The sequence below is a fragment of the Salmo salar genome, chromosome 01, assembly GCF_965601325.2.
Source record: "Salmo salar chromosome 01, fSalSal1, whole genome shotgun sequence".
Classification (NCBI taxonomy): Eukaryota; Metazoa; Chordata; class Actinopteri; order Salmoniformes; family Salmonidae; genus Salmo; species Salmo salar.
This window is the reverse complement of record NC_138291.1, coordinates 145048996-145109943: the sequence shown is the minus strand read 5'-3', so window position 1 is coordinate 145109943 and position 60948 is coordinate 145048996. Positions and strand designations below refer to the sequence as shown.

The 60948-nt window shown below is 42.4% G+C and overlaps 4 protein-coding genes, 1 long non-coding RNA gene and 1 pseudogene across 6 annotated transcripts; 3 read left to right on the top strand and 3 right to left on the bottom strand.

Annotated features, from left to right (window-relative positions):
* Window positions 1-3013: 3013 nt before the first annotated feature.
* Window positions 3014-5379, top strand: LOC106564493 (uncharacterized). The gene is made up of 2 exons (XR_014374455.1): window positions 3014-3187; window positions 3834-5379. It is a non-coding gene; the product is annotated as an uncharacterized LOC106564493 (long non-coding RNA).
* Window positions 5003-10313, bottom strand: rnf185 (ring finger protein 185). Of its 2 annotated transcripts, none has more exons than XM_014130634.3 (7): window positions 10184-10313; window positions 9635-9857; window positions 9318-9336; window positions 9045-9157; window positions 8868-8922; window positions 8294-8411; window positions 5003-6188 (listed from the first exon to the last, which is right to left on the bottom strand). In XM_014130634.3, the coding sequence occupies exons 2-7, from the start codon at window positions 9808-9810 to the stop codon at window positions 6091-6093; spliced, it is 579 nt and encodes a 192-aa protein (XP_013986109.1). In that variant the 5' UTR covers window positions 9811-9857; window positions 10184-10313; the 3' UTR covers window positions 5003-6090. The 2 variants fall into 2 exon arrangements, with proteins under 2 accessions (XP_013986109.1, XP_013986101.1); XM_014130626.3 differs by having other exon boundaries at window positions 10133-10307.
* Window positions 10314-12325: 2012 nt separating this feature from the next.
* LOC123728448 (sialate:O-sulfotransferase 2-like) lies at window positions 12326-15605 on the top strand (annotated as a pseudogene).
* Window positions 15606-16251: 646 nt separating this feature from the next.
* LOC106564465 (chemerin-like receptor 1) lies at window positions 16252-18508 on the bottom strand. Its single transcript, XM_014130575.3, has 2 exons — window positions 18346-18508; window positions 16252-18216 (listed from the first exon to the last, which is right to left on the bottom strand). The coding sequence occupies exon 2, from the start codon at window positions 18173-18175 to the stop codon at window positions 17156-17158; it is 1020 nt and encodes a 339-aa protein (XP_013986050.1). The 5' UTR covers window positions 18176-18216; window positions 18346-18508; the 3' UTR covers window positions 16252-17155.
* Window positions 18509-28409: 9901 nt separating this feature from the next.
* LOC106564518 (iron-sulfur cluster assembly scaffold protein IscU) lies at window positions 28410-47132 on the top strand. Its single transcript, XM_014130644.3, has 5 exons — window positions 28410-28603; window positions 45586-45699; window positions 45945-46055; window positions 46237-46315; window positions 46453-47132. The coding sequence occupies exons 1-5, from the start codon at window positions 28502-28504 to the stop codon at window positions 46539-46541; spliced, it is 495 nt and encodes a 164-aa protein (XP_013986119.1). The 5' UTR covers window positions 28410-28501; the 3' UTR covers window positions 46542-47132.
* A 313-nt stretch (window positions 47133-47445) lies between these two features.
* On the bottom strand, window positions 47446-52398 carry LOC106564485 (transmembrane protein 119). The gene is made up of 2 exons (XM_014130605.3): window positions 52001-52398; window positions 47446-49796 (listed from the first exon to the last, which is right to left on the bottom strand). The coding sequence occupies exon 2, from the start codon at window positions 49782-49784 to the stop codon at window positions 48873-48875; it is 912 nt and encodes a 303-aa protein (XP_013986080.3). The 5' UTR covers window positions 49785-49796; window positions 52001-52398; the 3' UTR covers window positions 47446-48872.
* Between the last annotated feature and the right edge of the window lie 8550 nt (window positions 52399-60948).

The window sequence follows — 60948 nt, the reverse complement described above, 5'->3', positions numbered from 1 at the left end:
TAACCGTGTAGGTTCCGTCCCTCTCTTCACCCCAACCTGGGCTCGAACCATGGACCCTTGCACACATCAACAACTGACACCCCACGAAGCATCGTTACCCATCGCGCCACAAAAGCCGCGGCCCTTGCAACGCAAGGGGAAACCCTACTTCAAGTCTCAGAGCGAGTGACGTCACTGATTGAAACGCTATTAGCACGCACCACCGCTAACTAACTAGCCATTTCACATCGGTTACATATACATTGTGTGTGACTTTTAACTGTATTTTTGTTTACAACATTTGCAAACATATAACCCATGGCATACCCTTATTATCTTGGGATATTCACAGGGACCTCTTCATTTGGGGCGGCAGGTTAGAGTGTTGGATTTGTAACCGAAAGGTTGCAAGATTGAATCCCCGAGCTAACAAGGTAAAAATCTGTCGTTCTGCCCCTGAACAAGGCCGTCCTAGGCCGTCATTGAAAATAAGAATTTGTTAAATAGTTAAATAAAGGTAAAATAAATACGGTAAATAAAAATGTCACAGCTCTCTGTATCTGAGGACAGAAAACATCACAAAGAAACAGGCTTCATTATGCTCAAATTAGACAGTACTGCATATTATGTTGCAATATCTCTCTGTTCTCATAGTTTTTCTAACTAGGGACTGGAACTAGAGAATATTTTCATAATGTTCTCCCACGAAGGTATCTGCCCTGTCCAGAGTAGCCTACTCTCTCCCTCACCTGACAGCCAGAGTTGCTAATCCTTTCACCCTTTTCCATGTCTGTTAGCTAGCTAGCTACAAATGCATTTAGAGTTTGTGTTTTTAATTTACAATGATAAATACATCAAGATAGCTAACAAGCTAATATGAAGTTAGCTGGTTATATTTCATTCAATTAGCTAGCTATACAGTATGTAAAGTTAGCTAGCTAGCTAGCGAACATTACAATATCAGCTCATTTAAAAATATATATATATATATATATTAATATATATATGTCTAACTGAAAATATCTTTCACTGTGATATTTGTAAGTGTATCTCCAAATTCCAGGTTATGTCTTAGCAACCATCCTTATGGCCATCATTGTACTGCTGGGATCAGACATAACAGCCGGTTACTTCTACAAGAAGTCATTTGGGGGATTCATTCCTTGTACATCCCACATGCATAGCAATGGAGAGAAACAAGGAAGAACATTTATAGAAACAAGCAAGGAATCAGAGATACAAATGACTGCGACTTTCAACTGGCATAAAGGCTGTCTCGCTGCACATTATTAGGGTATTAGATGTCGCTGCATGAATCTGGAGATCTATATTTAGCCATCCAATCTAATTAACCGTCTGCTTGTCTATTTATGATCTTAGTTCATCATAGCATTTTATATAACAGGGGGTTACTCATTTCTTATACAAGGATTCAATTGTTATCATTCTAATTAGTTATGAGTGTGATTGGCAGTGGACAACAGTTTGGAAACAAATGAAGCAAAGTGAGATGATCTATGCAGCAATTATGTGAATGGATATTAAACAGGGACTTGTCTTGGGTCTTTATACCCACGGGCCAAAAGCTCAGGAGGCAGCAGGAACAAAAGGCAAGTGAGCGGGGGCTGCAGTGGATCAACTTGCCTGTCTCTGACTTCTGCATCCCGACATATGAAATGGTAGATGAGAATACAGTGGCAGTCTGTGTCCAACAGACACCTGCTGAAGAGGACAGAGTGCGGGAGGAAGGGGAGGGGAACGGGAAGGTGGAAAGAGTGGGTGGGGACAGGGAGGTGGAGGGTGGGGACCCACTAATGAACCAGGCAGGTACCCCTGAGGTGTGAGAGGAGCTGGGTGGATAGATGTGTTGTGGAATGATGCCATTTCTCTCTATTTTTCAAATGCTGTTTTTGAACAAAGCATGTAAAAACTGAAATGCCATGTGTGAACGGTCAATTAATGGGAATGGTACAGAGGTTTTGGACTGCTTGGACTGACTACACACAATGAAGACTTTTGGAGTTGTATAAGCAACGGAAGATGTATCTACACAAGCGTGTAATTATGGGTCTCCAGTGGTAAAGGCGAGTACTGTATGTTGAAATAAAAGCTAGTAGAGGCCTACAGTATTTATACTAAACAAAAATATCAACACAACATGCAACAATTTCAACAAATTTACTGAGTTACAGCTCATATAAGGAAATCAGTCAATTAAAATAAATTCATTAGGCCCTAATCTGTGGATTTCACATGACTGGGCAAGGGCACAGCCATGGGTGGGCCTGGGATGGCATAGTCCCAGCCAGGCCCAGCCAATCAGAATACATTTTTTGGCACAAAAGGGCTTTATTACAGACAGAAATACTCCTCAGTTTCATCAACTGGCCGAGTGGCTGGTCTCAGACGATCCCGCAGGTAAAGAAGCCGGATGTGGAGGTCCTGGCGTGTTTACATGTGGTCTGCGGTTGTTAGGCCGGTTGGACGTACAGCTAAACTCTCTAAAACAACGTTGGAGGCTGTTTATGGTAGAGAAATGAACATTACATTCTCTGGCAACAGCTCTGGTGGACTTTCCTGTAGCTCCACTAATGTCTGGGCTGATATGCCAGTTGTCATATGACACAATCAGATATTTTTTTTAATGGAAATAATAGGCTACTGCTGCATGAAATGAGATAAAGCATTAGCACCGATTTTCCCCTAGCCTGTTTGCACTTCATCTAATATAATAATTTGCTTAGCTATAGCCTAGGACTAATGTCTGGTCAATTATTTATATTTGAGAGTTAGGTTGACACTGATGAGCTCACCTTCAGGACAGGTGTCCCAGAGATGGTATATCATGCTGCCAAATCCTTTGGTTGTGTCCTCTCTAAGTATTCAGAACACGGGATTGTACTGCCCTCTTGTGATGAGTAGGCATATGACAGATAAAGGGAGACAGCGCAGGGACACACATGCGGCAGCGGATCGGCTTGCGATATTCTGTACAGTACATACCGCTTTGACGTAACCACGCGCCACACAGGCGGAAAGGCGGGAGACCGTCGCTTCCGCGTATGTCAAGAAGTCAAGATGGACGAAAAGTTGATATTGTCTGTTTTTAATTTTCCTGAGCTGTATAATACAACTTTGCCAGATTACCGCAATGGTGACACAAGATCACTTGCTTGGGGGAAAATAAGCTCATTGACAGGTCTTCCAGGTGAGCTTTGGTAGCCTATTTCTACACATTTTCAAGTCACATTAATGCAAATGTTTTAGCTAGCTAACATTAGTTGTAAGCAAGCTGACTTGTTTTTCAAGTTTGCTAATAGTATATGTTTTAAATCACGTGAGTAGCATATGAGTACGTTGAGTTTTAACAGCGCCTCACTGCAAGAACCGCATTGTAGTCAATGGGGAGGCAGCGGCCGACGAATTCGTGAGATCAGCGCAGACGGCAGACACTGCCGCACAGGGAGGGATTTTTTTCCGTTCCCCACCGCGCGATGAGACACGAGTAGCGTCACTTGAGGCATCGCATTTTCCACGCATGAATGACATTAGCTACCAATTAATCACGATAGAAAAAATGTCAAGTAGCCTGTCGACATCTTGACATGAAATGGAGAGCACTGCAAATTATTACCAACTTCAATGGTAGAGCCTTCTATTTACAGTTTATAAGTAGGAACCCGATGAGGCTCCATCGATGGAAGAGACAATCACCTCTAACGTTATCTGAAGAAAAAAAAAATCAATAAATAGTTATATTCATACTACTTTAGAAAGCTTCATGTTCGATATCCAATGCATAAAACAATATATTATTTTGAGTATGATTCATCTATATTGATTTATCCATTTAGCTGAAGAGTGCAAAAGGAAATGGAAGAATCTGAGAGACCGATACTTCAAGGAAGTACGACAGGAGAAGAGGAGTAAGGAGGAGACAGGGGAGCTCGCTCCAAGCCGATGGAAATACAGACAAAGTCTGATCTTTCTTCAACCATTCATTAAACCAAGAAACAGCAATGCGGCTCCTGCCAACCTGGAAAGCCCTGATACGATCAATAAAAGCACACAGAGTGAAATAATACCTGTCAAAACACTCAACACAGCCCTGGTGAACGACATGAAAACCCCTAGCACCCAGGTTGGCACCATGTCACAGCTAGCTTTTGTGACCGAGCTGTCCCCAGGGCAACAAGGCGCCCAACTGTCATTTCTAGGGAAGCGTCCACCAGGCGCCCAGACGTACCTAGCGCCCCAGACATCCGCAGTGCTCCAGTCATCAATTTACGCATCCAAGGAGAGGCCTCAGACAAGACAACCTGCTTCACCATGTTCCTCAAGCACTCCCTCTAAGCGCTCCGCTAAGAACAGGATGCTGCTGGCCAAAGAGAAAGATCACAGATCAGATTCCACGATCCCTATCCGGCAGTGTGACGAGGATGAGATGTTACTCCTCAGCTTCGTTCCTGCTTTGAAGAGGCTAACCCCACAAAAAAGATGTGAGACCAAAATTAAAATCCAACAGATTATGTATGAGGCCGAGTTTAGTATGGATCAGCCAGTGACTGTCAATGAAACACCGGTGACGGTGTCCAAAGAACTGCCAGATCAAGAGACGTCATAACTCATTCATATTGTAGGGTCGACGGGTTGTTCTCAGGTTTAGATATTTTTTATTTTGACCGAAACGATTTTTTCCTAAAATATATATGTTTTTTTTTAATCTATCTCCTAATGCACATGAATAGGCAAGTTATTCATGTTCTGTTTTTGGAATATCACATTTTTGGTCGTATCATAGAGGTACAAAAAATAACATTTTTTATTTTAATAGATGATCTTCTAATTTTGCTGTTGTGAATGCAAGTTGTTAACCCAATTGAAAATAACATGGGCTGTTATTCCGTTTCTAATTTTGAATGTTTAATTGTCTGGAATTAAGTGGTCAAAGCCTGATGAGAAACACATTGACAACCCATATAAAAGCTGGAATTAATGTTTAGGTAAAGATCTCTCAGTAGGATATAGGGCAAACAGTCTTTATTACAGATGCTAATGCTATTCTAACCATCCATTGTTATTATAATAATCCACTCTATATATTTTACAATATTTATTTTAGAATAAATGAGTGAGTAAAAGTTGTAAACAAGCCAAAAAATTATATAGAAATTAGAGGGATTACTCATGCATATTATCATGACTGTCATCTTGTTAGTTGTCAGGTTAAAGAAAACTATATCCATTTGATACCGTTTGCATATTTTTTCCCAAGCTCTTTACTATGTATGCTATAGAAGCATTTACATTAGAATTCTACATTTTTCATCAGACTAAATAATAGTCTTACAAGTGGCAGACAATGACAGTATCATTCAATAAAAAAATAACTCCTTTAAATTGTCTCAACTTTCATCCTTCAAATATTGTAACCTTAAGAGAATTTATTCACTTATTTTGTGAAACATAAGAAATAGTCTTACCAAAATAGCTCCTAGGGCAACTGAGGACATACTGGTATAGTATGTCATTAAATAACTTAAACCCATACCAATATGGCTCTTCTCGACTATCCCCCTGCTAACACCACACATAAAAATGCACCAATGTATTGTTTATATGGCTTCATACTGGTAGTGGTACCCAAAAGGCAATTGTTGTGTCAATAATTTAAAAGTATCCCCAATGATACACCTCTTCCTGAATTTATATATCATATTTAGTTTAGAAACAGGACATACCACTTGTAATCTATATCCATACAAGCACAGAGGGTACATCTGGTAGCTTACATTTACCATCTTTCTTTTAGGATCTGGTTCTATATTGCCAACCTGGTACACTTAAATGTCTAATAAAAACATAACACCCTTGATGGAAATGAGAGGCAGGGCCATTGTTCAAACAAAAAAACAATTTCAGACTTCTGTAGGATTCATAGTACAGGTGTAATCAAACAGTAGTGATATTGATTACTGAAATTAAATCAATAGCTTGTCAAGTCTAGAGGACAATACTTAAATGCGGAAAAGGACAAAAATCAAACAAGTATCTGGAAACAGAGTATTAAGAACTGTCCAACTTGAGCCTTGGTCCTGGCTGCTCAGACATTTATGCGATTAGCAGCCAAAACATGATCACCAGAGCAACAAATAGAAAGAGTCGAGACAGGAACTGTTCATCCATGTGCTGAGGGGTTCCAGGGGCAGCTGTGTGGGGGGGGGGGGGACACGTTGAGAGAGATTACTTTAACAGGTGAACAACTGCTTTTCAAGGTAGAGGGGGCCATTCACAATAATCACATTTTGATTAGAGGTCGACTGATTAATCGGAATGGCCGATTAATTAGGGCCGATTTCAAGTTTTCATAACAATCGGTAATTGGCATTTTTGGACACTGATCATGGCCGATTACATTGCACTCCACGAGGAGACTGCGTGGCAGGCTGACTACCTGTTATGCGAGTGCAGCTAGGAGCCAAGGTTAGGTGCTAGCTAGCATTAAACGTATCTTTTAAAAAACTATCAATCTTAACATAATCACTAGTTTACTACACATGGTTGATATTACCAGTTTATCTAGCTTGTCCTGCGTTACATATAATCGATGCGGTGCCTGTTAAATTTATCATTGAATCATAGCCTACTTCGCCAAACGGTTATTTAACAAGCGCATTCTCGAAAAAAGCACTGTCGTTGCACCAATGTATACCTAACCATAAACATCAACGCCTTTCTTACAATCAATACACAAGTATTTATTTTTAAACCTGCATATTTAGTTAATATTGCCTGCTAACATGAATTTCTTTTAACTAGGGAAATTGTGTCACTTCTTTTGCGTTCTGTGCAACAGAGTCAGGGTATATGCAGCAGTTTGGGCCGCCTGGCTCGTTGCGAACTGTGTGAAGACCAACTTCGCCAAATGGGGGATGACTTAACAAAAGCGCATTTGCGAAAAAAGCACAATCGTTGCACGAATGTACCTAACCATAAACATCAATGCCTTTCTTAAAATCAATACACAGAGGTATATTTTTTAAACCTGCATATTTAGTTAAAAGTAATCCAGGTTAGCAGGCAATATTAAACTAGGGAAATTGTGTCACTTCTCTTGCGTTAATTGCACGCAGAGTCAGGGTATGTGCAACAGTTTGGGCCACCTGGCTCGTTGCGAACTAATTTGCCAGAATTTTACATAGTTTTGACATAACATTGAAGGTTGTGCAATGTAACAGGAATATTTAGACTTATGGATGCTACCCGTTAGATAAAATACGGAACGGTTCCTTATTTCACTGAAAGAATAAACGTTTTGTTTTCGAAATGATAGTTTCCGGATTTGACCATATTAATGACCTAAGGCTCGTATTTCTGTGTGTTATTATGTTATAATTAAGTCTGATTTGATATTTGATAGAGCAGTCTGACTGAGCGGTGGTACGCAGCAGCAGCAGCTCGTAAGCATTCATTCAAACAGCACTTTTGTGCATTTGCCAGCAGCTCTTCCCTGTGCTTCAAGCATTGAGCTGTTTATGACTTCAAGCCTATCAACTCCTGAGATTAGGCTGGTGTAACCGATGTGAAATGGCTAGCTAGTTAGCGCGGTGCGCGCTAATAGCGTTTCAATCTCGTTCTGAGACCTTGAAATAGTTGTTCCCCTTGCTCTGCAAGGGCCGCGGCTTTTGTGGAGCGATGGGTAACGATGCATCGAGGGTGGTTGTTGTCGATGTGTTCCTGGTTCGAGCCCAGGTAGGGGCGAGGAGAGGGACGGAAGCTATACTGTTACACTGGCAATACTAAAGTGCCTATAAGAACATCCAATAGTCAAAGGTATATGAAATACAAACGGTATAGAGAAATAGTCCTATAATAACTACAACCTAAAACTTCTTACCTGGGAATATTGAAGACTCATGTTAAAAGGAACCACCAGCTTTCATATGTTCTCATGTTCTGAGCAACTTAAACGTTAGCTTTCTTACATGGCACATATTGCACTTTTACTTTCTTCACCAACACTTTGTTTTTGCATTATTTAAACCAAATTGAACATGTTTCATTATTTATTTGAGGCCAAATTGATTTTATTGATGTATTATATTAAGTTAAAATAAAAATGTTCATTCAGTATTGTTGTAATTGTCATTATTACAAAGAAATAAATAAATAGAAAATCGGCCGATTAATCGGGACCGGCTTTTGTTTGGGTCCTCCAATCGGTATCGGTATTGAAAAATCATAATCGGTCGACCTCTAATTTTGATCAAACATTGTTACAATACACAATGCGCAACCTGCAGAACTAAAGTACCTGGGGGTGGTCTTCCATCATTGATGTTAAAAGCTGTGGCAAAAATGCCAAATGGAAAGGCACCAATGCCAAAAGACATCTGGAATCCTCCATCTCCAAAACCGAAACCCTGAAATCCCTGTAATGGGAAGAAAGAGAACTTTACTGTAACATTGCATTGACAGGGTTATAACATGACTATTCAATATGTACAACAAAAAAAAACTTGATTTAACAGGTGTTTTGAGGGAGAGGTGACGCAATCGTTCTTGCTGTGTTGTCATTCTCAAGGGGTCAAATAAAGAGCCTTTCTCTTTTACTCCTCAGATAGAGCTTAATAGGTCCCAGTGGAAAAGGTAATTCTGCTAATGAATTAGGCTATGGGCAGGTTTGCACTACAGCAACTACACAATACCATGTAATAGTTTCATCATGAATGGGTAGTGCAATACAGCAGTCAACATTGCAAACAGGTGGTACACAGTAAAACAATCTGGATTGAACTTTGCTCACATTCTTGCAAAAATAATTACAGTCTGAAAAGTGAGAGTATAGGCTTGGTGATGATAGAGCTGTTGTAATACACAGTACTTACACCACGATTTTCAGGCTCTGGCCTCTGTCCTTGTGGTCGAGGAGGCGTTCGCTCCCTATAACAATGAGAGATTAGTTGTTTACAGCAGTAGTTTGGGATGTGGAATTCAGAGTAGATAATTGAGGATTGTATGAAAACTGTGCGCCTTGCTTTCACGTATTGAGTGCATCAACCCACCTTGGGTCCTGTTGGCCCGTGCTTCCCCTGCCATATAGTGGGATGACTTTCTCTCGACTGATGCCTGCTTTGCACACTGGACACACTTGTCTGTTAGGTCTGGTCTCCAACCACTGCATAAACATGGGGGGGGGGGGGGGGCAATTCAGACATCCCTGGTTAAGATCGCATGATACATTCAGAGAAGCAGTAAAATATCCCTTGGGATAGGGTCAAGTGACAGCTGATCATGACAGTGGTTGTGTAAAAGAAATGAGGTATCAACTGACTTACCTGATGTAAGCAGGGCCAACTAGATGGGCAAGGGGACAGGGAAGGTAAGGGATGGGAGATAGAATAATTAGATGACAGTCAAGTCATAGCATCTCATCATTCATCCTGACATCTGAGGATTGCACTACGAAAACTAAAAATGGCATCAATAACATTTCCCCATATGCAACTAACATGACATGTGAAATAAGACCACAGAGATATTACTCTATTTAATTGTGAACGAGACCCTTTACCGAGTACAGGCGACCAGATAATAAGGATGAATGTCCCTCAATCTCAAATACGGAACAGTGTCAAGACAAGAGGGTGCTTACCAAAAGAGATGCCCACACAGACTGATCACTGCGTCCTTGGAGGTGTCCAAGCAGATGTTGCATTCGAATGTGCTGTCCTGGTTACCACCCTCCCCCGCTGTCGAGCTGCTGGAGCCGGGGCTGGGGTTCTCAGTGGCAGTCGAGGCAGCTGCTGGTGGAGGGGCAGCGCTAGCCATTGTCTCAGGATGTAGAGTGAGGTGACGTAAGTAGCCGACCCCCTTGCCTGTAAATTAGCATGTGTAAATGAATCCAAAACATATGACAATTGATATTTCCGTTGTTGAATTAGGTTATAATAGCTAAATGTTCAGAGAAATGTTGCTCAACATTTCTCCAGCGACATTAGTAACGTTACCAAATAGACTGACGCAGCAGATAGATCCAGTGGCTAGCTAGTTTAGCAAAACATGTATGCTAAAGCTAGCTAGAAGAATGTAGCTATTGGTTTAGCTAACGTTACATAGCTAGCTATATCAACATCAAAATACAATTGACTACCTCCTTGCTTTCATCAAACAAATCCTCTGTGTCGTGGGTAGAGTTATCTACCTAGCTATGTAGAACGCCACCTATTTACTCAAGTTGCCAAGTTAAATTCCATTTTTAGTTTCAGATGATTGCGTCACTGTATTATCCGGAAGTTGTGTGGTGATGATTAGGGATACAGATTGGTTGCCCTAGCCCCAGGTCGTCACCACAGCCACCCTTTCTACAATTTTTCTTAAAATCTGATTTTAAACCTTACTCTAACCACACTGCTAACCTTATGCCTAAACTTAAATTAAGGTTAGGCAAAAATAAAATTGTTTTCATAAATGTGTACGTTATTGCCTACAGTTGGTGTCGTCAATAGTTACCACAGCCATCTGGGACGACTGACTTAAGTGCATTGAAAACAACTGTGAACTTGAAAAAAAAAAAAAAAAAACGAGCTCCGACAGGGAAAAACTATTTTAACGGTCATCCAATTCGAAATTCCAAGTCGGAAACCGGACATAGTTTTTCCCCCGGATTTCCCAGTTGTTTTGAAAGCAACATTATAGTACGCAACAGTGTACTAGTAACAATATCCATTCAACCTAGTGGTCAAACATGGAAATGGTTCGAGTCGTTTTTCCACCATTCATTTTCACATACTGAATTTGACAAACACTCCAAATTAAGTATGTGTTTGTTCGTTTTGATGAAGCTCCTGCACGTCATCTCTAGCCGACACTGTCAGCTACCGTTCACCAGCATGGGGAAAAAGAAAGAAAAAAAACTTCACCAGCGTGATCAGTGACCTGTGCCCAATCCATGATGAATCCATGTGTTGTTTTGAAATTAAAGTGTTGAACTTCTTACTTCCCCTTTCTCTGTTTTAGCTAGCCACTGACCACACTTTAGCTAGCTAGTAGAGCAATAGATCAAAACATAATTTATTACTTAGCCTAGATAATTACAGTGTGTCGACTTGTTTATTTCTGACCTTATGGCATTAAGGATGAGCATAAGTGTATTACAAGGGGAAAAGACCACTATAGTCTGAACATGTGGAGAAGTGCAGCTATAGTGAGGGGCAATTTACCAGTTTGGTCAGGGCCAGCATGAGGGATAAAGTTTATCCTGTGTTGGTGAGTGTAGCTATTAAGTTAAGTTTGAGCATCTTATAAATACAATGTGTTCAATAAAGCTGTCATTCTACAAGAGCCACTTAATGATATAACCAGATTATCCTGAATATCAGATTTAGATGACTTATAACTCAGTTCTAGAATGTTGTCATTGATGAGAATGAATCTAAAAATCTATTGATATTCAGAATTGACTGTTAAGACATCCAGCCTGTATTGTAGTTTCATGGCCAGTATTTATTTTTTCGGTGTGGTACATGCATTCAGCCTTGAATTATAGGATCCTTCCCACTATATGATTGATATGTCAAGTGATAAAATCCCACACAATCAATGAAAAGTTAATGGGAAAACTGCACTTGTCCTCATGTGAAAAATACAGTTCATTAAATATTCTACAGCTGTAATGTCATCAATCAAATCAAACTTTACTTATATAGCACATTTCTTACAACAAATGCATTTCAAGATGTTCAAAGTCATGCACTGAAAGGCATGTGGCACTTAATATCCTTCCTCTTGGCATGTCACTTTACCACTTGCAAATGCAAGAAAAATAATTCAATACATGATAACCCAACTCAAGCTCAAAGATAATACATTTCATCTGACAGTGGTTGGGATCTACAGTCAACATAAAGCGTTAGTAAGTAACAGAAGAGTTAAAGCAATCATCAGCCTAAATACTAAATAGTGTAGCACTCAAAAAGATGACAATCTTTCAAAAATCATTTCCAACGTATGTTGCAGGGTGACACACATGGAGCTCATAAGTGTAGCCATGCAGCCTATTTTGGTGGTCTACAATTTCGGCCGTACGGCTGTGGAATGTGAGTGGAGGAAGCCAGCCGTGCCCAACCAGGTGCAGTCAGTGGAGTACCCGGCCGAAGACTACAACCCTATATCCCGAGAGCCCACAGAGGAGGATCTTCAGTGACTAAGGAACCATCTCCGTGGCATGTTCAGTGGAATGACAGGGCTCCTTGAACCTGAGCCAGAACAACCACTACCTTCCCTGTCATCACCAGACATTGTTAAAAAACAAGGGCACCTGGGGCATGTAGGCATCCTGGCTGTCATGGCGCTGTCGGTGGAGCAGCAGGAAGCTATACAGCAGGCAGCAGTCGGACATTGCATCAACCCCAACTGGCACACCATGAAGAGAAGGAGGTTTACAGCCAGCAATTTTGGAGCAGTGGTTAGGGCCAAGTTCATTACTCCGTCGCTGCTAAAAAGGGTCCTCAGATCACAGTCGTTGGATGGGGGTGTTGTCTGTAAAGTGGGGCACAGATAATGAAGAGGAGGGTATCAAGGCATTCAAAACAGCTACACTGATGGATGTGTTGGAGTCAGGGCTTTTGGGGTTGGGGGGGCGACTGAGCTGAGATATCTGCCATGCACGCAGAGATGTGTGTCACCACCTGTGTGTCAGAAGGTGGGAAGGATAAAAGTAGTTGAGTGTCATCTGCATAGCAATGATAAGAGAGACCATGTGAGGATATGACAGAGCCAGTGACGTGGTGCATAGAGAGAAGAGGGGAGGGCCTAGAACGAAGCCCTGGGGGACACCAATAGTGAGAGTATGTGGTGCAGACACAGATCCTCTCCACATCACCTGGTAGGAGCGGCCTGAGCGTGTGCAGAGCCTGAGACGCCCAGCCCTGAGAGGGTGGAGAGGAGGATCTGATGGTTCACGGTGTCGAAGGCAGCAGATGGATCTAGGAGGATGAGAACAGAGGAGAGAGAGTCAGCTTTGGCAGTACAGAGATTCTCCGTGACACAGAGAAGAGCAGTCTCGGTTGAGTGACCCACCAGCCTATCTGGTTAGAGACAAGACGATTGTTCTGAGAGAGATAACGAGAGAGTTTATCAGAGACAACTCTCTCTCTCTCCCGCACTTGCTGTCTCGACCTCTTAATGCTTGGCTATGAAAAGCCAGCTGACATTTATTCCTGAGGTGCTGACCATCTATACCCACTGTGATTAGTCTTTGACCCTGCTGGTCATCTATGAACGTTTGAATGATAAGAACGATATGGCCTTAATGCCCATGTACTTTTATAATCTCCACCGGGCACAGCCAGAAGAGGACCGGTCAACCCTTAGAGCCTGGTTCCTCTCTAGGTTTCTTCCTAGGTTCCCTCCGCCTTTCTAGGGAGTTTTTCGTAGAAGAGTGGAGGCTGTTACAGCAGCAAAGGGGGGACCAACTCCATATTCATGCCCATGATGTTGGAATGAGATGTTCGACGAGCAGGTGTCCAAATACTTTTGGTTATGTAGTGTACCTTGGTGAGTGTCAGACCAAAGGAGAAGGACGGGTTATCCTAGGGGAAATACACAACCTCAGTTTTTGTGTGGACAAGTATTTGTTTTTTAAATGATCTCCTGCTGTCCAACCTCCTGGTTGCTATATTGACAATTCACAGAAGAGGACCCTTAGAGGGGTGTCTTTCTTTGATGACAAGAAAATGTCAGTCCTCCAATGTCAGAACAACTGTGCTGGAAGGTACAGTAGGTCACTGTCTTTCCAGTAGTAAGGAGGGAGAAATCAACAGGAATCCCACGTGCTCAGTCACTCACTCAGTCACTCACTCACCCACTCACTGACTCACTCGCCCACTCACTCACTCACTCACCCACTCACACAGTCACTCACTCAATAATACAACTGATACATTCACATTTTCCATAGGGTTGTGCTCTACTACTACTACCTCATCACTAAGTAACAACTATTCAATTGTTCCCTACTTGTATTGATGGCCTCTATGTGATTTCTATGTCTTTTTTAAGCTTTCTTGTCAGTATACCCAGGGGTAAAAGTAACTCATGCTGGTGTCCTCTGCATCAGAGGCTACCTGTATGCAGGGCTGGAATTTGGAGCTGAGTGTTATTGTGGCCGGTCCAGGCCCCTAACGCCTCAGAGACTAACTGTAATATGGACTGCAAGGGGGACCAGAGCATCATCTGTAGAGGACCCGATCGGCTATCCATCGTCTTCTTAGAATCAGCTCCGGACACTGTTGGACACAGTGAATTGTTTATTTTTCTGTACATATTCTTGATAATGTTAATCCACTAGCTAACCCATTCTCTCTCTACACAGATGGAATAGAGACGTTTTTAAAGTGGGCTTCAAGAAGCCAGTGAACGTAACAGAGGCTTTCCCCATCAGGGCTGACATCCTGCATTTGGGGATTTCTGCACTGATCAGGTCAGGAAACCTCTATCTTCATTCTATTTTAAATGGAAAATGAATTCAGTTAACGGAAAACCTCACCATAGTGTCTTCATTATCTACATCAAATCTTGTCACTCAGTTGAACCTGAAGTTTGTATCCTCCCCTAGGTGTTGTCTCTGGCTGTTCTTTGGGGTCAGTGGTGCCTTTGTGGTTACCCTACATTCTTGTTCCCCCTGCATGAGCAGGATGATAAAGAGATGTGTTTGCCGAGCTGCCCTGGAGAAGAGCTGGAGCACTGTGGCACTCAGGACTACTTCATGGTGTAAGACTCGAATCAAGGGTGAGCATTCCAGTAGGGTCGTACAATTTTTTTTAATTATTTTACGCAACATCAGTCCCAAGCTGTCATTTTCACTTTGCACATCACGCCATTATTATGCAAGCTTGCCTGCTGAGTGGTGGTGAGTGACTTGTGGCGTTTATTTAGGGACTTTCATTTCCACAAAACCCCCATGCACTGCATCATGGGTGGGAACAGGGTACTGACTTCCTCTTAGGTATTTGTTTTGTTGTTCTGCAGATGCCCCATGTTTCAATATGTAGTTAGGTCATCATCTCTGTGCTGATTTCTACTTCTGCTTTACACTGGTTGAATATTACACTTTAGCTAATCTCGTAATCCAGGACCAAAGCTTGTCTGTTCCTGTTCAAACAGCTGCTGCATGGACAGGTGTTTCCTGCTCTGCCTGTCAAAAAAGCTGATGGCATTAGCCAGCTTCCCAGGGACAGGAAACACCTGGGCACGTCACCTGATATAATTGTCCACAGGATTCTACACTGGCAGCTACGACTTTGATGGTCCCCTCTACTACAAAGGGAAAAACCCAACGAGCAGGCTTATTAAATTGACCCATGAACACCCCACCACACCAGTTGAGTCAATGGCCCACTGTCCATTTTGTGACTGTAACTTTAAGTTGTAAAATACTGAAGGGTCCCCTTTAACATGTTTAAAATGAGAGAGAGATTATTGGTGCAAAGGCAGAACTATCTGCATAAAGACCCATGAGTGGCAGGGAGGCGATTCATGCCTTTGACTCCAGCATTGTAATGATCAGCAACCCCTACAAAGCCCTGATGCTTGAGTTCGATTGCAGGTATGGAGGCCATGTTTGATTTAACCCCCTCGCTTTGTGGAGAGGAAAAGGTGAAAAGGATGCCTAGGATAAATCTATTTGAACGTTTTTAACCTCAACCTCTTCCTACGAATCATGATATTATTTTCAGTCATTGCACAACCCCAGTTCTTGAACTATCACGTGTTGTAGCACACAGTTGCTTAATCGTGGAAGGGTTCTTTTTTGTTTGTTACCCAAAGATACTGAACATAACTATAAACGCAACAACTTCAATGATTTGACTGAGTTACAGGTCAGTCAATTAAAATAAATAAATTATCCCCTCCATAATCTATTGATTTCACATGACTGGGCAGGGGCACAGCCAAGGGTGGGCCTGGAAGGGCATAGATCCATCCACTGGGGAGCCAGGCCCAGCCATTCAGACTGAGTTTTTCCCCACAAAAGGGCTTTATTACAGACAGAAATACTCCTCAGTTTCATCAGCTGGCTGAGTGGCTGGTCTCAGACAATCCCGCAGGAGAAGAAGCCGGATGTGGAGGTCCTAGGCTGGCGTGGTTACATGTGGTCTGCGGTTTTGAGGCCAGTTGGGCGTACTGGAAAAATTCTCTAAAACAATGTTGGAGGCAGCATATGGTTGTCACGATCGTCAAAAGGAGAAGAGGACCAAAGTGCAGCGTGTGTGTCGTTTCACATTTTATTTATACTGTGAAACTATGCAATACATAAATACACTGAATGAAAAAACAACAAACCGTGACACAGAGATGAACACATACACAACTCAAAATTAATCACCCACAAAACCCAGGTGGAAAAACCCCTACTTAAGTATGATCTCCAATTAGAGACCATCCCAAACAAAACCCCAACATAGAAATACAAAACTAGAACCTAAACATAGAAATAGAAAACATAGAGAGAGAAAAACCTGTCACGCCCTGACCTACTCTACCATAGAAAATAACATCTTTCTATGGTCAGGATGTGACAATGGTAGAGAAATTAACATTACATTTTCTGGCAACAGCTCTGGTGGACATTCCTGTAGTCAGCATGTCAATTGCACGCTCCTTCTAAATGTAAGGAATCTGTGGCATGGTGTTATGTGACAAAACTAAACATTTTAAAGTGGCCTTTTATTGTCCCCAGCACAAGGTGTACCTGTGTAATGATCATACTGTATCAGCTTCTTGATATGCCACACCTTTCAGGTGGATGGATTATCTTAGCAAAGGAGAAATGCTTACTAACATGGTTGTAAACAATTTTTGTGCACAACATTTGAGAGAAATAAGCTTTTTATGAGTATGGAACATTTCTGGGATCTTTTATTTCGGCTTATATTTTTGTTCAGTAGATACTTTAAGAAAACATGAGTGTCCATAACTTTGACAACTAATTGAATAGAACTAATGTAACAGATTTTAATCAGACACGCCTTTTGATATCCATTGAAACTCATATTTACACAGTAACACTGAATTAATACATTACAAATCATATAACATCTATAGAAGCAGTGCAAAAAGGTACCATCGTTACAAACTTACAAACAACCTCAATAAAATGACACAATCTTAAACCTCAGACGTGTGTGAAAGCTTTACTCTCAAAAGACCCAGACTTTGAGAGGTTACGTCCACCTGTACGCCCATCTTCTGCCATTGCATTTTCTATCTTCCACAGAACAGACCTCTTTAGGGTTTGCCGAAAGTCATGACCCATTAACACATACAGTATGGGGTTAAGGAAACTGTTTGCTGCAGCCATTGTGCTGCCCACCTTCAGCCAAGTGTAGAGCATCTCAAGACTGTGGTTGCCCAAGTTCACCTCCAACAGGACAAAGGTGTGATAGGGCACCCAGCAAACGAAGAAGGACACAATGAGGACAGTCATTACCTTGACAGGTTTAGTGGATTTCATGGGGCGACTCCTGAGCTGCACAAAGATAACTGAGTAGCAGAAGACTATAATCAAAAGAGGAATCACAAAGCCACAGACAAATCGACTTAGAGCCACTGCCTTGTGCCCAGACTGATAATCAGTATAGCACAGTGTATCAGCCCCATGTGTTTTGATCTGGCGGTGGACCAGTGAGGGTACAGTCAGGGCAGCAGAGAGGGCCCACACAAGGACGACCACTCCGGATGCTCTGGGAATGGTCCGGTTGTTCTGAGCCCAGACAGGAAAAGTGATTGACACGCAGCGGTCAACACTGATCAGAACCAGCAGGAAGACGCTGCTGAACATGTTGAGGAACATAGTGGAGGAAGTCAGCTTACACATAACCAGCCCAAAGGGCCAGTGTGAGGTGACCATGTATACAATGTTAAAGGGCAGACAGACACAGAACAGAAAGTCTGAGATGGCCAGACTGAGGTACCAAGTGGTGTTGACCGATGTCCTCATCTTGAAGCCAGAGATCCAAATTACTATAGCATTTCCACTGAGACCCAGTAGTGATATAAGGATATTGATTCCAGTTTCCACTGAAAAGGACCTGGGATGGTTGAAAGTCACTGAGCCACTCACAGAGGTGTTTTCATATGTTTCATTGTCAGCAGTATAATCTTCTCCATATTCTTTATAGTCAAAATCCTCCATGTTACTGTAAGACTTTTCTAGTCAAAGACTCCTAAAACGTCCTGTTGATATACGCACAAATGATCAGCCAACACATTGAAAGCATACAATTACAGCTAGCATTATGTGCCTTTTGTCAAACTTCAGAATTTAGCACTATGACATAAAAAGGTGTAAAGGAAAAGACTCACCTTGTGTCAGTGTGAAATGACAGCAGCTATCACAGCCTACTGAGTGTTCTCTGAGTTTAAATACCCCTGCCTCTGGAGTAATGGCTCACTTCTTCTTTAATTTTAAGTTAGAACAACATAAAGGAATGGGGAACCTAGATGGGTACTGAGTTTGAAGTTCCACATCACACCAGAGTATGTGAGCGGAGCGGAGCAGAGCGTGCCCAATTTGAGTGGAGCGTGGATTGAGATTCCCAAAGGCTGGAGCGTCGTCCTGCTCCCCCACTCCAATTTCGCTTCAGTAGCGTTCCAAGTAGCGATCACTTCACGAGCTCAGGGCATGCCCACCTCAGCACGCGTTTGTAGTAAAGTTGTGTTCAGCTATACAGTCGTGGCCAAAAGTTTTGAGAATGACACAAATATTCATTTTCAAAAAGTCTGCTGCCTCAGTTTGTATGATGGCAATTTGCATATACTCCAGAATGTTATGAAGAGTGATCAGATGAATTGCAATTAATTGCAAAGTCCCTCTTTGCCATGCAAATGAACTGAATCCCCCAAAAACATTTCCACTGCATTTCAGCCCTGCCACAAAAGGACCAGTTGACATCATGTCAGTGATTCTCTCGTTAACACAGGTGTGAGGACAAGGCTGGAGATCACTCTGTCATGCTGATTGAGTTCGAATAACAGACTGGAAGCTTCAAAAGGAGGGTGGTGCTTGGAATCATTGTTCGTCCTCTGTCAACCATGGTTACCTGCAAGGAAGCACGTGCCGTCATCATTGCTTTGCACAAAAAGGGCTTCACAGGCAAGGATATTGCTGCCAGTAAGATTGCACCTAAATCAACCATTTATCTGATCATCAAGAATTTCAAGGAGAGCGGTTCAATTGTTGTGAAGAAGGCCTCACGGCGCCCAAGAAAGTCCAGCAAGCGCCAGGACCATCTCCTAAAGTTGATTCAGCTGCAGGATCGGGGCACCACCAGTACAGAGCTTGCTCAGGAATGGCAGCAGGCAGGTGTGAGTGCATCTGCACGCACAGTGAGGCGAAGACTTTTGGAGGATGGCCTGGTGTCAAGAAGGGCAGCAAAGAAGCCACTTCTCTCCAGGAAAAACATCAGGGACAGACTGATATTCTGCAAAAGGTACAGGGATTGGACTGCTGAGGACTGGGGTAAAGTCATGTTCTCTGATGAATCCCCTTTGTCTGGAGAAGACAAGGTCCTGTGTCATGCCAACAGTAAAGCATCATGAGACCATTCATGTGTGGGGTTGCTTCTCAGCCAAGGGAGTGGGCTCACTCACAATTTTGCCTAAGAACACAGCCATGAATAAAGAATGGTACCAACACATCCTCCGAGAGCAACTTCTCCCAACCATCCTGGAACAGTTTGGTGACAAACAATGCCTTTTCCAGCATGATGGAGCACCTTGCCATAAGGCAAAAGTGATAACTAATTTGCTCGGGGAACAAAACATCAATATTTTGGGTCCATGGCCAGGAAACTCCCCAGACCTTAATCCCATTGAGAACTTGTGGTCAATCCTCAAGAAGCGGGTGGACAAACAAAAACCCACAAATTCTGACAATCTCCAAGCATTGATTATGCAAGAATGGGCTGCCATCAGTCAGGATGTGGCCCAGAAGTTAATTGACAGCATGCCAGGGCGGATTGCAGAGGTCTTGAAAAAGAAGGGTCAACACTGCAAATATTGACTCTTTGCATCAACTATATGTAATTGTCAATAAAAGCCTTGCACACTTATGAAATGCTTGTAATTATACTTCAGTATTCCATAGCAACATCTGACAAAAATATCTAAAGACACTGAAGCAGCAAACTTTGTGAAAATTTGTATTTGTGCCATTCTCAAAACTTTTGGCCACGACTGTAGCCCCTTGCGTTAGCTACTGTCATGAAGTTCGCAAAATATTTTCATAAAGAAGCTGATAAAACTCACAGGTGTTAAGTCAAGGTGACTTACAAAGATGAGGACCAAGCGCAAAAGAGGGAGTGCGGTAACTAAACAATCATTGTGGAATCTGAAAAGACATGTATCCCAAAAGCATGATGATGTACTTACTAGGTGCTTAAATAAAGGAATGAGGTGGGTAGATAACTAAGTATGTCATTGTAGCTGGATTTCCAACCGCTCAACTCAGCTCACGTGCTCTGCATCACAAGCTTGGCGTGTTCAGAACCACGGAGAGCACTATTTCTATCACTCTATTTTCAGACAGCTGGGGAGCTATAGTTAAAAGTTGACCAATATCGCCTTCTTGTGTTAAACTTAGGAAATGAAATAAATCTGAACGGTTGGTTTGATTTGTATGTTTTTTTAGATTGCTGAGAGGAAAGGTCAAGGATACCTCTCTTCACAACGACCATGCACACTCTTCTGTCACGTAAGTGCGAAAATACATATTCCTTACATACAAATCAAATCTTATTTGTCATGTGCTCCGAATACAACAGGTGTAGACCTTACTGTGAAACGCTTACTTACGAGCCCTTTTAACCAACAATGCAGAGTTTTAAAGAAGTAAGCAAGAAAAATTTGCTAAAGAAAGTCAAGAAAAAAATAGCAACACATTAAAAATAACAAAAACCACGCTATATACAAGGGGTACGGGTACCGGGTCAATGTGCAGGGGTACAGGGTAGTCGAGGTAATTGTGTTAGTATGTACAGTAAAGGTCAAAAGTTTGGACACACCTACTCATTCCAGGGTTTTTCTTTATTTTTACTATTTAATAATAGTGAAGACAAACTATGAAATAACACATATGGAATTATGTAGTAACCAAAAAACTGTTAAACAAATTAAAAGAAATTGTATATTTCAGATTCTTCAAAGTAACCACCTTGCTGACAAATTTTCACACTCTTGGCATTCTCTCAACCAGCTTCATGAGGTAATCACCTGGAATAGTTTTCAATTAACAGGTGTGGCTTGTTAAAAGTAAATTTGTGGAATTTCTTTCCTTCTTAATGCGTTTGAGCCAGTCAGTTGTGTTGTGAAAATGTAGGGGTGGTATACCAAAAAGATAGCCCTATTTGGTAAAAGACCAAGTCCATATTATAGCAAGAACAGCTCAAATAAGCAAAGAGAAACGACAGTCCATCATTACTTTAAGACATGAAGGTCAGTCAATCTGGCAAATTTCAAGAACTATGAAAGTTTCTTCAAGTGCAGTCGCAAAAACCATCAAGCGCTATGATGAAACTGTCTCTCATGAGAACCGCCACAGGAAAGGAAGACCCAGAGTTACCTCTTCTAGAGGATAAGTTCATCAGAGTTACCAACCTGAGAAATTGTAGCCCAAATAAATAGCCCAAATACTAAAGGACACCAATAATAAGAAGACACTTGCTTGGGACAAGAAACACGAGTAATGGACAATCACCCGACCTCAACCCAATTGAGATGGTTTGGGATGAACTTGGACCGCAGAGTGAAGGAAAAGCAGCCAACAAGTGCTCAGCACATGTGAGCACTCCTTCAAGACTGTTGGAAAAGATGTCTTCTATTATTCTACAATGTAGAAAATAGTAAAAATACAGAAAAACCCTTGAATGAGTAGGTGTGTCCAGTACATATAGGTAGAGGTAAAGTGACTATTTGTACAGTACCAGTCAAAAGTTTGGACACCTACTCGATGGTTTAGCTGTAAAACAGTTTGAGGATCTGTGGACCCACCCATACAGGTGGTAGGCACCTTTTAAGCCTCCTGAGGGGGAATAGGCATTGTCGTGCCCTCCTTGCGACTGTGTTTGGACCATGATAGGTCCATGATGTGGACACCAAGGAACTTATAGCCATTATAGTCCCGTCGATGTGAATTGGGATGTGCTCGGCCCTCCTTTTCCTGTAGTCCATGATCAACTCATTTGTCTTCCTCACGTTGAGGGAGAGGTTGTTGTCCTGGCACAACACTGCCAAGTCTCTGACTTCCTCCCTATAGGCTCTCCTCGTCTTTTGTGATCAGGCCTACCACCGTTGTGTTGTTGGCAAACTTAATGATGGTGTTGGAGTCATGCGTGGCCACACAGTCGTGGGTGAACAGGGAGTACAGAAGGGGACTAAGCACGCACCCCAGAGGGGCCCCCGTGTTGAGGGTCAATGTGGCTGATGTGTTGTTGCCTACCCTCACCACCTGGGGGCGGCCCATCAGGAATTCCAGGATCCAGTTGCAGAGGGAGGTGTTCAGTCCCAGGGTCCTTAGCTAAGTGATGAGCTTGGAGGGCACTATGATGTATTCAATGAACAGCATTCTCAAGTAGGTGTTCCTTTTGTCCATGTGGGAAAGGGCAGTGTGGAGTGCAATAAAGATTGCATCGTCAGTGGATCTGTTGGGGCAAACTGGAGTGGGTCCAGTGTTTCTGAGATGGTGGTGTTGATGTGAGCTATGACCAACCTTTCAAAGCATTTCATGGCTACAGATGTGAGTTCTACAGGTGGTAGGCATTTAGGCAGGTTACCTTGGCGTTCTTGGGCACAGGGACTATGGTGGTCTGCTTCAAACATGTAGGTATTACAGACTGGGTCAGGGAGAGGTTGAAAATGTCAGTTGAAGACATTTGCCAGCTGGTCAGCTCATGCTCTGAGTACGCATCCTGGCTTCGTCGGACCACTTCCGTATTGAGCACGTCACTGGTACTTCCTGTTAGAGTTTTTGCTTGTAATCAGGAATCAGGAGGATATAGTTATGGTTGGATTTGCCAAATGGAGGGTGAGGGAGAGCTTTGTATGCGTCTCTGTGTGTGGAGTAAAGGTGATCTAGAGTTTTTTCCCTCTAGTTGCACATGTGACAAAATTTGGTAAAACGGATTTCAGTTTTCTTGCATTAAAGTCCCCGGCAATTAGGAGCGCTGCCTTTGGATGAGCATTTTCTTGTTTGCTTATGACCTTATATACAGCTTGTTGAGTGCGGCGTTAGTGCTAGCATCGGCTTGTGGTGGTACAGTGAGGGAAAAAAGTATTTGATCCCCTGCTGATTTTGTACGTTTGCCCACTGACAAAGAAATGATCAGTCTATAATTTTAATGGTAGGTTTATTTGAACAGTGAGAGACAGAATAACAACAAAAAAATCCTGATGAATATAAATACTTTACTGATAAACAGTAGCCGCAGGATCACAGTACACTGGAAAAAACAACAAACACTAAGTCTCAAACTCACTCAGGAAACAATCTTCGCGCTCTGATCCAGGTAAGGCGACATTGTCGAATGAACACCTTGGCTGATGGCACCCCAGCTTCGGCCTCTTGTTCAGGAAACAAGGGGTTGCGAACCCGAACTGACACTCGAACGGCGACACAGTGGACGAGTTCGGCAGTGTGTTATGAGCATATATTCCTCCCAGACGAGGAACTTACTCCAGTTGCTGGCCTGAGTGGAGATGAAACAGCAGAAGAGCTTCTCCAACTCCTGGTTGGTTCGCTCAGTTTGCCCATTAGACTGTGGGTAGAACCCGGAGGAGAGACTCACGATGCCCCCAACAGGGAGCAGAAGGCCTTACAATAATGTGCGACGAACTGGGGCCCACGATCTGAGACAATGTCATGGGGAAGTTTGTGTAGTCAAAAGACATGGGTAATCATGAGATCAGCGGTCTCCTTCGCTGAGGTCAACTTGGGTAAGGCGATGAAATGGACTGCCTTGGAGAACCGATCGACGACCACCAGGATAGTTGTAAGCCCTTGGGATGGAGGTAACCCTGTGATAAAGTCTACGGACAGGTGGGACCAAGGCCGGCTGGGGATTGGCAGAGGTTGAAGCAACCCAGCCTGTCGCTGTCGTGAGGACTTGCTTTGGGCACAGGTGGAACAGGCCGCAACAAAGGATCTCACATCCTCAATCATGTTGGGCCACCATAATTTCCGCCTCAAGAACTCCAGTGTCCGATTAACCCCTGGATGCCCAGTTAATTTAGAGGAGTGTCCCCATTGTTGCACTCGAACAGGCTGATCGTGGAACATCAAGTCTGTTAGTGGGATCCCCGCCGGGGTCAGTTTCTCGGATCTGGGCTTGTTGTACCATGGTCTCAATACTCCATATCACAGGGGCCACAATGCGGGTGCTGGGGATGATGGGCTCGGAGTCCCTCTCCTCGTTAGAGATCATGTTGGCGGGACAGGACGTCTGCTTTCTGATTCTTGGATCCCGGACGATATGCTAGTGTGAAATCGAACCTGTTAAAAAACAGAGCCAACCTAATCTGGCGAGCGTTCAACCTCTTGGCTTCTTGAATGGAGACCAAGTACTTATAGTCTGTCCAGATCACAAAAGGATGAGGTTGGAACCATGACAACTACATGTCCAAGGAACTTGAGTTGAGACTTGCAGAAGTGAAATATTCTTTACATACAATTCCTGGTCTACCCTTTTAACCTTTAGTTAGATGACCATGTATGTTTTTCACTTTAGGCTAATTTAGAAAGGCCTATATATGTAACAGTTGTTACAACTGTGTTATTGGTTAGATTTGTTAGAGACAAATTGCTGATTAATTTGTTTTGCACAATGCCCCTCATTTTAAAGTAGCAAAAACAACTTCTAGGATGGAAGTTTCAGACTGAATAAATTCAGTGATGATAGAGCAGCTGAATTAAATTCAGGTTGAGTCATCAGGCAAGAATTATACTACCCTGTGTTTGTCTTCAGGGCTCATTCCTAATGTTTGGAAATATTGGCTGAATATTGCTAGAATAAAAGGTTATATCAAAGGAAAGCCATGCACTTTCCTGTCATTCACTGGGATTAGTCTAAAACCTCCTCCAACACTGTCACGCACATGATAATGCTGCGTTCATCTCCGAATTCTTCTGATTTCAGTGCATTAAAGACAACAAATCATTTTGGACGGTCATTCAACTCGGAAGTCCAACTTCTAGAGCTCCGACTTTCCAACCTGACGATCACAGGCGTTTTGCTCTCGTAAAAGCCTGGGTTTTCTGCACATTAAGACTTTTTTTTTTTAACTAGGCAAGTCAGTTAAGAACAAATTCTTATTTACAATGACAGCCTAGGAAAAGTGGCTTAACTGCCTTGTTCAGGGGCAGAACGACAGATTTTTACCTTGTCAGCTTAGGGATTTGATCTAGCAACCTTTCGGTTACTGGCCCAACGCTCTAACCACTAGACTACCTGCCTAGAAGCTTATTGCCCAAAATTGATCAATTGAAAGTGTGGGTTCACAGCTCCAATCTAGATGTGTTGGTCATTACTGAGACGTGGTTAAGAATGTGTTTTGAACACTGAACACTGACGTTAACCTTTCTGGTTATAAACTTTTTCGGCATGACAGATCTATCAAAGTTGATGGAGTGGCAATATTTACCAAGGAACACTTCAGTGCGTGGTTGTCTACACCAAGTCTGTCCCCAAACAATTTGATTTGCTGGTTTTACCCATTAAACTTTTAAATAACTCTTTGTTGACTGTTGCAGGGTGTTATCGGCCACCATCAGCACCGGTCTGTACCCTAAATGCCCTAAGCTCTCTCCTGGCGCTTTACACTAAGTCTGAATTTGTCCTGTTAGGTGACCTAAACTGGGACATGCTTAAACCACCTGACCAAGTCCTAAAGCAATGGGACTCCCTAAATCTTTCTCAGACTATTACCAATCCCACAAGGTATGACACCAAACACCCAGAAAAGGCTACTCTCCTTGATGTTATCCTTACAAATCATCCTGATAGGTATGAGTCTGGTGTTTTCTGCTCAGTGAAAAAACCTGTCCTGACTTATCATAGACACTTGCTAAAAATGAGCAAGCCTTCCTTCTTGATCTGGCTTCTGTAAATTGGTATAGAATCAGCTTGATCCCCTCTGTTGAAGATATTTTCAGTGGTATCCTTAACAAATATGCGCCCATAAAGAAAATTTGAATAAAAAACAGGTTCAGCCCCTGGTTCGACCGTGATCTGGCAGAGTTACTCCACCTCATGAATTACATTTGGCAAATGGCTTAGCACACACATATTCAGGCTGACTGGCTCTCGTTCATGCAAATTAGAAATAAGTGCACTCAGGCTATCCAGAAGGTCAAAGTTAGTTACTTTAAGGAGCAGTTCTCTCTCTGTGGGTCTAACCCCAAGAAGTTCTGGAAAACGGTTAAAGACCTGGAGAATAAACCTTCCTCATCACAGCTGCCCATGTCCCTTAATGTTGATGATGTGGTTGTTACTGACAAGGAGCACATGGCTGAGCTCTTTAATCACCAGTTCATTAAATCAGGATTATTATTTTACTCTGCCATGCCTCCTTGCCTGTCCAACATTTCCTCATCTCCTACCCCTTCTAATGTGACTATCCCTGATGCTCCTACCGCTTTTATCCCTGCAGGCGGTCACTGAGTCTGAGGTGCTAAAGGAGCGCCTTAAACTGGACCACAAAAAACATCTGGTTCAGATGGTTTAGACCCTTTCTTCTTTAAGGTTGCTGCAGCTAACATCGCCAAGCCTATCTCTGACCTTTTTAACCTGTCTCTCCTCTCTGGGGAGGTTCCCATTGCTTGGAAGGTAGCCATGGTGCATCCTTTATTTAAAGGGCGAAATCAAGCTGATCCTAACTGTTATAGGCCAATTTCTGCCCTGTTTATCAAAAGTGTTGGAAAAACTTGTCAATAATCAACCGACTGGCTTTCTTGATGTCTATAGTATTCTCTTGGGTATGCAATCTGGTTTCCACTCAGGTTATGGATGTGTCACTGCAAACTTAAAGGTCCTAAATGATGTCACCATTGCACTTGATTCTAACCAATGTTGTGCTGCCATTTTTATTGACTTGGCCAAAGCTTTTGATATGGTAGACCATTCCATTATTGTGGGCCGGCTAAGGAGTATTGGTGTTTCTGAGGGGTCTTTGGCCTGGTTTGCTAACTATCTCTCTCAAAGAGTGCAGTGTATAAAGTCAGAACATCTGCTGTCTCAGCCACTGCCTGTCACCAAGGGAGTACCACAAGGCTTGATCCTAGGCCCCACGCTCTTCTCAATTTACATCAACAACATAGTTGAAGCAGTAGGAAGCTCTCTCATTCATTTATATGCAGATGATACAGTCTTATACTCAGCTGGCCCCTCCCCAGATGTTGTGTTAAACGCTCTCCAACAAGCTTTCTCTGCCCTTAACCTTGTCTTGAACACCTCCAAAACAAAGGAAATGTGGTTTGGTAAGAAGAATGCCCCTCTCCCACCGGTGTGATTACTACCTTTGAGGGTTTAGAGCTCATACAAGTACTTGGGAGTATGGCTAGACGCTACAATGTCCTTCTCTCAGCACATATCAAAGCTGCAGGCTAAGGTTAAATCTAGACTTGGTTTCCTGTATCGTAATCGATCCTCATTCACCACAGCTGCCAAACTAACCCTGATTCAGATGACCATCCGAACAATGCTAGATTAGGGAGGCGTAATTTATAGATCGGCAGGTAAGGGTGCTCTCGAGCGGCTAGATGTTCTTTACCATTTGGCCATCAGATTTGCCACCAATGCTCCTTATATGACACATCACTGCACTCTATAATTCTCTGTAAACTGGTCATCTCTGTATACCCTTTGCAAGACCCACTGGTTGATGCTTATTTATAAAACCCTCTTAGGCCTCACTCCCCCCTATCTGAGATACCTACTGCAGCCCTCATCATCCTCATCCTGCAGCCCTCATCTTTCTGCCAGTCACATTCTGTTAAAGGTCCCCAAAGCACACACATCCCTGGGTCACTCCTCTTTTCAGTTCACTGCAGCTAGAGACTGGAACGAGCTGCAAAAAACACTCAAACTGGACCGTTTTGTCTCTATCTCTACATTCAATGGCAACCTTCTTGCCCTTTGTGTTGTTAACTGTGCCCAATAATGTTTGTACCATGTTTTGTTCTGCTACCATGCTATGTTTTCGTCTTAGGTCTCTCTTTACCTAGTGTTGTGGTGTCTCTTGTCCTATATTCGTATTTTATTTTTAATCCCAGCCCCCGTTCCCGCAGGAGCTCTTTGTAAATACGAGTTTGTTCTTAACGGATTTGCCTAGTTAAATAAAAAATAATACAAAAAGACGTCATGATTTGACCTCGTATTGTTTCAGCGTTCACAGTTGTCTTGAAAGCACCATAAAGGTAGGCGCTCGCTCGCATGGTTTCAGAGTGCGTCATTTCAGACAAACCGTGAACATGGCGGGTCTAATAGCAGCAAAGAAGTGCATCACCCCTCTTGTTGTGATCAAAAGGCTTTCTTCCCCGGAATATAAAGCCCAAGCCGCCTACCACAAGAAGGTAACAAAAATAACTAGCTGTGTTTGATAGCTGATAAATTCAACCATGTTTCACTGTTGAGGTCGTAAACTCTTCCAACAACGTGAATGGCTTGGCGCAGTAACGTTAGGCAACTAACTTAGTAGGTTAACTACCTATATTAGGTAACTGAACTTGCCCAGAAGCAAAGCTAGCATTGATGAACTGTTATGTATTTATCATACAGTGACGTTTAGCTAGTTGAAATATATTCATTAAAGAAAGCGGTAGCTTAGGTAACAACATGCGTCACATGCCTTGCCTTGTATTAACTTAATACTCTAAAGGTAGCTTGTTAACTGTAATTGAACATGTTCGTTTTTTATGTTTATTTTTTTCCCTGCCAATGCAATTTTCATGTACAGCATCATGTCGAGTGAGACAAGTGCTACTTGACGGTTAATCTGTTCCGTCCTGAGCTGTTGGCTAATTCCACAGCTATTTTGGTAACAGGTACCTATAGCTAATTTATTTACGCTAGGTGACATGCAGTGAAGCGGCATCCATAGTGGTAGCCCTGGCAATACGCAGTTTCATAGATTTTGGGTTCTTTATGACAGAATCTGAAATAACATTTACACATTAACTCGGTTTCTGTTGAACCAACATGTGTGTTGGAGGATACATTATCCCTTGATCATTATTCAGTTTCATTACACAAGTTATTAGAAGAAGGCCTCTTCTGTACGGGGAGTTTTAAACGCTCGGTCTGAACATTGAAGCCAAAATTAGTGATTTATTTATTTATTTATTTTTTTACGAGCGTGTATACGCCTCAAATTAGAAAGGAAGTCTATTTTTATCGCTTCTACGCGAAAGTGAGCGGGTAAATTGCCAGAAAATAGACTGCTTGTGCATTGTTACGTCTGGAATTGTGACATAATTAAAGTGTATATGTAGCAACAAAACACGAGGGGGCAGAGGCGTGAACTCGAGTCACATGGCGTGGACTCGAGTCACATGGCGTGGACTCGAGTCACATGGCGTGGTGACTTAATACCCTCCCCATGCCCAAATATGAAAAATTATGCTATTTAAAAAAGTGTGCAGCGCATCAACTCTTAATTTGACGGATTACGGTTTGAATCGGACAACAGCCAATCAAATTGTTCCAGCTGAAAAAAAAGTTGAGTGACAGTGCAGAGGAAGGCCAGCAGGTGAATTCAGATGGAGCCCTTGGAAAGATGATACTTTATATCCAAAAATAATAATTTTGGGTATCAACAAAAAACTGATTGCAACTTGCAAAACATGCAGGAAGAAAATTACAGACCTGGAGGCGCAACAATTTCTTTAACCTGTTAGGGCTAGGGGGCAGTCTTGACACGGCCGGATAAAAAACGTACCCGATTTAATCTGGTTACTACTCCTGCCCAGTAACTAGAATATGCATATAATTATTGGCTTTGGATAGAAAACACCCTAAAGTTTCTAAAACTGTTTGAATGGTGTCTGAGTATAACAGAACTCATATGGCAGGCAAAAACCTGAGAAGATTCCAAACAGGAAGCGCCCTCTCTGACAAGTTGTTGTTCATCTTGGCTCTTTTTATTGAAGACTGAGGATCTTTGCCGTAACGTGACACTTCCTACGGCTCCCATAGGCTCTCAGAACCCGGGAAAAAGCTGAATGATATCGAGGCAGCCTCTGGCTGAAACACACTATCGCGTTTGGATAGTGGCTGGTCAGAGTACTCTGAGACTCACGCTCGTGCACGAGGGCACGAGATGTATTTATTTTCTCTCACTTTGTATGTATACAGGCTTTCCCGGTCGGAATATTATCGCTTTTTTACGAGAAAATGGCGTAAAAATTGATTTTAAACAGCGGTTGACATGCTTCCAAGTACGGTAATGGAATATTTAGAATTTTTTTATAACGAAATGCGCCATGCTTGTCATCCTTATTTACCCTTTCGGATAGTGTATTGAACGCACGAACAAAACACCGCTGTTTGGATATAACAATGGATTATTTGGGACCAAACCAACATTTGTTATTGAAGTAGAAGTCCTGGGAGTGCATTCTGACGAAGAACAGCAAAGGTAATAACATTTTTTCTTATAGTAAATCTGACTTTGGTGAGTGCTAAACTTGCTGGGTGTCTAAATAGCTAGCCCTGTGATGCCGGGCTATCTACTGAGAATATTGCAAAATGTGCTTTCACCGAAAAGCTATTTTAAAATCGGACATATCGAGTGCATAGAGGAGTTCTGTATCTATAATTCTTAAAATAATTGTTATGCTTTTTGTGAACGTTTATCGTGAGTAATTTAGTAAATTCACCGGCAGTGTTCGGTGGGAATGCTAGTCACATGCTAGTCACATGCTAATGTAAAAAGCTGTTTTTTGATATAAATATGAACTTGATTGAACAAAACATGCATGTATTGTATAACATAATGTCCTAGGGTTGTCATCTGATGAAGATCATCAAAGGTTAGTGCTGCATTTAGCTGTGGTTTGGGTTTATGTGACATTATATGCTAGCTTGAAAAATGGGTGTCTGATTATTTCTGGCTGGGTACTCTGCTGACATAATCTAATGTTTTGCTTTCGTTGTAAAGCCTTTTTGAAATCGGACAGTGTGGTTAGATTAACGAGAGTCTTGTCTTTAAAATGGTGTAAAATAGTCATATGTTTGAAAAATTGAAGTTTTTGCATTTTTTAGGTTTTGAATATCGCGCCACGGGATTACACTGGCAAGCGTCCCACCTAGCCCATAGAAGTTAAGTCGTGGCTAATATAGCCGACAGCTATACCGTAAATTCCGGACTATAAGCCGCAACTTCTTTCCCACGCTTTGAACTTCGCGGCTTAAACAATGACGCGGCTAATATATGGATTTTTCCCGCTTTCAAATTTGTGGGTCCTGACAGCGTGGAGCATTGTCAAAAAATCCACTATCATCAACTGGTTTCGAAAGGCTGGACTGCTGCATGTTGACGAGGGCTCAGCGGGGGATTTGCCTCCGGATGAAAGTGATGAGAGCGACAATGAAAACGATCCAATATCGGATGAAGCAATTCTGAGGCTATTCAACTCTGACACCGAAGGAGATGGTTTCAGTGCACAGGAGGAGGAAGATGGTGACCAATGACTTTCTTGGTAGGCTACTGTTCACTGCTAATGTTTTATTTTTTGTTAGAAGCCGTGTTTCGTTAAAGCCGGTGTAAAGTTAATTTGTTTCAATGTACCGGTAGGCACCTGCGGCTTATAGACGTGCAGCTTATTTATGTTCAAAATAATATATATTTTTTAAATCGGTGTGTGCGGCTTATGTTCAGGTGCGCTTAATAGTCTGGAAGTTATGGTATATTTTATTACCTTACTAGTGTATCATGTAGGCAAATGTAACGTTAACTCAATGAGCCTCCACACAGTCAGTCAGTGCGGGAACGTGATCATTGCACCCAAGATTAAGCTGCAACTGGCTAGGCAGTTGGTAGCCTAAATCGTTACTGCTGTTCCTAAGACTATTGACATGCGTTAACCTACTGTAACCACAAAGAGAGAGTGTAAGGTTGAGCGATTATGTACAAGCCTACATCGCACAATTGCGATAGTCGATCACTTTTGGGGGGGGATTTCTCATGGCTACCCATGTATTTCCATGGAAATATAACGTTTATTTGGAAAGTAATAAATGCATAGATATTTTTAAAAGCATTAATGATTTGCATAAATGGAATATACTAACTATTACTCTTGTTAAAAATATGAAATGGTATTACATTTGGTGAAGAGCACATTAGGACTTGACTCAGACATGACTTGGGACTTGAGTGCTAAGACTTGAGACTTACTTGTGACTTGTAAAACAATGACTTCATCCCACCTCTGAGGGGGTGTGGTATATGGCCAATATACCACGGCTAAGGGCTGTTCTTATGCTCGACGCATCACGGAGTGCCTGGACACAGCCCATAGCCGTGGTATATGCCACAAACCCCCGAGGTGCCTTATTGCTATTAAACTGGCTATCAACGTAACCTAACCACACAGTTTATAATAGGTATGATAAACTGGGTGGTTCCAGCCCAGAATGCTGATTAGCTGACAGCCGTGGCATATCAGATCGTATACCACTGGTATGACAAAACATTTATTTCTACTGCTCTAATTACATTGGTAACCAGTTTATAATAGCATTAAGGCACCCCGGGGGTTTGTGGTAATATGCCAATATACTCTGGGATGCGTCGTGCCTAAGAACAGCCCTTAGCTGTGGTATATTGGCCATATATACCTCCCCGTGCCTTATTGCTTAATTATAAACTGGGTGGTTCCAGCCCAGAATGCTGATTGGCTGACAGCTGTAGTATGAGGCCATATGACAAAATATTTGTTTTTACTCTAATTACTTCAGTTAGTCTCAGGCCTAACAACAGCCATGCCAATATATCCTCCAAACACTGGCTTCTTGGGCATTATCACTTAAGTTTAGCTGCCAGTGCCAATAACACATATTTGAAAACAATAACTTTATGCCTACCTTTGTTGTTTTTGAGCACAGGCATATAGCCAAGGCAGGCTACGGCTTGGAAACTCAAGGAACTCCAAGAGCGAATACTGTTATGTAGAATGAACGAGACTAGCTAAATTCTCTAAACTGCTAGGGTGTATTAGCTACAACTCTCCTCACCTTGGTGAGCCACTAGCAGGAGGCAGGTACGGTGCATCCGGTAGGACATTTTTAAGATGAGTCAAAAGGAACACCACAATAATTGACAAGGGGCTATATAGCAAATGACTGTTTACTATGGATTCTCATGACAGTTGGCATACGCTATGCAGTGTATGCGAATTGATGCTCTACTCTCGCATGCAAATTGACGCCGTTGATGGCGTCTGGTTTCGGCTTAACAGGATCACTTGCGGTACGGTTTTGGAAGCATAGAAATAATCAGTGAGGAAAAAATACAATACACACACACACACACTTATAGGGTTAGTGTTCCCACACAGCCATATCTCCATGTTACACCGCGTGTTAATGGAAAACAGACGGAACAGACCTGCTCTGTAAATGGACTCCACAAACATGTTGTCACTGAAAAATACTGTTGGCTGCAACTGTGTTAGAACCTTAGTAAACGTAAACCCTGGACACTCAAATTAGTATATGTATGGGTACATAGTAACGCAAAGGTTGTGTGTTCGAATCTCGTCACGGACAATTTTAGCTCATTAGCAACTTTGCAACTACTTGCTACTTTGCAACTGCTTAGCATTGTTGAAAACTTGTTTGAGGAATCAGGCAGAACTCATTTATCAGCAATAAGAGGTTATACAAGGAAAGGAACTCTCACGATATACCGGAGAGGATCTCAAAGATTTTACAATCATTCTTTATTAGGGCTGACCCCAGTTAGTTGATAAGGTCTACCCAAGATTTGTTTGTTTTTTTGTTGTGCAGTGGCATACAGTACCAGTCCAAAGTTGGGATACCTACTCAGGGTTTTTCTTTATTTTTACTATTTTCTACATTGTAGAATATTGAAGACATCAAAACTAAGAAATAACACGTATGGAATCATGTAGTAACCCCAAAAAAGTATTTTAGATTCTTCAAAGTAGCCACCCATTGCCTTGACAGCTTTGTGCACTCTTGGCATTCTCTCAACCAGCATCATGAGGAATGCTTTTCCAACAGTCCTGGAGTTGCCACATATGCTGAGCTCTTCTTGCCTGCTTTTCCTTCACTCTGCGGTCCAATTCATCCCAAACCATCTCAATTGGGTTGAGGTCGGGTGATTTGTGGAGGCCAGGTCATCTGATGCAGCACTCCATCACTTTCCTTTTTGGTCAAATAGCCTGTACACAGCCTCTCGACCTTCGCCTCTCCCAAGTCCATAGGGGAGTTGCAGCAACGGGACAAGACTAACTACCAATTGGCTATCATGAAAAAGGGGTATAAGTACAAAAAATAAATATTTCATAACTGGTACGTAGATCCGTATAAATGGTACGATAACTTGCCACTCCAAATGGAAAAGGTTGCCGACCGCTGGTGTAGCCTATTACCGGCAACTTCAGGGGCATAACGGCAGAATTTAAGGCCAGCAGCGGAGGAGGATGTGGAACATTGTTTAGTTTTTTCTTCTTCAGGGTAGGCTATATTGCTCTCTTTAGTAATTAGTGTCTTAATTTTTATTCGGTGCTTAAAGCATCAGACAAGCTCAGTAGCCTACATATAGCTGAATTTATTTATTAAAACAGGGTCTATTAGAGGTCGACTTATTATTTTTTTTTAATTAGGGCTGATTCAAGTTTTCATAACAATCGGCATTGTGCCGATTACATTGCACTCCACGGAGACTGCGTGGCAGGCTGACTACCTGTTACGCGAGGGCAGCAAGAAGCCAAGGTAAGTTGCTAGCTAGCATTAAACTTATCTTATAAAAAACAAATCTTAACATAATCACTAGTTAACTACACATGGTTGATATTACTAGTTTATCTAGCTTGTCCTGCATTGCATATAATTGATGCGGTGCTTGTTAATTTCTCATTGAATCACAGCCTACTTCGCCAAACGGGTGATGATTTAACAAGCGCATTCGCGAAAAAAGCACTGTCATTGCACCAATGTGTACCTAACCATAAACATCAATGACTTTCTTTAAAATCAATACACAAGTATATATTTTTAAACCTGCATATTTAGTTAATTTTGCCTGCTAACATGAATTTCTTTTAACTAGGGAAATTGTCACTTATCTTGCGTTCTGTGCAAGCAGAGTCAGGGTATATGCAGCAGTTTGGGCCGCCTGGCTCGTTGCGAACTGTGTGAAGACCATTTATTCCTAACAGAGACCGTAATTCATTTGCCAGAATTTTACATAATTATGACATAACATTGAAGGTTGTGCAATGTAACAGCAATATTAACTTATAGATGCCACCCGTTCGATTTAAAATACAGAACGGTTCCGTATTTCACTGTAAGAATAAACGTTTTGTTTTTGAAATGATATTTTCTGGATTTGACCATATTAATGACATAAGACTCATATTTCTGTGTGTTAATTATATTATAATTAAGTCTATGATTTGATTGAGCGGTGGTAGGCAGCAGCAGGCTTGTAAGCATTCATTCAAACAGCGCTTTCCTGCATTTGCCAGCAGCTCTTCAATGCTTGAAGCACAGCGCTGTTTATGACTTCAAGCCTATCAACTCCTGAGATTAGGCTGGCAATTCTAAAGTGCCTATAAGAACATCCAATAGTCTAAGGTATATGAAATACAAATGGTATAGAGAAATATTCCTGTAATAACTAAAACTTCTTATCTGGGAATATTGAAGACGCATGTTAAAAAGAACCACCAGCTTTCATATGATCTGAGCAAGCAACTTAAACATTAGCTTTTTTACATGGCACCTATTGCACTTTTACTTTCTTCTCCATCACTGTTTTTGCATTATTTAAACCAAATTGAACATGTTTAATTATTTGAGACTAAATAGACTTGTGTTATATTAATTTAAATAAGTGCTCATTCAGTATTTGTCATTATTATATAAAAAAACGGCCGTGTTATTTTATTTTAATCGTTATTTGCTTTTTTTGGTCCTCCAATAATCGGTATTGGCGTTAAAATCATAATCAGTCGACCTCTACTCTAGACCCAAACTGATACAGACATACATCCTGCCCTGCCTTTCTACATTCTTCGAAAGCCAAGTGAACAAACAGATCACCAACCATTTCGAATCCCACCGTACCTTCTTCGCTATGCTATCTGGTCTCGGGTGCACCTCGGCCAGGCTCAAGGTCCTAAATGATATAACCGCCATTGATAAAAGACAGTACTGTGCAGCAGTCTTCATCGACCTGGCCGAGGCTTTCGACTCTGTCAATCACTGTATTCTTATCGGCAGACTCAACAGCCTTGGTTTCTCTGACTGCCTCGCTTGGTTCACCAACTACTTTTTAGATAGAGTTCAGTGTGTCAAATCGGATGGCCTGTTGTCCGGACCTCTGGCAGTCTCTATGGGGGTGCCACAGGGTTCAATTCTTGGGCCATCTCTTTTCTCTGTATATATCAATGATGTCACTCTTGCTGCTGGTGATTCTCTGATCCACCTCTACGCGGACGACACCATTCTGTATACTTCTGGCCCTTCTTTGGACACTGTATTAACTAACCTCCAGACGAGCTTCAATGCCGTACAGCTCTCCTTCCGTGGCCTCCAACTTCTAGTAAAACAAAATTCATGCTCTTCAACCGATCGTTTCCCGACTAGCATCACATCTCTGGACGGTTCTGACTTAGAATATGTGGACAACTACACTGCTCAAAAAAATAAAGGTAACAGTTAAACAACACAATGTAACTCCAAGTCAATCACACTTCTGTGAAATCAAACTGTCCACTTAGGAAGCAACACTGATTGACAAATTTCACATGCTGTTGTGCAAATGGAATAGACAACAGGTGGAAATTTATAGGCAATTAGCGAGACACCCCCAATAAAGGAGTGGTTCTGCAGGTGGGGACCACAGACCACTTCTCAGTTCATATGCTTCCTGGCTGATGTTTTGGTCACTTTTGAATGCTGGCGGTGCTTTCACTCTAGTGGTAGCATGAGACGGAGTCTACAACCCACACAAGTGGCTCAGGTAGTGCAGCTCATCCAGGATGGCACATCAATGCGAGCTGTGGCAAGAAGGTTTGCTGTGTCTGTCAGCGTAGTGTCCAGAGCATGGAGGCGCTACCAGGAGACAGGCCAGTACATCAGGAGACGTGGAGGAGGCCGTAGGAGGGCAACAACCCAGCAGCAGGACCGCTACCTCCGCCTTTGTGCAAGGAGGAGCAGGAGAAGCACTTCCAGAGCCCTGCAAAATGACCTCCAGCAGGCCACAAATGTGCATGTGTCTGTTTCTGACCGTTTGAGCAGACTCCATGAGGGTGGTATGAGGGCCCGACGTCCACAGGTGGGGGTTGTGCTTAAAGCCCAACGCTGTGCAGGACGTTTGGCATTTGCCAGAGAACACCAAGATTGGCAAATTCGCCACTGGCGCCCTGTGCTCTTCACAGATGAAAGCAGGTTCACACTAAGCACGTGACAGAGTCTGGAGACGCCGTGGAGAACGTTCTGCTGCCTGCAACATCCTCCAGCATGACCGGTTTGGCGGTGGGTCAGTCATGGTGTGGGGTGGAATTTCTTTGGGGGGCCGCACAGCCCTCCATGTGCTCGCCAGAGGTAGCCTGACTGCCATTGGGTACCGAGATGAGATCCTTAGACCCCCTGTGAGACCATACGCTGGTGCGGTTGGCCCTGGGTTCCTCTTAATGCAAGACAATGCTAGACCTCATGTGGCTGGAGTGTGTCAGCAGTTCCTGCAAGAGGAAGGCATTGATGCTATGGACTGGCCCGCCCGTTCCCCAGATCTGAATCCAATTGAGCACATCTGGGACATAATGTCTCGCTCCATCCACCAACTCCACGTTGCACCACAGACTGTCCAGGAGTTGGCGGATGCTTTAGTCCAGGTCTGGGAGGAGATCCCTCAGGAGACCGTCCGCCACCTCATCAGGAGCATGCCCAGGTGTTGTAGGGAGGTCATACAGGCACGTGGAGGCAACACACACTACTGAGCCTCATTTTGACTTGTTTTAAGGACATTACATCAACGTTGGATCAGCCTGTAGTGTGGTTTTCCACTTTAATTTTGAGTGTGACTCCAAATCCAGACCTTCATGGGTTGATAAATTGGATTTCCATTGATTATTTTTGTGTGATTTTTTGTTGTCAGCACATTCAACAATGTAAAGAAAAAAGTATTTAAGATTATTTATTTCATACAGATCTAGGATGTGTTGTTTAAGTGTTCCCTTTATTTTTTTGAGCTGTATATAAATACCAAGGTTCCTGGCTAGACTAAACTCTCCTTCCAGACTCACATTAAGCGTCTCCAATCCAAAGTAAAATCTAGAATGTTTTCTATTTCGCAAACAAAGCCTTCACTCATGCTGCCAAACATACCCTCGTAAAACTGACTATCCTTCGGCGACGTCATTTACAAAATAGTCTCCAACACTCAGACTGCATCCAATTTGCTATCCCAGTGCCATCCATTTTTGTCAACAAAGCCCCATATACTACCACCACTGTGACCTGTATGCTCTCGTTGGCTGGTCCTCGCTACATATTCGTCGCCAAACCCTCTGGCTCCAGGTCATCTATAAGTCTTTGCTAGCTATAGCTCCGCCATATCTCAGCTCACTGGTCACCATAGCAACACCCACCCATAGCACGCGCTCCAGCAGGTATATTTCACTGGTCATCCCCAAAGCCAACACCTCCGTTGGCCGCCTTTCCTTCCAGTTCTCTGCTGCCAATGACTGGAACGAATTGCAAAAATCACTGAAGTTGGAGAGTTATATCTCCCAAACTAACTTTAAGCGTCAGCTGTCAGAGCAGCTTACCAATCGCTGCAGATGTACTCAGCCCATCTGTAAATATCCCATCCAACCAACTACTTACCTCATTCCCATATTTGTTTTTGCTCTTTTGCCAGTATTTCTACTTGCACATATCACTCCAGTGTATTTTGCTAAATTATAATTACTTTGCCACTATTGGCCTATTTATTGTCTTCCCTCCTTACTTCATTTGCACACACTGTATACAGATTTTTCTGTGTTATTGACTATGTTTGTTTACCCGGTGTTGTTGTTTTTGTCGCACTGCTTTGCTTGATCTTGGCCAGGTCGCAGTTGTACTGGCCTATCTGGTAAAATAAAAAGGCACCCAAGCTAATGTTGGCTAGCTTCCTAGCTATTTCCAGACACACATGAGACCACTGACCATTTTACTCGGTCTAGCAGGGCTAGTTAGGCAGTTCATGTTATCCAGAGCGTTGGTAACTGTGCTGCTGGCAACAATTTAATTATGGCCCCCCGGCCGTATTCAACGGGTGTTATTCTGCGCTCTGGTACACTCAGGCGAGTGCTCTGAAATCGGAGTACATAGCCAGAGCAAATTTATGAAAGCACCCGACTGTCCATTGAGAACGCACAACGACTATACCATTTTAACTAAGAATTACGGGAATAATCAACTCAAATGTTTGGTAGTTAGCCTATAGTTAATATACTGGCAAGTTTGATGTATAAGTAGCTAGCTAACATACAGGTACATACTGCTGTAATGATATGCTATGTGATTCGTGAGGACAGCGTAGCTAACATTATCAGCCAACATAACGTGTAAGGTAACTTATTTGAAAAGTAATTACTTTATTACATTGCTCAACATCTTAATATTTGTCATAATTAGTTAAAGCAATGAATTTGTATCTGCTCTCGTTGTACTTCTGCTGCACATTTTCTGCCAATTTTCTTTAAATCTGAAAACACTGAAGCCACGCCCATTTCCTGAAGAATTGCTTTTTAGGCCCTCAAGTACGGAAATAATGTCCCCTACGTGTGTACTTCATATTTTTGGTGAATTTGGTATGACATCTGGGAACTTTTGGCATACTATGACCAAATAAGCATACTATATACTCAATTCATGTCACAAATAGTACTGTTAGTATGAGTATTCAAACACGGCTCAGGTTGGGGAAAACAGTGTATCGTAACTATTTTGCATTTGTGAAATGAAAGTAGAGGGCTTTGTTTTTAGAACCGATACTGCAGTAGACAATTTATTCATGTTTTAGATGGTGGTTTTGAGCCAACTCACTTTTTTAAACAGAACATATAAGGAGTAACGTTAGGCTCCTTTAGTCCAATATTGGGCTAACAATATCCATGTAGCTACTACACTGAAGAGTGCATAATCCATGAGAATAAAATCAATTTTGTGGAATTGTCTTTTTTTTTTTAGGCTAGCATTTCATCACTCATTCTGAACATACTGTATGAATAGCTTATAGACAGTGTATTGGAATGTTTACAACTCCTGTTTTGGCCAAAAGGAACATAAGCTCAGTCATTTCTGGCTGCTCCCACATGTGATGAGATTTGGGCTAGGCCTAATCAAAACCCCTATACATATCTACCTCTCATTCCAGTATCTCTACATTGTAAATATGGTACTGGAACTGACTGACCCTGTATATAGTATGCTTGCTTACTGTCTCATGTTCTACCTGATGATGTTTTTAGTAGAGGTCGACCGATTTGTAATTAGGGCCTATTTATTTTATTTTTTGTTATTTTTCTATTTATTTTTTGTATTTAAAAAAAAAAAATTAGGGCCGTTTTCATAACAATCGGTATTTTTTTTGTAATTTTTTTTTTTTACACCTTTTATTTAACTAGGCAAGTCAGATTAAGAACACATTCTTATTTTCAATGACGGACTAGGAACGGGGGTTAACTGCCTTGTTCAGGGGGGATTCGTTTTTGCAACCTTCCGGTTACTAATCCAATACACGAGGAGCCTGCATGGCAGCTGCCTACCTCTTACGCGAGGGCAGCAAGAAGCCAAGGTAAGTTGCTAGCTAGCATTAAATTTATCTTATCTAAAAAAAACTATCAATCTTAACATAATCACTAGTTAACTACACATGGTTGACGATATTACTAGTTTATCTAACGTGTCCTGCGTTGCATATAATCGATGCGGTGCCTGTTAATTTATCATTGAATCATAGCCTATTTCGCCAAACGGGTGTTGATTTAACAAGCGCATTTGCAAAAAAAGCACTGTTGCACCAATGTACCTAACCATAAACATCAATGCCTTTCTTTAAAATCAATAAACAAGTATATATTTTTAAACCTGCATATTTAGTTAATATTGCCAGCTAACATGAAATTGTGTCACATCTCTAGCGTTCATTGCACGCAGAGTCAGGGTATATGTAACAGTTTGGGCCGCCTGGCTCGTTGCGAACTAATTTGCCAGAATTTTACGTAATTATGACGTAACATTGACATAACTCGTAAACATTTGATTCAGACGGCACTTTTGTGGATTTTGCCAGCAGCTCTTCGCTGTGGTTCAAGCTGTTTATGACTTCAAACCGGGTGAGTATAATTTGTGGAACGTTTCAACAGGAATCTATTCCAAAAACTTCGTAAATAACAAGGTTGCCAAAAAACAACGCATACAAAGTTGTAAAGCGGCAGAATAAGATACCGGGTAGTGAGTGGTCTATTTCATTGTGTTTTTCACTCATCACGTTTATTCCAAAAAATGTCTGTCCTCACTCTGGTTGCCTATAGACAAACATTAAGAATAAGCTACGTGGTGAGTTGATGCCTATTCAGCAGCGAGTTAGCTAGGTTTGTATGCGTTGTTGGTTGGCAACCTTTTACTTTACGTTTTTTGGAACAGATTCCTGTTGGAACGTTCCACAAATTATACCCACCCCTTCAAGCCTATCAACTCCCGAGATTAGGCTGGTGTAACCGATGTGAAATGGCTAGCTAGTTAGCGGGTGTGCGCTAATAGCGTTTCAAACGTCACTCACTCTGAGACTTGGAGTAGTTGTTTCCCTTCCTCTGCATGGGTAACGCTGCTTCGAGGGTGGCTGTTGTTGTGTTCCTGGTTCAAGCCCAGGTAGGAGCGAGGAGAGGGACGGAAGCTATACTGTTACACTGGCAATACTAAAGTGCCTATAAGAACATCCAATAGTCAAAGGTATATGAAATACAAATCGTATAGAGAAATAGTCCTATAATAACTACAACCTAAAACTTACCTGGGAATATTGAAGACTCATGTTAAAAGGAACCACCAGCTTTCATATGTTCCCATGTTCTGAGCAAGGAACTTAAACCTTAACTTTTTTACATGGCACATATTGCACTTTTACTTTCTTCTCCAACACTTTGTTTTGCATTATTTTTGAGGCTAAATTGATTTTATTGATGTATTATATTAAGTTAAAATAAGTGTTCATTCAGTATTGTTGTAATTATTATAAATAAACCCCCAAAACCTGCCGATTAATCGGTATCGGCTTTTTTTTTTTGGGGTCCTCCAATAATCGGTATCGGCGTTAAAATCAAACGGTCGACCTCTAGTTTTTAGTATTACACTTACTGATTACTGCATTGTTGGGTTTAGAGTTTGCAAGAAAGGCATGTCACTGTACTTGTGCACGTGACATTTAACTTAACAGTTGAATAATTAAACTCATCAGTACCAACTGGCCCCTAACAAACTCACCAGGGCCTCATTTACCCAGTTGCGTTGTAACTTAAGCATTACGATGATCATACCAGATAATCATGCATCGTTATTTACCAGCCAACTAAGTGTTTCCCAAACAAGAAAGTAGTGAGAACGTTCGCTAATTGCGTTTAGACCATGCGTCGATACTGATGGGCTCAAAAGAAAAGGAGTGCTGCTCTCTGATCAGCTTTCTTCATTCAATTCTTACCAGTCATTCCACAATACTGACGACAGACTCCTAGAGAGAAACTCAGCAAAAAAAGAAATGTCCTCTCGCTGTCAACTGCATTTATTTTCAGCATGACAAGATTCAACAACTGAGACTTAAACTGAACAAGTTCCACAGACATGTGACTAACATAAATGGAATAATGTGTCCCTGAACATAGGGGGGGGTCAAAATCAAAAGTAACAATCAGTATCTGGTGTGGCCACCAGCTGCATTAAGTACTGCAGTGCGTCTCCTCCTCGTGGACTGCACCAGATTTGCCAGTTCTTGCTGTGAGATGTAACCCCACTCTTCCACCAAGGCACCTGCAAGTTCCCGGAAATATCTGGGAGGAATGGCCCTAGCCCTCACCCTCCGATCCAACAGGTCTCAGACATGCTCAATGGGACTGAGATCCGGGCTCTTCACTGGCCATGGCAGAACACTGAAATCACACACAGAACAAGCAGTATGGCTGGTGGCATTGTCATGTCAGGATGAGCCTGCAGGAAGGGTATCACATGAGGGAGGAGGATGTCTTCCCTGTAACGCACAGCGTTGATTGCCTGCAATGACAACAAGCTCAGTCTGACGCTGCTGTGACACACCGCCCTAGACCATGACGGACCCTCCACCTCCAAATCGATCCCGCTCCAGAGTACAGTCCTCGGTGTAACGCTCATTCCTTCGATGATAAACGCAAATCTGACCATCACCCCCGGTGAGACAAAACCGCAACTTGTCAGTGAAGAGCACTTTTTGCCAGTCCTTTTTTTTTTGTCCAGTGATGGTGGTTTTGTGCCCATAGGCGACGTTGTTGCCGGTGATGTTTGGTGAGGACCTGCCTTACAGCAGGCCTACAAGCCCTCAGTCCAGCCTCTCTAAGCCTATTGTGGACAGTCTGAGCACTGATGGAGGGATTATGCGTTCCTGGTGTAACTCGGGCAGTTGTTGTTGCCATCCTGTACCTGTCCCGCAGGTGTGATGTACCAATCCTATGCAGGCATTGTTACACGTGGTCTGCCACTGCGAGGATGATCAGCTGTCCTTCCTGTAGCGCTGTCTTAGGTGTCTCACAGTACGGACATTGCAATTTATTGCCCTGGCTACATCTGCAGTCCTCATGCCTCCTTGCAGCGTGCCTAAGGCACGTTCAAGCAGATGAGCAGGGACACTGGGCATCTTTCTTTTGGTGTTTTCCAGAGTCAGTGGAAAGGCCTCTTTAGTGTCCTAAGTTCTCATAACTGTGACCTTAATTGCCTGCCGTCTGTAAGCTGTTAGTGTCTAACGACCGTTCCACAGGTGCATGTTCATTAATTGTTTATGGGTCATTGAACAAGTGTAACCGATGTGAAATGGCTGGTTAGTTAGCGGTGGTGCGCGCTAATAGCATTTCAATCAGTGACGTCACTCGCTCTGAGACTTGAAGTAGGGTTTCCCCTTGCGTTGCAAGGGCCGCGGCTTTTGTGGCGCGATGGGTAACGATGCTTCGTGGGGTGTCAGTTGTTGTGTGCAAGGGTCCCTGGTTGGGGCGAAGAGAGGGACGGAACCTACACTGTTACACAAGCATGGGAAACGGTGTTTAAACCCTTTACAATGAAGATCTGTGAAGTTAGTTAGTTATTTGGATTTTTACGAATTGTCTTTGAAAGACAGGGTCTTGAAAAAGGGACGTTTCTTTTTGAGTTTATTACCACCTATGACTCCAAATTGAGGTTGCTCATTCTAAACGCTTACCCTATAATGATCAAAATCAAAGTTTGCGCACATGTTGCACATTAAATAAATTGAAGCAAAATTTGACAGCCTAGAATTAGAAAACAGATAAATAAATTGAATGAACATAGGCCTGTAATTTTCAAATAAATGTTATGTTTGTCTTTCAGCCATGGTTTTCATTTGAAGCATCGTCTTATTCTTCGCATATTTGTTACAATTGCAAAGACATTGGCAACTTTATTTGTAGTCAACTTCATTCTGAAGTTATCGGCAGTTCCAGAGTCTTGAGTCTTTGTTTAGCGGAGCTATTCTGTGTATAAAGTGACGGCATGGCAAAAACAAGCATCTAACGACGCACTTAGCTATTCTGAGTGGTCTGAGGTAAATGCGTGTTTTCAAGTGCAACTTTAACTATGGTTTTGAGAAACCGCTCGGTTTCTAAAGATGCATCAGAACCATCTTAACAATGATCTTAATGCTACTCAGGCTCTGGGAAACGAGGCCCTGACATTTTAGGATATTCAGACAATCGTCAAAAGCTTTGTTCCCAGCATTGTTTAATAGTGTAGAGAATGACTCCACATCATGGCTATTACATCTGGGGGGAGGGAGGTTGCAACAGGAATTACTGTTGTGAGCAGTGGAGCCCTGTCCTAATCTGTTTATTTTAATATGCCTTACGTAACGTCAACTTGTTACATAACGGCAATGCAAGAGGCCTCTCAGCCTTGAGCCTGCTTTTTTGGGAGAGAGTTGGAATGTGATTACGGATGCTGTTATGTGAATGTTTTTAACTGCAGCAGGGCATGTAATCATAATCGTGAATTAAGTGGAATCAACAATATGTTGACTAACCAGGACATTTCCTTTTTTCCCCCCCCCAATTTTTAGGTAGTGGACCACTATGAGAACCCAAGGAACGTTGGCTCCCTGGACAAGACCTCCAAGAATGTGGGTACAGGCTTGGTGGGTGCCCCAGCTTGTGGCGATGTGATGAAACTGCAGGTACGTTGGTCTCCTGTCCTGATTTGTGTTTTATCAAGTCCACTTCACAGGAACCTCCGATGGCCTGGGGTTTTGAATGAAGTTGCCATTTACTGTATTCCAAAGAAGTGTCAACACAGGATTTACGGAGAAGCGCCATGCTCTATTTAGTTACCAAGCATATGTGTTTACTAACGTGACTACATTGTTTATGAATTCATTTGTGAACAAAAGTCACCATTGCATAAAGTGACTCCTTTCTGCAGATTGAGGTAGACGATCATGGGAAGATTGTGGACGCCAGGTTCAAGACGTTTGGCTGCGGCTCAGCCATCGCCTCCAGCTCCCTGGTAACAGAGTGGGTGAAGGGCAAATCTGTAAGTGAACATTCTGCACCCATGACACTTCCTCTGTTTCCTGTTTCACTGTTCTGTCTGAATGTTGCATTTCTCAATTCAAGTCTTTTCCGCCCACGCTGCTTGTTTGTTCCTTTTGTTACATATCATGGTTGGATGGAGTTTTTCTTGGTTGATGGAATGTTGCTCTCTTGGCTTTCAGATTGATGAAGCACTGACCATACAGAACACGGATATTGCCAAAGAGCTCTGTCTTCCACCGGTCAAACTTCACTGCTCTAGTAAGCTCTTATTTCAGTCTAATATCGAAGACTGTTCTTTCCCAACTGTCTAACAAGTTGGGAAATTCTAAACCATCTTTTTTTTTTTACCTAATTTTCAAACCATTTGAAATTCCTGACTGTGCCCTTTTCTCCAGTGCTGGCTGAGGATGCCATCAAAGCTGCCCTCCATGACTACCGTCTCAAACAGGATGGCAAGATTGAGGCGGTCAAAGCCAGCAACTGAGGGGTTGCCAATGTTATCCTGAACACCAGTGTCCTGCACCCTACTACCAAGGGGACACTCAAAGTATAGTCCTGGATCCCCACTCCACCATCCTTCTATATATGGGGCACCTTAAATTAGTTCATGTTATGTCCACCCATACAACGTACATGGATGGCACAGTGTAAACACCAAGCCCCTGTGGCATTATGTTTTTCTGATCTTTACTCCAGCCTGTCACGTTAACGCACATTTTAAGGGCACTGATCGGGGGATTGGTACAAAGTAAACCTTATTTTCAGGAGTGAAAAATGTGAAGTGTGTTGGGAGTTTGCTTGGTTTTTTTGTGCTTGAGTATTGTCATGGAATGGGTGTGTTCCATTGGGAACTGATTCTGGATGCAGTGGTGGAAGTATTGAATAAAACCTTTAAGGCTGTCTTAGTATTCCATCAACACTCCTGTGCTTTGAAGGCAATGATGAAGTGCAATGCAGAAGATGTAAAATGGTAGCAAACTATCAAGGTATCTATTTTGATTGTTTAGAGTGACATTTCAGACACAGTTCCTGGTTTTAATGGAAAGTAATAAAGTAATGCGTAAGTAGTATGGCATGTCTGTCTTTGTTTTAGTCATTTAAAGTCTAACCAGCTTTTCAGTACTACCTGGTATTTGTCAGATGGTGTGTATACTACCAGATAAATTGAAGTGCTGAATTTCTCCACTAGATGGCAGCACTGGCATACATTATCCAGAGCCATGTTAAATATGTTTGACTTCATACATTCAGATAAATGGTTCTGCTTTTATCGTTACCTACCCAAATACTCAACACATTTTAGAATGCTGCTGTTTCTTACTGTCTTCATAAAATCTACTTTATTCAACCAAAGTACAATATGGAAATTAAGAAAGAAAGCTGCACACTATTTTTATACAGTTTACTGTCCATTAGTCGGCACCTCTACAAACATTTTGGAGTGTGCATGTTTTCAACCACACTGGAATAACCAGCCTGTATTCTAACAGTACAAGTAGAACAGACATTTGTGTTGGGTGCTTTCCCAAGTTTTGACCCAGGACCTGGGTCTGCAGCTGAGCAACTGGCCCTTTAAGGGCTTCATATTTTTTGGACTGGTAAAATACTTATGTAGGCATTGATTCTTGAAGAATGTAACTTAAATGCTTCATAAGTTTAGTTAATCTGTCGTACCTCCATCAGAACCCCAACTATAAGTTTGTTGTACTTCAATGTTTGTAAACAAAGTTGGTGTAAACAAACACTATAGCTTCAAAACATGGTTCACTATCAGTTTGATCTCATGGATGCTCAGTCCTTGCATCCATAGCTCTATGAATTTGAGTCGTTATATTAAGCCCCATCCCTCAGCTGTTTACCGAAACAAGTGGCTGGGTGCCTGCTTTGTTATTGTTGGGACTCCGGATTGACCCTTTAATGGAAATGTTTAAAGCGACGGGATAAACATTTGACGAACCAAACAATAAACAGAGGTTTTATAACGCAAAAATACCTCCCTTAATGTAGGAAACATACTAAATTCAAGTTGTTGCAGATGCTGCACCATGATGTGCTCATGGTGAACTTACCTTCTACTTATCCATATTTGTTCTTCAAGGGGCAACAGGTAGCCTAGTGGTTAGAGCGTTGGGCCAGTAACTGAAAGGTTGGTAGGACGAATCCCCGAGTTAAGGTAGAAATCTGTTCTCCCCCTGAACAAGGCAGTTAACCCACTGTTCCTAGGCCGTCATTGTAAATAAGAATTTGTTCTTAACTGACTTGCCTAGTTAAATAAAAAGGGAAAGCAATCTCATGTTGCCCTAAAAAAGGATCTCTACCAATGAATGGAAGAGGGAAACAAAAGGCAGTACCATTACTTTGGCCATTGTACTAATACATATAAAAACACTAAGACTACAGCATCCACCTGGGTGTATGCTCAGGTTACATAATATACCCTTTAGGGAGCGACATGGAAAGATGGCTACTGGGAAACAAAAGTGTATATGATTACATACAACTGAATAGACATCATTTGGTAAATCCAAAGAGTGGTATATAAAGCTGACCGCTTTGCTTAAAGATGTCACTCATGCAAAAGCGTCCAAACCATTGAGCTCAAACGTATTGTCCAATGCAGTGGCGGCTGGTGGGAGGAGCTATAGGAGGACAGGCTCATTGTAACGGCTGGAATGGAATAAATGGAACGAGATCAAACATATGGAAACCACATATTTGACTCTGTTCCATTGATTCCATTCCAGCCATAACAATGAGCCTGTCCTGCTATATCTTCTCCTTCCACTAGCCTCCACTGGTCCACTGTCCAACAAAGTTAAAATGCTGTTTTCTCCCCAGTGATCAACGGAATAGACTGCGTGACAGTGGAGTTCTCCTGCCTATCCCCTTCCTGCTTGGCCTGTGAGTGCCCTGGGCCAGATGGAAGCTCAGCTCTTGTGAGTGACTCATCCTCCTCTGTTAGGCCTATCTGTCCTGGAAGGATCTCTGGCTGCTTGGGGCAGCTGTGGTGTTGGGCCTCACTGTCTGAGAGCTGGCATACTTCCTCCTCGCTCTGCTCAGCTGGATTTGATGGCTCGTTGTCTTTCTCTATGATTTCTCCCTCAGCCTGAACATTCACATCAGGACTATTCTCTGCAGCTGCTGCTATCTGTGTGGGGTTGTTTCCCTCTCGCTCGCCCAGGGGAGGTTTGGAGGGAGTGCGGAGGTTCTTGGCTGCCCTCATGATGTCTTGCTGGAGCTGCTTGCTGGAGTCAACTGGTTCAGCCTGCTGCCCGTTGGAGGGTTTCTCTGGCACCTCGTTGAAGAGCTTGGTACATCCGGTCTTGTCCCTCTGGTCCACGTACATCTTAGAGGGGAAGGACGATGGGTAGTAGGCATTGACCTTCCGCTTGCGGCTCATGATGCAAGCACAGCAGAGGATGAGGAAGATGGTGATGAAGAGGATGGAGGCAACAAGGATGAGGAGCATGTTCTCCTGTAGGAAGTGAACCATCTGGCTGAGCAGGAAGTGCTCTATGTGAGTGGAGCCATCTGAGGTGGTTGGGGACACTGAGGCGGGGTCACTGGTGGTAGGTGAGGAAGGGGTGGGGATGAGGCTGCCCAGCTCCTCCTCCTCTGCACTGCCCTCCAAGGAAATGTTGAAAGGGTGGGGTGTGGCCAGACTGGGACTGCTGGACCACAGCATCACAGAAAGACTAATCAGATGAAGTGCCATGAGGAACGTCATCTCCTGTAGGACCTGCACAAAACAACAAGAACAGTGTCAGTGCTGCAGTAACTGTTGTCACTTTGCATTTCCACTTATTGAATTGCACAGATTTTGATCAACAGATGTGTTTGCAATTAATGTAGCTGTTCTTGCGTCTAACAGTGACAGCTAACATCTACTGCTTTGTGTGTGTTTCACAAAACATTGTAAAGGCCTCACCCATCTACAATGAATGAAAAATATCTTCTGAGTAATTTCTATTCTTGATAGAATGTCTATAGCTGTAGAGCCCTAAATGTAATTTTAAGACCAAGACAGCAGCTGAGAACTGATGAGAGGCAGGCAGGATTTAAAGCCTGGATTCAAATCATAGCATGTCACATGCAGACACACACACAATGACAACGCACACAGACAGATACAGTAGATGCACACACATGCCTAGATTCAATCAGATTGGCCTTAACCCACACTAACTGAAAACTGCACAGCAGATCATTGTTAAGTCGATGTCGGAGGTGTAAGTTAACTGAGCTGGAGCTGTCAAATTGGTGAACGGCTGCTCTTGTGGTCATTGTCACGAAGCCACACACGTCCGACCCGCATTCGAAGTTCAGAATGAAAAAGTGTAGAAATAATGACACATCATTAGACTGAATAATCCAAATTCATATTAGCCTAATCGAGTTGTAGATTACAACACACATTCCAATGTTTAAACTTGTAACAAGGCTGCATGGGATTTCTACTAATGAGACTTGGAAATGTCTGCGACGGGTATAACGCCGGGAGTCGCTTGCTGATATGACAGCTCCAATGCAGTTACACCTCCGTGGGTTAAAGTGGAACTGATTGAATCTAGGCCAAACTCCTGACCAGTCACTGATATTTGGTTACATGACTAAAACGTTAATCCCATTTTGTCAATCTGCTTTTGGTCAATGTGAGAGTCACATCTGATGTTAATGTCATTGCTTCCTGTCCCGATCTTTTAATAACTATTTTGGATATTTATTTAAACAACAGCTCCTTTTCATGCTGCTTCACAGAAATAAATCATGAACCTCTCATTTCCCTGAAATTGAATTTGGCTTAAAAAAAAATCTACAGTAACGTGGGGTAACTAGCTCCCTCGGGTAATTCTCACATAAACCACTGTCACCTATTTGCCCTGGCTGCCGCTAAAAATGTTACCCCGGTATTTGGGAAAAATGCCCCTTTACAACAAAAATTATTAAATAACTAAAAAAGTGTAAACTGTAGCCACTTATTTCCCTTCATAGTTTGTTTGCCTAGCATGACCATCATCCACATACCACATTTTTACCAAACTTTACATTTTTGTGTCAGCAGTTGGACATTGTTCTTAGAGGGGAGGGGGCTGGTTACCCCACGTTACCCTAGCAATAACAAGAACTAACTCTTACTTTCACAATGACTGAGAAAAAAACAACTGATCATTGCCGATAGAAATGTAATGAATAGAGTTGTCATGAGTCCTTACTCAACATGTCAGAGGCATGTATTTTCTACAAAATATATTTCTATCTGAATGTTCCAAAGTTGTGCTCTGCTGAATGTAGCCCTGGACTAGAATGCTGGCCTGGTCCATATAAACCAACCAACCCCCTCCTTCACCCCCTTTTCCCACTCCATCTGTGTGCAAGCTGGGCCACATGAGGCATTGCACTTATCAGGGAAGGGGGGATGGGAGTGCATCTACAACTTATCGCCCATTCCCCCTCAATGTATACTTTCACACACCTACACATAAAGGACACAGATGTATTAGTCTCTATTGAAGTGTTCAAGATACCATTAGATGGAGATGATCAGACATTTTTCAACAGTCATACATTTAGCACTGCCTTTGTGTGGGAAATAATGACATACGAACATTTTAATACGGTTGAATAATTCAAAAAAAATAAAAGCTCTATTCACCGCACATTTATCTGCACAATATCTCATTCAAATATGGGAAACCCATTGGTCTCAGAGAACATCCTGTTGGGGAACGCTATTGAACTAGCCTGATTCCCTACTGGCGGGCTGCTTACCTGGAGACATGTCATGATGCTGTCACTGTAGCTGAACTGCAATGGTCATGTGAGGTCATACCTGTCCACTAAAGTTAACTCATATTTGATAATGTTATCAGCTAGTATTTCATCTGTTTCCCTATGTGGTAAAATGTACAGTAAAAGTAAATGAATAGAAGAGGCTCTACTCACCTCCTACAGAAGTGGTCACACAGAAAAGGCTCCTCTGGAACGGTGGATGCTTGAGAGAGGAAAATGGACTGAGAGAACAAGAGGGAAAACGTGCCTGCCTCACCTCCTCCAGTAACTTCTACAGTTTCTCTGACCGGCACAGAAGGGGAAAAAAAGTTTTTTGCCATTAGGACACATCCCTCCTTCCCCCTTTCTTCTCCTTTCCTCCCCTCCTCCCTCTCTTCTCCTTTCCTCCCCTCCTCCCTCTCTTCTCCTTCCCTCCCCTCCTCCCTCTCTGGCTGCCTTGCTTCCCAGAAAATGACTGGGCTCTACACAGATTGTTCTTGTTAGGCAGTAGTCTAATGTGATGTGGGGGCAGGGGGCTTGGCTCTCCTGTCCCAGATCTAGATGCTCAAGGCCAGAGTCAACAACACTGCAGCAAACTGGCTGGAGCTCAGAGTGAGTGGGGAAAAAAAAAAGCGTTCAGGGTTTTAACTGGGGAATAGACAGAGACTCAACTAACTGCAGACATTTTATTGGATGAATTGTTTGTCCCTTGGCTTACTCCCTCTGTCTTCTTACATGCACTTAGCAATCTTAAAACATTTTGGGCCTCCTAAACAACAACTATCAAGGCCTTTTGGATTGCTGAATTCCCTTGCACTTACCCTCTCACTTACTTTCCTCACTCTGCCAGATACACACATCTCCCACACTAGCTAGAGTGAAAATCTCAAGAGGTTATAGTTATGGCTAAAGGGTTTTTTGGCCCCACACTGTCCCTCTGACACCCTAGTGACTTACAGCAGAACAGCCACGTTAACAGACATGCAGCTCCACAATTTGATCGTCTCTCACAGGAAAGGGTTCATGTTTCTTGTGTGGACAGCCTGGTCTCATAGACTAGACGTAACATAGTATGTAAATCCAGGACACTGAAATTAGTATGATACATTATATATACAAAAGTATGTGGACACCCCTTCAAATTAGTGGATTCGGCTATTTTAGCCACACCCTTTGCTGACAGGTGTGTAAAATCGAGCACGCCGCCATGCAATCTCCATAGACAAACATTAGCAGTAGAATGACCTTACTGAAGAGCTCAGTGACTCAACGTGGCACCGTCATTGGATGCCACCTATCCAACAAGTCAGTTTGTCAGCCCTGATAGAGCTGTCCCGGTCAACTGTAAGTGCTGTTATTGTGAAGTGGAAATGTCTAGGAGCAACAACGGCTCAGCCGCGAAGTGGGAGGTCACACAAGCTCACAGAACGGGACCATAGAGTACTGAAGCGCGTAGCACGTAAAAATGGTCATGTAAAGTTAGATGGAGGAGGACTGTAAAGTTAGTTGGAGGAGGAATAATGGTCTGGGGCTGTTCATGGTTTGGGTTAGGCCCCTTAGTTCCAGTGAAGTGAAATATAGTGCATGTTACGTTTGGTATGGTTAATTAAGACAGAAGGTTACTTAACTTTTTGCGGATTAGTGGGACGCTACCGTCCCATTTTGAACATTTCCGGTGAAAATGCAGAGCGCCAAATTCAAATTAAATTACTATAAATATTAAACTTTCATGAAATCACAAGTGCAATACATCAAAATAAAGCTTAACTTGTTGTTAATCCAGCCAAGGTGTCAGATTTCAAAAAGGCTTTACGGCGAAAGCAAACCATGCGATTATCTGAGGACAGCGCCCAGCACACAAATGCATAACAAATCATTTTCAACCAGGGAGTTGCGACACAAAAGTCAGAAATAGCGATATAATAACTGCCTTTGAAGATCTTCTTCTGTTGGCACTCCAAAAGGTCTCAGTTACATTACAAATGGTCCTTTTGTTCGATAATGTCCTTCTTTATATCCATAAAAACTCAGTTTAGCTGTCGCGCTTCAGTCAATAATCCACTCGGTTTCCCTCCTTCAAAATGTATACAAAATGAATCCCAAACGTTACCAATAAACTTATCCAAACAAGTCAATCAACGTTTATAATCAACCCTTAGGTACCCTAATACGCAAATAAACTATACAATTTAAGACGGAGAATCGTTGTCTTTACCGGAGAAAAATAACAAAGAACGCGCTCTCAGTCACGCGCTTGGCCACACTACAGCCAAAATGGGAGCCACCTAGAAAAATGTAAATTTCTGGCTCATTTTTCCAAAAACCAGCCTGAAACTTTTTCTAAAGACTTGACATCTAGTGGAAGCCCTAGGAACTGCAATCGGGCACGATTTTGCCCTAATATAAAAGTGCCAGCCATTGAAATCAGTGGTAGGATGAATTTTCTTTTTTTGTGGGGGGGGGGGGGATGGTTTGTCCCCGGGGTTTTGCCTGCCATTTCAGTTCTGTTATACTCACAGACATTATGTTAACAGTTTTAGAAACTTTAGAGTGTTTGCTATCCAAATCTACCAATTATATGCATATCCTAGCTTCTGGGCCTGAGTAGCAGGCAGTTTACTTTGGGCACGCTTTTCATCCGCATGTCAAAATACCGCCCCCTATCCAAAATGAGGGTGGTTGGTCGGGGTGGATGGGTGGGCGTATAACACGAACGTCTTTGCAACTACTTAGCATGTTAGCTAACCCTTCCCTTAATCTTAACCCTAACCTTAACCCAGCCACCTAGCTAACATTAGTATTAGCCACAACAAATTGGAATTCGTAACATATTGTAAAAATTTGCAATTTGTATGATTTGCAATTTGTAACATACCATATGAAATGGATGATGGACATCGACAAATTAATACATACCATACTAATTGGAGTGTCCCGGATTTATTTTTTAGTATGTTACGTCTGCCAATGAGTCCAGGTTGGTGTGGATATAAGTAGGGGGTTGGGTCGTGTGCTGAGGGCCTTGCCAGAAACAATGAGCAGGGTGTTCTATGGAGTATAGTTAAAGATGCACAATGTGTAGCCACAATTAAGAGAGAAAAAGAACCAGCAAGCCAGAATGTGTGTGTGTGCATGCATGTGGGCATGTGTGTGTGTGTGTGTGTGTGCATGCACAGAGATATGAATGTGTATAGAGTAAACACAGCTATAGGTCAGAATGTGTGTATGTTTGGCGGGCCAGCTTGTTGACTATGTTTGAGATTCATCCAGACTCGCCAACCTTTATTTGGTCATCATGACAGTGAGGTGGTTACAGAGTGCATGCCCTAGTAGTGTCTAGTCTATGATTCAATTTGTCTTATAAGCTCTGTCTACATCCCTCAGCGTCAGCTTTCCCTGGCATGAAAATTCAGACTTTGATTCCGGTTTCATAATATAGTGTTGATGCGTATGAAGCATGTGGACTGAGATGTCAATCTCAGCTTCTGCAAAGAAAGAACTTTGATATTGATGCCAGAAAGGGGCCTTGAATGCATGTGAAAAATAAATGCTTGTTTTACCTATTTATTATGAGTACGTAGTACAACAAAAGGAAGTATCAGTGCATATTACAAACCACAGGGCATAGTTTTATAGTGACAAGTCTAGAGGGTCCATATTTGGAAAGCTGAAGTAACACAGCTTTAATCACCACAGACACAGTCATTAGCCATCTGCCCTTTGTTTAATATCACTTTGTCATTTATTTACAGTTTTGTTATGATTTATTCATCTGTTCCAGTCCTTTGTGATCACTTCCCAGTGGGCACACCACGTCATTTCAACTTGGAAATTTGGGTATTATTTGGTTGAGACGTTGATCAATGAGATTTCATCCTTTATTCACCCACTCAAAAAGACAGCCAGAAGTTTATTGAATTCCCAATGTGTTATCACTATACTTTCCAATGTGTTATCACTATGCTTTCCACATTCCAATGGAAAAAACAATGTCAGATTTTTTTGGTTAGTTAACATCTAAATGTGTTATCACTGCGCTTTCTACCATTTTAAAGCACAACAAAGTTCAAATGGGGATACAATAGTCAGATATTTTGGATTAATACAATAAATAACTTAATGTTATCATCTAATATCACAACCAATTGACCTGGATTGCAGTTGAGATTACATTAAAAGTACATAGTGCAAGTGATCAATGCTGTTCAAGATTATTACAGCAATTGTTAAGTTCTCCACTGACCTGTGACCTTTGCTATCTTGAACATACATGCTTTCTATGATTACATCAGACGTTTATAGTTACAGTAGGCTAACCTCAAAATGTGGCCAAGGATGTGTTATCATTTTAAGGTTGAACAACTACTATTACATTAGTTTGTAACTTTAGGCTATTTGTTGTATTACAAAAAGTTTATTGAATTGTGTTTGGTTGACAACGCAACCAAATATTAATATGTAAATAATTGAACGCTTTAATAATTTCATCTGAGCCACTGGCTTAATCCTATTCTTTAACTTTTATTTTTGGAATGGTTAGAGACGTGAATCCAGCATAGATTATTGTTAACTTGTTGACAAGTTAATGGGCTATTTACTGTATCGCAAAAGTGATATTGAATTGTGTTTGGGTGTCAAACTGGTTACCATGGTGACCTAATCCTGTGGTTGAAATTTCAATCTCAAAACAACAGTTGATTACTTTTTGCAAATCCAATGCATTTTAAAACAGATTCCACATCACAATACGTTGACAAATTACATTGAAACAATGTTGATTGAATCAGTTTGTGCCCGGTGGATTTCCTATACACTGAATTTGACTGGACTCAGAGACAAACAGACATGTGGCGTCTCTAGGAAAGCTGTCCTTTCTTTCACATGGAGGGAAAGGATATTTTTTTAAGCATTTAATAATGGTCAAACATCTGAGGGCTTGAGAGGTTTAAAGGGGGTTAGGTTTAGCAATGAGATCTTTGTATTAAGAGTTATGGAAATACAAGGACACAAGAAACATACGCCGAACGTCTGGGACATTCTACACAGACACTCTATACAGAAGGAAACAGACTTACAGTGCATTCGGAAAGTATTCAGACCCCTTGACTTTTTCCACATTTTGTTACGTTACAGCCTTATTCTAAATTGATTAAATCGTTTTTTTCCCCCCTCATCAATCCACACACAATACCCCGTAATAACAAAGCAAAAACAGGTTTTATAAATTTGTGCAGATTTATATAACTAAATGAAAATATCACATTTAGATAAGTATTCAACCCTTTACGCAGTACTTTGTTGAAGCACCTTTGGCAGTGATTACAGCCTCGAGTCTTCTTAGGTATGACGCTACAAGCTTGGCATACCTGTATTTGGGGAGTTTCTCCCATTCTTCTCTGCAGATCCTCTCAAGCTCTGTCAGGTTGGATTGGGAGCGTCGCTGCACAGCTATTTTCAGGTCTCTTCAGGGATGTTCGATCGGTTTCAAGTCCGGGCTCTGGCTGGGCCACTTAAAGACATTCTGAGACATGTCCCGAAGCCACTCCTGCATTGTCTTGGCTGTGTGCTTAGGGTCGTTGTCCTGTTGGAAGGTGAACCTTCACCGGAGTCTGAGGTCCTGAGCACTCTGGAGCAGCTTTTCATCAAAGATCTCTCTGTCCTTTGCTCCGGTCATCTTTCCCTCGATCCCGACTAGTCTCCCAGTCCCTGCCGCTGAAAAACATCCACACAGCATGATGCTGTCACCACCATGCTTCCCCGTAGGGATGGTGCCAGGTTTCCTCCAGGCGTGACGCTTGGCATTCAGGATAAAGAGTTCAATCTTGGTTTCATCAGACTATACAATCTTGTTTCTTATGGTCTGAGAGTCCTTTAGGTGCCTTTTAGCAAACTAAGCGGGCTGTCATGTGCCTTTTTCTGAGGAGTGGCTTCCGTCTGGCCACCCTACCATAAAGGCCTGATTGGTGGAGTGCTGCAGAGATGGTTGTCCTTCTCTCCACAGAGAGACTCTAGAGCTCTGTCAAAGTGACTATCGGGTTCTTGGTCAGCTCCCTTACCAAGGCCCTTCTCCTCTAGTTTGGCTGGGCGGCCAGCTCTAGGAAGAGTCTTGGTGGTCCCAAACTTCTTCCATTTAAGAATGATGGAGGCCACTGTGTTCTTAGGGACCTTCAATGCTGCAGAAATGTTTTGGTACCCTTCCCCAGATCTGTACCTCGACACAATCAACACAATTCCTTCGACATGGCTTGGTTTTTGCCCTGACATGCACGGTCAACTGTGGGACCTTATATAGACAGGTGTGTGCCTTTCCAAATCATGTCCAATCAATTTAATTTACCACAGCTGGACTCCAATCATGTTGTAGAAACATCTCAAGGATGATCAATGGAAACAGGATGCCCCTGAGCTCAATTTCGAGTCTCATAGTAAAGGGTTTAAATTCTTATGTAATTAAGGTATTACTATTTTTCATTTTTTTATACATTTGTAAAAAATTCTTAAAACCTGTTTTCGCTTTGTCGTGATGGGGTATTTTATTTAATCCATTTTAGAATAAGGCTGTAACGTGTTAAAATTTGGAAAAAGTTAAGGGGTCTGAATCCTTTCCGAATGCATTGTATCTAACACCTTCTAAAGGACATTTCATCACATATATTTCCTTGGATTCTCCTGACACTGACTAAATTTGCTGTAATCAGATATTCTTCATACAGTTGGGTCACTGTACATCAAGGTAGATTGTTTGTTTAGTTACCAAGACCTCAGAAGATCAAGCTTTTCGGCTGACAACAAATAAATAAATACTATTGAAGGCTGTAACATTCTAACCACATAAAACAGCCCAAAATGAACATTTGTCATAAGCCGCCATAATTCAAGTCCAGGTTTTCTTCTAGCTCTGGAAGTGTGTATGTGCGTGAATGATTCTCCTAAAAAAGAACTCTAGAAATCCATTGTAGATCTTAAATCTCTCCAGTAAACTGTCCATGTAAAATGAAGAACCCTTGTGAAAACATGCCTCTCTGTCTCCTGTTGTTAAATGAAATACCATCAGGGCTTGGTTCAGGAAGGTTTCCAAAGACAAGCAAACCCTTTTTACATCACTCATCCTGTTTTATGAGAACTTCACTATCAACTGTCTTACAGATTCATGTTTGTGTACAACGGTGCACTTTTTTGTACGCAATCTCACTCATAACTACTCAGAGGCTGCATTGGGTTGCATTACGTTTGAGAATGATTGACCACCTGACTTCTCCAAACTTGGTCACTGTTTGTGGTATACATGTCACGATAAAGTAACATATCATTGGTTCTCCATTTGTGGTTTCTATGTCTCTTCCTCTACTGCAGTGATTCCCAAACTCGGTCCTGGGGATCCCAAGGGTTTCACATTTAGGATTTTCCCTAACACTACACAGCTGATTCAAATGATCACAGCTTGATGATTAGTTGATTATTTGAGTCAGCTGTGTAGTGCTAGGGCAAAAAATAAAACGTGCACCCATTGGGTGCTGAGGACTGAGTCTACTAGCTGTGTGAGACAGATGTGCAGCGAGGCCCAACCAACAACTTTTAAGAGGAAGCTGGAATCTATTCTAAGAGCAACAGTTTACATATTCACAGCAGTCGACCAGTCAGATGTGCAGTTCAAAGTCTAATCAAATGAAAAAAGTCCTCCTCTAACCCAGAGTAAGGAGCAAAACAACAAAGGTTTTATTCACTCCCATAGTCTCTGATTTTAATCCTTTCCCTTAATAAACTTTATGACAGCTGGGAAAAACTGAACAAGACCATCAGCCATCAGGCTTGGAGCAGTTGTGTACCTTGTGTAATTGGACCATATAGCACCTCACACAGTGTAGTACAGTCAGACGCCGTCACCGCATTCAACGTGCTGTATAGGGCCATAAACAAAGAAAATGCTTGTCTTAGGTGGCGCTCCTGGTGGCCGGTGATTTTAATACAGGAAAACTGAAATCCATTTAACCTGATTTCTACCAGCATGTCACCTGCGCAACTGGAGGGAAAATAACTCTAGATCACCTTCACTCCACACAAAGACACGCTTACAAAGCTCTCCCTCGCCTGACCACAACCCTATCCTCCTGATTCCTGCTTACAAGCAAAAACTCAAACAGGAAGTACCAGTGACATGCTCAGTATGGAAGTAGTCTGATGAAGCAGATGCTAAGCTACAGGACTGTTTCGCTAGCACAGACTGGAATATGATACGTGATTCATCTGATGGCATTGAGAAAATTTACCACATTAGTCACCGGCTTCATTAATAAGTGCATCAATGACGTCGTTCCCACAGTGACCGTACGTACATATCCCAGTGACCGTACGTACATATCCCAGTGACCGTACGTACATATCCCAGTGACCGTACGTACATATCCCAGTGACCGTACATATATATCCCAGTGACCGTACGTACATATCCCAGTGACCGTACGTACATATCCCAGTGACCGTACGTACATATCCCAGTGACCGTACGTACATATCCCAGTGACCGTACGTACATATCCCAGTGACCGTACGTACATATCCCAGTGACCGTACGTACATATCCCAGTGACCGTACATATATATCCCAACCAGAAGCCATGGATTGCAGGCAACATCCGCACTGAGCTAAAGGCTAGAGCTGCCCCTTTCAAGGAGTGGGACACTAATCTGGACGCTTATAAAAAATCCTGATATGCTTTCCGACGAACCATCAAACAGGCAAAGCGTCTACAGGACTAAGATTGAATCATACTACACCGGCTCTGACACTTATCGGATGTGGCAGTGCTTGCAAACTGTCACTGATTACAATGGGAAACCCAGCCGAGAGCTGCCCACTGACACGAGCTTACCAGACAAGCTAAATGCCTTAGTAAGCCTTTGATGCTCTCTTTGTGGCAAGCAACACTGAACCATATGTGAGAGCACCAGCAGTTCCGGATGACTGTAGGATCACACTCTCCGTAGCCGATGTGCATAAGACCTTCGAACAGGTTAACATTCACAGACGGATTACCAGGACGCATACTCAGAGCATTGTGTCTCAGAGCAAGTGTCTTCACTGACATTTTCAACCTCTCCCTGAACCAGTCTGCAATACCTAC

Coding starts and splice junctions, on each gene's coding strand:
- rnf185 (XM_014130634.3), bottom strand. CDS start 9,810: ATGGCTAGCGCTGCCCCTCCACCAGCAGCTGCCTCGACTGCCACTGAG. Junction 8,923..9,044: donor ACGGGCCAACAGGACCCAAG/GTGGGTTGATGC, acceptor TCATTGTTATAG/GGAGCGAACGCCTCCTCGAC. Junction 6,189..8,293: donor TGATGGAAGACCACCCCCAG/GTACTTTAGTTC, acceptor CCCCCCACACAG/CTGCCCCTGGAACCCCTCAG.
- LOC106564465 (XM_014130575.3), bottom strand. CDS start 18,175: ATGGAGGATTTTGACTATAAAGAATATGGAGAAGATTATACTGCTGAC.
- LOC106564518 (XM_014130644.3), top strand. CDS start 28,502: ATGGCGGGTCTAATAGCAGCAAAGAAGTGCATCACCCCTCTTGTTGTG. Junction 45,700..45,944: donor GCGATGTGATGAAACTGCAG/GTACGTTGGTCT, acceptor TCCTTTCTGCAG/ATTGAGGTAGACGATCATGG. Junction 46,056..46,236: donor AGTGGGTGAAGGGCAAATCT/GTAAGTGAACAT, acceptor CTTGGCTTTCAG/ATTGATGAAGCACTGACCAT.
- LOC106564485 (XM_014130605.3), bottom strand. CDS start 49,784: ATGACGTTCCTCATGGCACTTCATCTGATTAGTCTTTCTGTGATGCTG.